At 47.7% G+C, this 69,062-nt stretch overlaps 3 protein-coding genes and 1 long non-coding RNA gene across 11 annotated transcripts; 3 read left to right on the forward strand and 1 right to left on the reverse strand.

Moving 5' to 3' along the window:
- Positions 1-233: 233 nt before the first annotated feature.
- ENTPD3 (ectonucleoside triphosphate diphosphohydrolase 3) lies at positions 234-24,819 on the forward strand. Of its 4 annotated transcripts, none has more exons than XM_087770323.1 (11): positions 234-352; positions 1,073-1,129; positions 4,249-4,369; positions 9,601-9,718; positions 13,329-13,479; positions 14,247-14,406; positions 16,512-16,742; positions 17,178-17,450; positions 17,548-17,658; positions 18,149-18,286; positions 21,349-24,819. In XM_087770323.1, the coding sequence occupies exons 3-11, from the start codon at positions 4,250-4,252 to the stop codon at positions 21,580-21,582; spliced, it is 1,536 nt and encodes a 511-aa protein (XP_087626449.1). In that variant the 5' UTR covers positions 234-352; positions 1,073-1,129; position 4,249; the 3' UTR covers positions 21,583-24,819. The 4 variants fall into 4 exon arrangements, with proteins under 4 accessions (XP_087626449.1, XP_087626439.1, XP_087626466.1 ...); XM_087770313.1 differs by having other exon boundaries at positions 277-561; XM_087770340.1 differs by having other exon boundaries at positions 277-561; positions 24,326-24,819.
- On the reverse strand, positions 17,584-25,759 carry LOC148057594 (uncharacterized). Of its 4 annotated transcripts, none has more exons than XR_015707537.1 (5): positions 25,519-25,759; positions 21,437-21,592; positions 20,198-20,246; positions 19,916-20,000; positions 17,584-17,703 (listed from the first exon to the last, which is right to left on the reverse strand). It is a non-coding gene; the product is annotated as an uncharacterized LOC148057594 (long non-coding RNA). The 4 variants fall into 4 exon arrangements; XR_015707538.1 differs by lacking the exon at positions 17,584-17,703 and adding an exon at positions 18,317-18,898 and having other exon boundaries at positions 19,928-20,000; XR_015707534.1 differs by lacking the exon at positions 17,584-17,703 and adding an exon at positions 18,317-18,785.
- A 59-nt stretch (positions 25,760-25,818) lies between these two features.
- On the forward strand, positions 25,819-29,230 carry RPL14 (ribosomal protein L14). The gene is made up of 6 exons (XM_087770368.1): positions 25,819-25,941; positions 26,403-26,504; positions 27,147-27,241; positions 27,963-28,062; positions 28,431-28,484; positions 29,058-29,230. The coding sequence occupies exons 1-6, from the start codon at positions 25,939-25,941 to the stop codon at positions 29,205-29,207; spliced, it is 504 nt and encodes a 167-aa protein (XP_087626494.1). The 5' UTR covers positions 25,819-25,938; the 3' UTR covers positions 29,208-29,230.
- A 13,095-nt stretch (positions 29,231-42,325) lies between these two features.
- Positions 42,326-61,011, forward strand: GASK1A (golgi associated kinase 1A). 2 transcript variants are annotated; one of them, XR_015699834.1, is made up of 6 exons: positions 42,326-42,653; positions 52,990-53,805; positions 57,387-57,509; positions 57,785-57,888; positions 58,485-60,207; positions 60,300-61,011. XR_015699834.1 is itself a non-coding variant. In XM_087736280.1 (5 exons), exons 1-5 carry the CDS (start codon positions 42,651-42,653, stop codon positions 58,693-58,695), a joined length of 1,257 nt encoding a protein of 418 aa, XP_087592406.1. In that variant the 5' UTR covers positions 42,326-42,650; the 3' UTR covers positions 58,696-61,011. The 2 variants fall into 2 exon arrangements, 1 of the variants encoding a protein (XP_087592406.1); XM_087736280.1 differs by having other exon boundaries at positions 58,485-61,011.
- Positions 61,012-69,062: the final 8,051 nt, after the last annotated feature.

A 69,062-nucleotide genomic window follows, 5' to 3' on the forward strand; every position in this document is an offset into this window, starting at 1 on the left:
GAGGCAGGGACAGCCAGCAGCACCGGCAGGCAAAGCCACATCTGCGCTTCCGGAAAGAGGGGAGCGGCTGGTGGCGGGGGAAAGGAGGGAGACGGGCCCAGGGGGCCCGGACTGCGGGACTTTCTGCGGGCGGGTCGTTCGTCCCAGCGCGACCGGCTCCCCCCCGCCGCTGGGGCCCGTCCAATGGCGGCAGCGCAGGAAGGGACTGCCCCCCGCGCCCCCCCCTTCCCGGGCCCGCCGCCGCCGCACCCCCGCCTCCCCTCCGCATCTCCGGCTGCGGCAACGCTTCAGATGCGTCGGCTCGCTGCAGGTCTTCCTCCGCTTGAATCAATTCATCCGGATTTTTTTACCGGCAAGTTGTGGGGTTTTTTTTGTTTGGTTGGTTTTTTTTTAATCTATTTGGAAATACGGGAGCAGAGGGCGAGCAACCACCGAGTGACTCTCGGCAAACCCCCTCCGGGGCGAGAGGCGCTCGCAGCCGCCACCTCCCCACTCCGAGGGTGCAGCCTCTCCCTCGTCTCCGCAGCCCGGGACGGGGCGGGGAAGCCGCGGCTTGCGGAGGTAGGTTGGGATGGGGCGCGGGGCTGCCGGGGTGCGGGGGAAAGGCTGGCGGAGGGCGGGGGGACCCCGGCACCGGCGAGAGCCGGGGCGGGAGCCGGGCTGAGGGGCGGTTTCCCGCCCAACGGCCGCCGCGCTGAGGCGGGGGGCGTCCCGCCGCGGCCCTTGGCGGGGCGGGCGTCGCTGTCTCTCCGCGTTTGTTTTTTTTTTGGGGGGGGGGGAAAACTTTGTGCTTTCTCGCAAATCACAGTCGCTGTGTGAAGCTTTCTCACCCGGGACGACGATGAGCTGAGGGCAAGCTCTGAGGTTCAGCCGCTAATTTTGGGTCCGTGTGCTTGTTTTTGCTTAATTTCTCCTTCGACGGAAGGCCTGTGAAACTTCCTCACAGGTTTTAAAATGCTGAGGGTGATGGGCTTTTGGTATTTGTTTTTTTTTTTTTTTTTTTCAACACTTGAAAAACATTCACCTGTACACCACTTCTAAAATAAACGCCAATGTTTTTGTATCTCTCCAGTTATAGTGCGAAGAAAGATATTTATGGTGCTTGCCCATCCACCCTGTGAACAAACAGGTTAGTACCTAAACTAAGTGGGTTTGATGTTTCAAGTAACTTGGGAGAAGGAATTTCAACATATAATCGTAGAGTCGTTTAGGTTGGAAAAGACCTTTTATGATCATCAGCCATTAAAGTGGGAGCAGCGGGGGGGGGGGTAGTTTAGTCCATTTTCCTTTGCAGACAGGTGTTCTTTGTGCCTGAAATAAGGTGTAGAAAATGATCCTTCCAGTATACTCCTGTGTGGCCCAGTGTACTTAATTGGGCGTTGAAAATATGTATTTATGCTGTTTCTTGCTTCAGGTTGATGTTGTTTTAATGATGGAATGCAACTGCTTTTAGATACTTCATGAAAATCTTCTTTTATTTGTTTTTTTGCCAACAAGTGCACAATGTTAGCTAGAGTTACTTACACTACAACTCTATTTAAACTGTGGAGTGAATGAACTCTTCTCTGGTATCTCTACAGATTTCAGTGAATGAGCAAGTATGACTCTATTGCCTAGTATGTGTGTGAGACTTAGATGAGTGTAGCTAAAAGTAAATACAGCCCTGTGCTTCTGATCCCGTTACGTGAAATCTTGCAGCGTCTTGCACAATTCAGATAGCGAAGACGTCAACCGTGAGATGACTTCAAGCAGGCATGGAGTGTAAGGTGTCCTTCTGACACAGAGGCTGCTGCTTAAATCAGGATTTACAGATTATTCTCTGATGAAATTTTCCTGATTGCCAATGGGACAAGATTGTATGAGGAATGTCTTAAGAAATGCTCTCTTACCTAATATGCTCCCTGTCAAAAAAGATTTGAAAAGAGAAATCATCCCCGATGAAGACAAATCCCAGTACCAGGAAAGCACATGTGAAATTCAACAAACCAAGATTTCAATTTCCCCTTTACAAACAGAAGCAGAAAATATTTCAGCAGTTATCATGGGTGTTCTTAAGTGTTAATATATATAGTGTATAATATACACTAAAACCCACTAGTATAATAGTGGTTATTGCTTTGCTCTTTAGTAATGCTTTAGTTTTTTGAAGAGTCATTTGCCCTGAGTGTTTTTTTCTTTGATAATGACTTATTTTTTCCAGCACTGAACATCAGTGCTTTGATCCAGGAATGACTGGTATATATTAGGTTGCAAGCAGATAGTTCTCTTTCAGTCACTCCGTAACACGGAGGTAACTCCGTGTACAGTTGAAAGCTAAAGAAAAAGACAAGTATTTTATCCAGAAGGTTATTCATAAATGTATAGTTAAAATCTGCTGTCTCTTTTAAAAAATGAATTGATCTGTATAAATGCTTCTAATTATTATGCCCTGACATCACCCACAGGTTACAGTAAGAATTCCTCTTAGGTGTTAACATATTTTCTAATAGTAAAAATAAGATTTCATTCTATCATTTATGCATTGTGTACATGAGATTTGAATGCCTCAGGATAGTAAAGCAATGGACAGCAGTGAAGAAATCATCAATGTGGCTGGTAATTTTCTCTTAAAACTGGCTGATGATTAAGATAATAAAGCTATTGCCAAGCTAAGAAAAGAAAGTATTGGAAGAGTACATTGGCAGTAAACAAGGAGCCCATATGGATTTAGAAAAGGGGGTTAATAAGTGTAAAAATGAAGTTCTGGAAGTGAGATGTGTCAGGCTGAAATGAAGAGTTTCCAAAAACCAATCTGAGTTAGATTTCACAACAGAAATCAGAAGACGAGGAAGGAGAGCAGCAGCAGTGGACAAAGCTCAGAGTGAAGCTAGGCCCAGAACAAAAGAAATAACTTGGTTCTCTTTTGAATGCCAGCATAGATGTTGGACCATGGGTACACAGGCTGAAGAACCCATGGGGTTTAGAATATGGAAGCTGTGTGAAGAAGCATTTGTTCTACCTTCTCCCTCAGCCCTCTGGCTCTGGTTGGAGCTAAGGAGAAGACCATGTGTTGCAGGTACATCAGGGCTGACCCAGTGTGCTGTGGCCGTGGACTGTAGACCACCTTTTAGCTCCTGTCCTCAGCACAGATTGTCATTGGCAATTGCTGAAACAGCGGGGCAGCCCTGCACAGCCACTGGTATACTCCGCCGTCAGTATGGAAGAATTAGGAGACAGGAGTCAGGATAGATCACACCAGGCTAACTTGATATTTCTATGCCAAAATAACGGGTTTCTGAAAATGAGAAAGGCAGGAAAGTTCTCCTTTTTGTGTTCCTCTGACACTTTCAAGCTTGCTGTCTCCCGCCAACCACCTCTTTCCTCCTCAACCCTTGTGGAGCATAAGTATTTTTGATGTGGGGATTGTCAGTACTCGGAGGTACTGAAAGGCCTTTTGGGGTGAAGAGCTGTCTGGCCAGGGACATCACAGGAAACCTAAAACACATTTGAATTCTGGAAAACCTTTCTAGAGGATATGAACATATAAACAGCCTTATCGTCAGTATGCATGTTTCATGTCACCTTCGGGTTTGTCTAATACAATTACATGTTAGATTTACTTGGATTAAGTAACTTTCCATCACAAGATCTGTGAGTTAAACTGTATGTTTTATGTGCAGTGCAGAGTGATAATAACAGGCTCCGCATTAATATGCACACACACATGCACACAAACATACTTTATGCACGTGTCAGCAGTTAGATACCTACTTTAATGTTCTTAAAACCTCCTTTGTTTCTTGCTGAAGCAGCCTGTATCTGTTACAGACACCGACCTTGCATCTCTGGCAGAAACATCCACCTGTACGCAGCAGCCGCCAGCATTCTGTCTACATGGCTGTGGTTGTGTCTACGTTGTAGGCGTACATGGGATCATTGAGTGCGCACTAGCCCCAGCCTGCCCAGTGCTCTCATTTCCTGAGGCAATGGGAGATGGTGAGCCTGCATCTACATGTAGGCACTGTGGGAAATGAGCAGACTGGCGCCTGAGGGTGAAATCTGGCATCATTAGCATGACAATAAAGAGACACCTCTTCTAGACAATAAAAAGTTAGTGGTAGCAAAACATCAGGCAGTTCTTGAGGAGAACACAGAATTTTCATGTAGCGTAATGTAGTTGACAAAATGAGATTTTATGAGGAGACTCAACGGATTGAGGGCTTCAGGTCTTTTCACATTCCTTAAGTATTTCCCTTTTTGTTGTTTCAGGATGCTCACCAGAACCCCAAGTGTTGTTGCCCAAGTGTTCCTTCTTCTAAGCATAGTTCTTGTGATTGCTATTGCAGTGTTTCAGATAAATCAGCAACAGATCCTCTCCCCAGGGCTTAAGGTAAGTCTTAGAATACCTAAGGAAGGAGAACAATGTTTTGAACTGATATTTAATAATGTTCCTTTCTAACCGAATTTTTATGGGGTGATTCAAATGAGTTTACAGCCATAAATTAATGTTTAATCACGTCTTCATCATGGGAAAACTGCAGCTGAGAGAAAAAGAGAATTGGTCAAGATCAGAGTGAGCAGCAAAGCAGGAAAAGCATTTCTTGATTCCTGTGATGCCTATCATACAGTGTCTTCTCCAAGACTGAAAGGCCAAACGAGGAGAATATGCCACTGCTTTCTTATTTTTGCCAGAGACTGGAAGTAATTTTAAAGTAATTTTGAAGTGGGAAATACCTGAAGTTTAAATTCTGCCCCCAAGCACAGCTAGGAAGTTTATGCTGAGATCTTTGCAAACTGCTCCTGTGTATCAAAAGCATTTGGGCTGTAAGCGTGCACTTTAGGGTTTACCACATGTTGGGACTTGCTCAATATTAACAGAAGCAAAGTAGCCTCATGAGGAGGGGCAGAGCAAACTGGAAAAGGCAAACTGAAATACTCTGGAATTCAGGCTTTGCCTTGTGCTGCTGGCGTACGTGTGCAGATTCTTCAATGAGAGATGTACACAACTGAGGACAAAGCTGTAGAAATTAGCCTTTTAGAGAAGCTGTGCAGTCTGGCATTTTGCGTTCTCTGTTTTTTCCCACGATAGCTACAAGCATATAAACCTTGTCAGATCCTTCTTTGAAGTCCTTTCTACTTTTCCCTCTGTGCATGTGTTTAACTGGATAGTTCACATACTGATAGTGATAGGCTAATGTCTCATTACACTTCATGGGATTATAAACACCCTTGGCTTTGTCTGAATCATGTGGTGATGTATGAGTCAGGCAATAGGATAAAACTGTATTCTTATACCAGTTTTGTGTGTCTGTGTGGTGTGGCGGGGTGTGTGTGCTGGGATCTTGCATGGGGACACAGTGCCTCGAGTTAACTCCCTGTTGTGCCCAAATCTCTGCTTGCAGTAGCCTTACATCCTGCCAGTTTTCATGCAGAGCAAGACTGGACTGACATGTAGGCTGAAGCCACCATCTAAAAGATAGCGTACACATCACTTGTATTTGTCATTAATTCAGTTTCACATTCAGAATGATAAAATTGTCTACCTTACTCTTTGAGTAAACATTGGACGCACCTTGACCATCTGGAGCTGGTTTAGGTGGGGAGGTCTGCTTCCTGAATCACAACAGCTTTGTGGCTGGTTCTGGAGACAGACTGGCGGTTCCTCTGCTATGAGCCTTGGCTTTGGATTTCTTTTTGGGCTGTTAGCCTGCCAACGCAGAAAACCCCAGTTGATATGGAGGACTCTATGTTTGATTCCTGAGATGCTGAGTAGTCCTCAGTGAATGACTAATACTCGCAAGAAGTAATTCTTCAGGAGCAGAGGGAGGACCTTGGTATGCCAGTGTGAATCCTTCCAGGACTTAGTTGATACAGTGGAGCCTGGAAATGGCAGTGTCCTGAAGTTCGCAGTTGATGAAAATTAAATATGGCAATAACATGATGAAAACAGACTTACTCTTTGTAAATGGCCGCCTTCTTCTTCTTCTGGCTCTTCTCCATGAAACCAAAACAGCTACTGAAGGATAACTAGAGTTTGTGTTATCTGTGGCATAACAGCTCTTTCCCAAGATGCATGTTTGAGAGTGTCCAGGCTCATTCTTTTGTGGCACAAGAGATAAACTATCTGCTACGCCATTGATGTTTTAAAGTGGTGTTGCAAAATTAAATATTCTGCTTCCTTGGTGGTTGGGTTATCTGAAGATTCAGCCAGTGATTTGTGAAGGAAGGACCTGCCCATGTGCATGAGGCTAAGGCACTGAAAGATCTCATGACTCATTGGTACACACCGTGAAGTGAGAAGACTGATGAAGAGAGCACAAACAACCGTATACAAACATAGTTTGTGAGGAAGTCCAGGATTATAAGTGATGCTAGCTCTGAATGTAATGAGCCTTTGTACCAGTTAAAAAAAACTTCTGTTTGTCTACTGATGTTTTGTGAGCCCTAAAGAGAAAAAACCCTCCCTTCATTATTACGTTTCTTTAATTTGCCTCTCGGGGTGCTACAGTTTTCTACACCTAAATTTTGTTCATCTCTTTTGGCTCTTAGGAAGTGTTTTGCATTGTTTGTGGATGTTATACTTGACTAAAAGTAGTTCAAACCTATGTAGCTGAAGTGTACTGCTAGCATGGATCCACTTTTGTGGCCTCCATCTTCCCCATAGCTGGTTTAGCTTGTTAGCTTCTTGTGGCAGTTTTCCAAAGTGATTGGAAGGCAGGTGGGCCATCATAACTGTGCCTGCTTTAAGGGCATGCACATCTGTACATCCTCCTATGGGAATGGTATTTGGGCTGAAAAGGTGAGTAATCCTGGGGCTTGTTCTTGCTTACTTGTTGGGAGTACTACTCTTCAGGATGTGCTTGCGAAGCCATTCATATGAATATCCCTTATCTGTTTGGGCCACAACCAGATTGGTTGAGTGAACAGCATGAAACTGCCTCTGAAACAGTATAGGTGGTTGTCAGTCACACAGGTAGCTGTGTGAGCAAGGGATCCTCTCTTGCAAGGGAAGGACAAGCAGTTGATAGGGGAGGGGGCAGTTGTCTCTTTAGTCAGCCCAGCCACAGGCAAAAAAAAAGATGTATGAGTGCACCTTTAGAGACACAAAGTGGTTTATCATTACCTTGCTTTTTATTTAGCTTCTGGTAAGTGTGTACAGTACGCATAGTATTCTACCAGACCCAAGAAGCAAAGTGGTACATTTACTTCATGCTGTAGGCAGCATGGTCACCTGTGTGTTGGAAGTACATTGGGTAACAGTAACCCCCCAAATCAGCATTTTCCTAGAAACCAGAACTCTGAAGCTTTTCTGGGTTAATGTGGTCTCCCTGTCTTGTCTAACTAATCTAGTCCACTGACTAGATGGTGCAGTTCTTGGGTATTAGGGAGTCACCAGACCTTTATCTCTCTCCACTGGTGTTTGAGTAGAGATGATGGAAATGCTCAGTGGGAAAGCTGAAGTAGAGGGGAAGAGAGGGAGAAAAAGTTGTTCTGTTCTTTAATAGCTGCTAGCGCAGGATAAGGGTTTGACTGTGCTCTCAGTCCCATGCAGTGCATTTCAAAGCAGGAAGGCGTTGCTTGTCCTTAAAGGGCAGCCAGAGGTGATCTGACTTGCAACTTGGGCGAAATGTGACGTCACCGGAGAATTTTAATTCAACCAGTTTGTCTTAGGCAGCAGGCTGAGACAAGGCATGTAGAATTCTCTCACCCTCTTAAAATGCCGCATCTGTCATTTCTGTTTTTTTAATTAAAGATTAACTTAGTCCTAACATCTGGCACACTTCTCACTGATAACCACTTCATGAGGCTGCATGGGCCAGTTCACACAGAGTGAACTCACACAAGTTCTGAGGAGCTTCAAGAGTCATCCTGAAATGAGCTCGAGAGTCCTTTTCAAAAACAAGCATCTCTTTTAAAGGAAACAAGAGGCTGTAGAGGGAAAATAGGAGGAGGAGGAGGAGGAAGAAAATAAAATTGTCAGTCACACATTGGTTCAGATAAGTGTACCGTGACTCTTTGGGATGGAAATGTGTTACTTTCAGGAAGGAGGCTGGGAAATGCAGGGGAGGATGGAAAGCCCCACAGTTAGCTGAGGTAAAAATACTTCTATTATCTTCCAGCTCTACTTGGGCATGATAGTTAGCTCTAAAAGTAGCTAAGTTAAAAGCTTATGGTTGGCACTTCAAGCTGACCAAGACTAGATTTAATTAATAGCCCTTGAGTAGATTGATGTTACTGTATTATGTATCTCCAGAGCGCTCATCTCTCTTTCAAGGAGCGCGAAGGATCTTTGCTAAAGTAGTTACTTGAACGGAACCTGATGGCGTAGCGGTTTGGTAGTGTCTGTGGAGCCTTTCACCTTTTAGTTGATCAGGGTAAATATTGTCTGGATAAATATAAATGAAATTGTCATTATCTAGCAGTCCTCTAGGAAACAGACTCGACTGCTATTGCTGGTAGTTCTTCGGGGGCCAGGAGTCTGTAGGATTACAGTGGAAGCTGGGAACTAATGAGGTGTGGAAGCCAAATGGTTTGCCACCTGAAGCAGTGATCTTTCTCTGTCAGACTTGAGGCTCCCCAGGGAGGCACTGGGATGAATTTTATCGGCCTGCTGCAGGAGTTCTTACTTCTTTGCAGCCAGATGGAGGCTCTCATTTTTCAGTATTGTCAAGCTCCTGGGCATCTGTCTTTTTTTAAAAGAAAAAAAGTTGACAGAGAAATGAACACTACACTGCGTGATTCCTATCAATTAGATGACTTTGGAAGGGGGGGCAGCTAAATGTACTTTCAGGGCTCATAAAGAGGATAAGCAAAATGGCAGTTTTCTTCCCTTCATGCAGTTTGCCTTCCCAGTTGCTACAGTTTTCTGCTGCCATAAGAGATGGGAAAGGGGTAAGACTGGTCCCGTGAGCAGTAGAATGGGATGTGCTTTAATCCCACAGAGAGTCCAAGTGCGCTGGGGCAAGTCACTTAAATATTTCTGATTGATTTCATAAATAAACATGGGGTAATATTGATTTTGTTGCCCTCTTTGTTGTCTCACACTGGCACAGCCTGTTTTCAGTGGCAAACTCTCAGGTGGACTGCCTAAACTACTCAAAGGGAGAGGTTTATGGAGCAATTAGAAAAGAACCAGACTTGTTACATCATTCTCACTGTGGACTATTATGTACTTTACCTCTTTGCTCACAGCTTTATGGATCCCTTGTGCATCCTTGAATCTAAAGCCTGTGCTTAGGTATCAAACCCTTTCAGTGTCCAGGGAGCGTAGCTGGGACAATGTAAAATGAACTTGCTGCAAAATCAGGTCCTAACACAGTATTATCTATGTGTTAGTGTGGATTTTGAACCTGATGCTGAAAGGAGATGAGCATTCTCCATCCCCACTGAATTCATTATTGAAGATACTTAGTATGTTCTTTGTTTTGCAGCCAGATTCATTCTGTGCTTGGCTGTTGGATTCATGCCTAAGCGCCTAACACTAGAATTAATCTCTTTTGTAAATACACTGTGCATACATTTTCTAAAGTGTTTGATGGTGCAAAGAAGTACAGCTGCATATGGGCCTTTAAGCTGTCACCGTTTGTTTCTTGATCTAATGTGTTATTTTTTTCTCCCCAGTATGGAATAGTCCTTGATGCTGGATCCTCTCGGACTACAGTCTATGTCTATGAATGGCCAGCAGAAAAAGAAAATGACACGGGAGTAGTAAGTCAGACCTTCAAGTGCGATGTGAAAGGTGAGCTCCAATGGAAGTTCCTTATTTCTTTCTAGCCTCCAAGAAGAGGTTATCTGGAAACTTACACTGTTTTTTTCCCGCTTTGTTCCCTTTTCAGTGCTGGGGAGCAAGAACTATGTTAAGACTATGTCTGTATCTGTCAGCATTAGTCCTTCTCCTACTGATACAGCAGGGTGCTTTGTCTGCAATGGAGAGAGGAAATTGTAGCTAAAATTGATTTAGCCCATTGCAGTGCGTGACTGGTGCAGACAGAATTTGATCTACAGAGAATCGGGCCCTATAAATATTTAGTCCTTGCACCCTGATATAATTTCTTTTAAAAGGAAAGTATAAAATATATTTTAAAATGAATTTTTGGAATAAAAAGTCTTTGAGAAGAATGAGGATATAGCCCTTGTTAGATGTTAGCCATTAATTTTGATGGGGGCAAAAATGGGTTTCAGCTATGCTATAGGAGTTTGACAAATAATTTTTTATTTTCTGCAAGTCTTAGTGGTGTTTAAAAGAAAATCTCTGCTGTTTGAGTCAGGTTTCCTAGAGAAACAAGGCTTATGCAGTTCATCTGGAATTGTTCTGTAATTACTTGGAAAGAGGCAACCAAGGGGAAATTACGAAAGGCCTGCAGAAGGTGAACAGGATGACCTGCTCCATACCACAGAACTAGGAAGCGTCTAATAAAATTATCAAGTAAAATAGATAAATTGCAGAACTGTTTCTGACAGGATGTCGTAGTTGTATCAAATATGCAGGTCTGGGCTTTGGCTCAGGAAGACCTGGAGTTGTGCACTGCTAGAAGATGTCCCACAACAAGTACCACTGGCTACCTGCCTTGTCTTTTGTCTGAGGTTTTGCATTGATTCCCCTCAGAGAGAGGATGCTAGACTAAACTGACTTTTGCTCGCGCTCCGGTATGGTTAGGTATATGTTCTAATAGCTTGTTGTGGATTCCTTCATAGCAGCTTTTGAATCTCTTAGTCAACTTCAGTGACATTTGATTAAGTTTTCAAAGATACCAAAATTCCACACATTTTATGAAGACGGGTGGCCCGGGAGGGGAGAGAAATCCACATTATTAAACAGTAGCTAGTCCATAGGGGATTTCTGCAGGAAGCCAAACTTTGTAAATTCTGCTACTCTGAGTTAAATGAGCTTTAGATTATCTTCGAAGATACTGACTTCAGTAGTACTGCTTTGTTTAGTGTACTGGTTTGGGTTTGCAAGTTAGGTAAGAGGAGAAGGTGGGGCAACTCAGGAAGTCTCAGTGCAGATTTTGTTGATCTCTGATAATAACTGTGGTGGTCAAAGAGAATTTTTCCCTTTCCTTCTCTCTCAGTCACGATCATGCAAAATCCTGCATCCCTCTTTGTGTCTGGAAATAGACGCCGGAGATGTAGCCATAGAGGTCCATGAGTAACTAGCAGATCAGTAGAAGGCAATGGTTTCCTAACAGCACTAACATTTCTGTCTTCAGTGTTAAATATATGTGTGGACATTCTTAGCAATTTTAGAACAAGGAAAGGAAAGCAAGCGTAACGTGCACGGAAGTAGTGCACTGTCATGTGCCTGATGGTGTGTCCTTACAGACTGCAGGAATGGCGGCCAGCCTGCCGAGGTGGGTGGTGCACTCTGCTCGCTCATGTCTTGACTCATTAGGAATGTTGCCTTTAGGAACACTGGTGTGAGAAAAATGCTCAGAAAAACTGTGTTATTCTTCTCGAAAAATGACAGAGGAGTACTTTGTGAATTTGTTTTAATTGGTTTATATTTTGTTTTACTTCCGAGGAACACAAAAAATTGCAAAACTGAGGAGTCCAAATTGCTGTGAACTGTTCAGGTCCAGAGGAGCCTTAACCATGGTCAACCAAAGTACTCCTCATACTCCAGTGTACAAAATCACCAGGGTTCACTGCTCCAGTCTCGGGGGGCTCTGCACTGGAGGAGACAGAGGGCTCATGGGAGAGGTCCCCAACTAAGCTGCGGGGGGCAGTGGTGAGCAATTCTGTCAGTGTTTCTTTAGTGACCCTCTAACCATAGCCTTAAGCACTTAAATTGGGGGATGGTTCCAGGCATGCTGAGAGACAGACTTTCACATACTTACTGAACTTAAAGTCAAATGATCAACTACTCTGTAAGTTCCATGGTGGTTTTATGATTTCATTTCTGCCTTTATTAGGTACCTGTGCCCATGTGTGTAGGAGCCAGCCCCAAATCAAGACCTTTTCTATATAGTGCAATTAATCTGTCCTGGTCAGGCTCTAAGCATCGGCAAAGCACGCAGTTGTCCAGAACAGAATGGTCACTGCCTTGTGACCTGCTCTGTCTGAACACTGGGAGATGGAGGTTGCTGCCACCAAGGGAGTGTGAGGCAACAGCACCTGCTGAGGATGTATAACAGCAGTTGCTGCTCTGTTTTCCTCTCGTAACAGCTTTCCTTCCAGCTTCAGGCCTGCCTGTGCTAGACTTAAGACTTTTAGAAAGTCTTATTCCAAACCAGGGCTGTGAACATCTAATGATGACGTGGTAATATTTACGTTTAAGTTCATACTGTGGAAAAGGGAGTCGTGGAGTGTGGAGTCTGTAAAGTCTTAGATATTTTTTTCTTCTGTTCTTATCAATGCAATGTGGCTGAACATAAATGGTTTCTCATTTTAACTCTGTAAGAGCTACCTTTTGCTTAGCTTGGGATCAGGTTATGAGAGAGATGGCTGTTATAGGAGAATGAGATGGAGTTCTGGCGGAGTTGTTCTCTGTGGGGCAGTGGCTTCATGGGAATGCCTGGATTTCTCCCTGTGCAACTTCCTCAGCTAGGGAGTTTTAGTAAGGAATGTTTTTATTCACACCCAAGTGGAGCCTGAACAAGTTGAGGTCCTGCTGGTCCTTGGAGTGTTGAGCAAGGGAGAAAAGACTTTGATGTCAGTTGTTCAAATAGTTACGCCTTATGCAGCATGGTGTAACTCTCATTCCTGTTATTTGAAGGCTTTGGAAATTTGGAAAGCTGTGAAATGCTTAGTACTTCATGCACCAGCCTAGACTTGGACCTCAAGAGCCATTTGTGCGCATCTTGAAATTTCACCAGCAATTCCTTGCAGAAGCTTCTTTGTTTTATTTTCAGTTGAGAGCAGTGAGCTGTAGAGGTGCCATGGTGTCCACGACAGTTGTGGCAAACCACAGGACGAAATCTTTGTCTTAGGTTATGGAAGGAGGGATTTTCTATGCTTTAGCAGATCAGAGAAATTTTACATCATTAGACATGCTATTTTCTACAGCACCTGCCATGAGTAAACCTATTTTCCTCATGAATATAGCACTGCTGTCATTGTGTTGTTACATGGTTATACTGTATATCTTACTCTAGGTATGGTACTATAGGTGTATATGTATACACACAGAAATACAGGCGAGCAGTTTGCAAGTATCATCTTCTCTGTCTCACGCAGCTGAGGCAGTCACTACATTGTTTATTCCTTAAGCACTAGTTTTCAACCATCCTATCCTTGTTTGCACTTACAGGAGGGAAGGGGAAATTTCTTTCTCTTAACACCTGTTTGCTAATTGGGCTAATTTGTAGTTGGCAAAGCAGAATGAAATCAATCTACTTGTTCTCTTTTAGGCCCTGGTATATCCAGCTATAAGAGTAACCCTGGAGCTCTTGCCAAACCCTTTGATGACTGTCTGAATAAAGTCAAGGAGAGAATACCAGTTCATCTGCATAAAAATACTTCTGTTTATCTGGGGGCTACAGCTGGCATGAGACTACTGAGGTATGGCAGAAACTTGAACTCCTCTGTATGCCTACTAGCATAGCAGTCTGTGAAAACAGAATGAAAAACGTATGGACGCATTTTTATCCATTGAAAACTGGCCATCTGAAAAGGAAATAGAGCCCAGCCAATTTAATTTAATCAACTTTTTTGATAGGGATAGCAGGGCTGTATAAAAATCCTGTTATGCCATATTGAAAAGAAATGGTTGCTTTATTCTGGAGAAGGCAAGAGTTTAATTTTTTTCTTCCATATCTGTCTTAAAATTCAGTGTTATGTAAATGGATCATGTTTGTGTGTATCCATGGGCAGCAAAGGCAGATTAAAGCTAGACACTGCAGAGTTTTCTGAGTGTGAATGCGGTGTAATGTGGCTTTTGGGGTTTGTCTGTGGCTTTAGCCCTGGCACAAACTGGCATTTTATGTTTGTTCTGTGGCTAAACAGAGTGGGAAGAAAGGCTCCAGGACTGTTTTAACCAGCAGCTCTATATAAACACTCAGTTTGCTAAAAAGAAAAGTATATTTAAGAAACAAAACACCCATGAACTTGTGTGATAACAAGTGACACTTGTACATAGTGGGGGAGTTGCTTGCTGAAACAATGCTGGATACTTGGCTGCTCCCTATCATAAGCTTCCCCTTTAGGGAAACAATGTCTATTTTTTATTAGGTGGTTGTAGGAGTTTTCTTGAATTGCTAGTCAGTGAACAATACACATGAAATTGCCTTTCCAGATGCTCAGTGTCTCGTGTTTTGTGAATTGCTTAGGTTGCAAAATGAAACGGCAGCCAATGAAGTCCTTGCAAGCATTCAAAACTACTTCAGAGCACAACCTTTTGAATTTAGGGGTGCGCAAATCATAACTGGGCCAGAGGAAGGGGTGTATGGATGGATAACAGCCAACTATTTAATGGGCAATTTCTTAGAGGTGTGTGGAAAAAACTGCATGCTTTTCTTTTCACTGTTTCTTTCTTATAAATGAGAAGTTTGAGAGGACATGCCTGTTAAAACAACATAGCTATAACTTCCATTTTGCACTGAAATATATAACAGGGTCTTTTTGTGGCAGTAACAGAACAAAGCAAACGTAAATCAAAGAATATGATGTTACAGGAATGTGATATGGCAGAGGTAAAATTGTTGGTCCATAAAACAGGGTTCTTCCCTAAAAGACATCGGATGCCTTACCTAGGAACAGAAGTTGCATTGCTCTTAAATGCATTGGATATGTTAAGTGTGACAGGTGTTGATTGTCTTGACAGCAGTGCCAACTAAAGATGTTTTCTTCTGCTTTTCTGTGACTTCCTCAGGTGGTTGCTGTCCCTGCAGCTCTGCTGGTGAAGGATCTGCACAGCTTAGGGGTCTCCAAATTGTTTGGCAGTGTTGGCTCACTTGTCCTAAGCAGACAAGACTGTTTGGAGCAGTGAAGGTGGTTAAGTTGACGTGGCCAAATATGCCTCAGCTGAGCCAGAAATCACTCATATACAGTTCATTCCAATACTGCTGAAAAGCTGCAGGCTATAAGCAGTGGGCTGTGATACCAACTGCCTTGTACAGACAAAGTGATACCAATATAAAGATACTTATGCTGTCCTTGAACTCAGAATAGGGTCAGGCAGGAGCCTCATAGCAGAGAGCGAGTCAAATGTGTTGAAAGATCCCTTTTTATATAGAGATGTTCAGTATAATTTCGTACCCAGTAAAAGCTGTACCAAGATGATCAGCAACTGCTCATCTGCATTCATGGCAGCAGTGTGCTGCCCTTAGCATTAACTGCGCTTCTCCCAGATAGTCTCGCTAGGTTGAAAGAGACTTCAGCCAAACCCCTGAGTATTGTTAGCTGTCCTGGTTGAATGGTTCCTCTTAGATCATGGCAATTAATAAGCAGGAATTAGTTATTGGTGACCTGAGTGATAGCTCACGGTGAATGTGTCGTTGATTCTTGCAAAGTTAAGAAAAATGGTATTGCAATCACACGTTCTGGAAGAGTTTTTCTCATTGTGTGCATTTCATGGAACAAAAATGACATCATGAACTTCAGGGTAGTGTTAGTCTTCTACCACATGAATGTTAATAATCTAAATATCAAATTCCATATGGCAGATACATAAGGACTACTGAAGGGACTGCAAGACGCTGTGAACCCAGTTTAGTATAGAGAGTTGTGTGAAGACCTACATGTGGAATATCACTAGCAGGAGAGAGAAATTTTCACCATTCTCGTGACAATGGGCTAAGAGTCAAATTCTGCTAGGGCTGTTAATGGGAATCTTTCACTGTAGAATTTTTTTGTGAGTATATTTGCTAGCCCATAAAGTTTCTTTCCCCTTCTTATGTATACATTCATATCATCATGCTCAGTAAATAATACTACAGTAAATAGTGAGATAGATTATATCAGATATATATCAGATCATACAAAAATCTATATTCTGCACTATGACTGTGTAGAATTTGGGGGATGTTTTGAGTGATAGGGAGAAGTGCCAGCTGAATGGATTGGATTTATTGCCACTGCAGTTTCAGTGAAGGAAATGTGCAGATTAGGGTTCCTGGTTCTTTTGACTTTGATGGAGCTTTGATTTGACTTTTCTGTGTTCTTCACTCTATTGTCACACTCTTTTTCTGTGTGATCTTTTAATATTCTATTCCTTTAATAATTCTTCTTGCCTTGAAACAAGCAAATCATCTAGATTTGTTCAACATCTCATGGGTATCTGGACTTCAATTCCCTGCATTCTAGTGCAGATATTGATCGGGCTAGTCCTGTGCTTTGATCGTTGTCCTGTCCTCTGAGTTGAAAGCTATGCCGCATTCCTTTTTCCATCTTTTGAGATCATTTCACGCTGTGAAAGTACATCCCTCTTCTGTAAAAAACATGTGCATGTTTTCCTCAGAACTAGGATTTTTTGGAAAGGATGCAGGACAAAGAGGGGGGGAAATCTCAGAAAGTTCTGTAAAGAGTAGGAAAGTTTGAAGGGAGAACAAGCAGATGATAGTTCTAATTAGTCTTGGTTTTATTTTTACATGTAGAGAAACCTCTGGAGGACATGGGTCCGTCCTTACAGAAAAGAGACTATGGGTGCACTGGATCTTGGAGGAGCTTCCACTCAAATTTCATTTATCCCAGAGGACTCTCAGGAGAACTTCAATAGCACCTTGCAAGTGAAGTTGTATGGTTACAACTACAATGTCTACACTCACAGCTTCCAGTGCTATGGGAGAGATGAAGCCGAGAAAAAGCTTTTAGCATTGCTGCTCCAGGTCTGTTTAAGACCCTTTGCTATGTTGTTCTTGCAGGTGTTCAGTAATTGTCTGAGCGGGTTCTTAGGCTTGGGTTTGCTTCTCTTTGGTGGAGTCTGGAGACCCCAAACAGAGCTCTGTTGTGCTTAGTTGCGGACAAACGCGCTTAGGTTTCACACAAAGATCTTCATATTTGTTAAAAATTGGTGAGTTTTGTACCGTTTGACAAAAGGGCCCAACTAGTCCTCTAAGTGTTTTGCTGATCTTGCCAATGATTTTTTGAGAAAGGAGTTTCTATGAATTACTGTGATCAGCATGTTGTACTGATCAGCTGTGACAGAGAAGAGAACAAAAAATACCTGCATACGTGGGTTAAAAAGATGCCCATAGTTAATGTCTTTCTTGCTTTTGAGTAGCCTTTATTGTTTGTTTTTTTTTTTTCTTTTTTCCTCCCAGAAATCAAACACCAGTTCCAATGTAGATAATCCATGTTACCCTCAGAATTATAACACTGCATTAACGATGAAGTACTTCTCTGACAGCCTTTGTACGCAGTCTCTGAGACCAGCAAATTACTACCCAAACCAGCTTGTGAACTTCCATGGAACAGGAGACCCAGGTCTGTGCCAGGAGATGGTGTCGTCGTTGTTTAACTTCACTGCTTGCAGAGACAGAGAAGACTGTCCATTTAATGGAATACATCAGCCAAAAGTTAAAGGGAATTTTGTGGTAGGTTTGCAAACACAGCATTTCTTTTTGAGCTTGCTTGCTTTTGATTTCTGTAGTTCTGAACGTAACAGGCTTGTCATCTACTCCTTTTCTATAGGCTTTCTCAGGATTCTACTATACAATTAATGCTTTGAATTTATCTGGGCACTTTTCCCTAGCTGACTTCAATTCAAGTATGTGGTTTTTCTGTTCACAGAGCTGGGCACAGGTAAGTGGGTTGTTTGGTCTTTTGAGTTTTTTTTTTCTTTTGTATCTGTAAAAGGAGATATAAAAAGAATATGAACTGGACAAGTACCCAGAACCTTTCGGAAGGTCTGTATCAACCTCAGCATTTGTTTTTCCACTGTGCTTCAAACCCTGTAGTATTTCTAGCATGTTTAAAACTTGGACTCGGTTTTGAAATTTCATTTCAGAATTTTAACCATGCTGTAAAGATGACACGGAAAATTTAGGAACCATAACATCTTCAATCTTTTATGTGCAGCTTTATGTTTATTTTCATTTTTTACCACATAAGCTATATCACTGTCAGGGTCTGTTTTTTTCTAAATTTCCATATCTTGTCCACAACTTTACTTGGTGTTTCTGAAAAATGCTAATAAATTCTAATTAGAATCCAAAGTATTCTCTAGTTATAAAAACCAAAAGCATTTGTTTTTTCATAATTTACATGTTTTTTAAAAACCTTTTGCTTTCAGCTCCAGTTTATGCTGCCTAAATTTGAAGAAATATATGCTCGATCCTACTGTTTTTCAGCCAATTTCATTTATTACTTGCTTGTGTATGGTTACAACTTTGATGCAGAAACTTGGCCACAGATACATTTTCAAAAGGAGGTGAGTAATAATCGTTTCCTCTTATTTTAATGCAAAGAAGTTTAGAAGGAGACACAAGATGCAGCAGCCTACAAAAATATAATGGTCATAAACAGCCTTTGTAAATGATTGTCAAATGTTTGGCATAAGACAAAGCCACTTTTCAAGCCTCAGTAGGAATTTCAGCCTGGTTCCAGGGGCTGCAGCGTTACTTGGAGATGCTGCCTAGATTCTTTTGAAGAGCTTTAAGAAAGGATCAAATAATTGTGTGTTAAACCTTGCCCCAATTTGTTGAAGTAGTGGCTTGCTCTAGGCAATGATCTGCCCGAAACACCTCACCAGTCAGGGGCGGTTTGAGCTAACCCTGCTGAGCTGGACGGGAGAACTCCTGCTTTTCTGTCTGCTGGCAGAGCCTTGGGGGAACCAGCAGGGCTGGCTTGTAGTCAGTGAGTGGTGATGAAGCAACTAGGGCAGTTTTCTTCCGCAGCTGGCACATCCATCTGTGCCGTAATCTGGTTCTCTGGAATAAGAATATATATTGATGGCGTACTGGCTTTCAGTTGGCAGAGGGAGAAGGCTTACAATGTTTGTGTAATAGCTGCATTTCTCTCTTCCTTGACCTCGGTTTTTCTCCTAAAAAACAGAGTACTTGGAACAAACTTGTATATATCCATTCTAAAGCTACTGCTAAGAAATCTTTGCTTCCAAATCAGAAGGCATGGCTACTATCTAAGCTTGGCTGTTATATCAAGAAATGTGGTCCCCACAGTGCTCTGTGACTCCATCCTTTCCTCTCTGCTGCTGTACAGAGCCTTATTCTAAAGCCTTGTCCCAGACTGTCTCTTAATCTCTGTACAGTTTGGAAAGACTTCAGCACTTGCATGCAAAACCAACAAAAGAATAGGTGGTAGATATTCATGGCGTGTTCTTAAATGCAGGGTATGCTGGCAAGCTGTGAATGAGAAATCGTAAGCCATGTTTTGTGAACAGTCATATCTATTACTGGTGCGCCATGGAATCAAGTAGGATTTTCTTGCCTTATTTTGTCCTCTGGTGGACAACCATTAGCAGCTCTGGAGGAGTGTCCAGAGTTTAGCCCTTCTACCAGAAAATCAGCATAGACTTGGGGATCTTAATCTGGACCTGGTGGGGGGTGGATTTGTCTCAATATTTAAATACATCTTGTGTTGTCCCCAGCAGATAGGAGCAGCCAAACACGGCAACGTCTTTCTGTATTTAGCCAAGACTATAAAAATATTGAGCAAAACAAAAACCCAAAAGGCTTATTTGAAATGAACACCTTTGTTACCTAGATTTTGCACTAGGGTAATCATGAAACTCCAAAAAGAAAAACTAAGTTCTCTTAATTAGATCTGCCCCTACTGAAATAATAAGATCTAATGTTAACCGAACAGCTAAGCTACCCCAGAGATGACAGCACAGTTTCTCCAAGAGTGGAGGATGAGGCTTTTTGCCTATGCTAGGAGCGTATTTCCTTTCAATTAGTGAACACAACCAGTGAGAAGAACGTTAACCCAATGCTAAGATCTGGTTGAGATCTAGAGCTAGATGATTTGCAAAAGTTCTAACCCTCATAATGAGAGTTTTCCCCCTCTCTCAGCAATGAAAAACCACGTTGATCCACCTTACCTCTTTGCTCACCTGTCGCATTCCAGTTCCTGTTGCTGTAGCTTTCTTCTTATCAGTTAAGCCAAGGGTATTAGGATATACACAACTACAAAAAGGACCAATATTACAGGCTCTTATGGTCTCCTACAACCAGTAGCTGACTGCTTAAAACTGTTCATTAAAGACATTAAATCATTTATTAAAGTTCATCCCTCAACTTCATCATGATGCTTTTTATACAAGAAGAACCAAAGAGGTTTGGCTTCCCAAATTTGCTGTCCCAAATTGAAGCAAACTACTTACGGGCAGCCATTCAGGCAAGCTCATCTCTGTAGTTGCAGAGTGGGATGACCTGTAATAAAGATGGAAAGCCAAATGAGTTTGGGACAGCTGGTTGGTTGTAGAAGAATGCAACTTCAGCTTTGTCTGTCCTGTAGTATACCCTAGAACTACCTGGAGTGATTCGAAGGGTGCAAGCCCTTTGAAAAAGAAAGCAACCCATGGTAGAGTGTAAACCAAATACGTATCTTGTAGCTGGCCCTCCAGGCTAGCCCTTGAAATGCATGCCCTCCCCCCCCCTTATTTTTTCATTCTGTTTAACAATAGATTTTTAAGTTGTGGTTTGATTTGTAGGAGGCAGTGATGTGTACTTACATGTTTTATATAAATAGGCAAACCATTATTGGAGCCTGGGCATGTGGGAAGAGGACAAGGGACACTCTATCTTCATCCTTTGATCCTGTGCCTATCAAGTGGCAGGATGATGATTTAATGAAAAAGAGTGGAAAATTGATAAACTCTGTTGCTCAAATTAGAAGTGGGGAAAGAGCAAAGCAGGAGGACTGTGGAGCAAATACAAATGTACCCCCTTTGCTTCTATTTCACCTGTTCCTAAGTAATTTTCCACTTATGTTTATTTTTTAAATGGAAGAGCTAGTGCTTGTTCATTTGCAGGCACAAAACCAACCATGGAACAAAAGATGATAAACAGAGGTCCTGCTTTGGGAGCTTTACCCTGGCCTCCTCTTTGTCCCTCCCTCCGTCTCGGTGGGACTCTTCGTGGAGTTTTTTGTTTGCTTGAACTAAATAACATCCTAGGATTTGGCTAAGATGAGGGGCTAATTCTAGAAAATAGCACAGTAGTGCTGATTTTTTCTTTTTTAAAGTGTGTTTCTTGCACAGAAAATCCCAGAACAGGCTGTCTGCATGTATACCACACATCCTTGTACCCATCCATCGCATACTTTAGCCCAGTGACCAAGTCTATTAGCATCCTCTGGAACTACAAAAAAAGGGTAATTTAAAATGGTTCTGTATCATCTTTGTTTACTCCACTGAAGTTTTCTCCTTGTTAACTTAAAGGGCAGTTGCCAGCATCAGCAGTTGAGCTTTTGGAACCTCTTTTCTTTGACTGAGAAGTTCATGGGAATAGGACTCTTGTGTCTTTATTTCAGGTTGGTAACAGCAGTATAGCATGGTCACTCGGTTACATGTTAAGCCTCACGAACATGATTCCAGCAGAAGGCAAGCTGATCCGGTTACCTCTGAAACCTTCTTTGTTTGCTGGGCTCCTCGTCTTCCTCACAGCTACGGCATTGTTGTGTCTTCTCTTCCTTGTTTACTTGTGTATCGTATCACATAATCGGAAGAACATCAGTCGTGTAGAACATGTATTTATTCCAGAATGAATGAACTTTACTGAAGACAAAACAAAAATTTTATAGGTCTATTAAGTTAAGCAGGACTTTATTTGTGAAAAACAGAGGGTGAAATAAAGACAGGCAAAAAGACTTGAGGACCAGAAGCATAAATAGAGAAGAGACACAAGGGAATCTGTGATATGGTGAATTGGAGTGCTTTTAAAATATTTTGGCAATTGTTTCTGTAAAACTAGTTTGTCCAGTGTGCAGCAGAGAAGACATGGGCAGATATGTCACTTTGCTTGATAAGGGATGAATAGCCTTTTCCGGCCAGGTACGTATTATTTTTTTCTCCATTAACTCTGCGCTAACTGGTAAATTCAAGTGGTGATGGACTTTGATCATGGTGGCAGTTGTTTAAAGATAAAATTAAACAAGTCGGTAGGAAATGTGGGAGGTGGGAACATGGTAGCTGTTCTTGTGTGCAGCACTGACACTAAAAGCCCCCAAATAATCTAATTTCTGAAACGGGAACAAGCACTGGGTAATGACAGGAGCTGAAAGGAACAGCTTGGATAGAACTGTTTTGATTGCTGTTCCAAATGGATCGATCCACACCACATAAAGGTGTAATAAACTGCCAACACCTCTCAGGACTTTCAAGCCTGTCTTAAAACTGAGCTGTATCTTTCGGTACCATGGAGATCTCAGAATGCCTCTGCTATGTTACATACGATTTGCGTTGAAGGCGGAACAAAATGCTTTCATGCTTTAGTAACTGAACCTAAATTTAAATGTCTCATAGTTACTTCCAGAAGCCACTAGAGTTTTCAGTGTCCTTCTCTCTTTCACAGAAATACTTTTTTGTAGGTTCTGACACTGAAACACTGACCTGTATTCCCCACATATTGTTAATCTCAGGCAGTCGCAGTCAGTACTGACTTGTCATGTACCTAGTATTTCAACTGTCTGGATAGAGTCTCAGACCTGGGACGTTCTGAAGCATTAACATGTTAAGCGTTTCATTCAAGGCCAGTCTGCAGGCCAGCAGAACACCCTGTCTGTAGCGGGTTCGGGAACGCATTGCTGGAGCTGCAGTCGTGGCTGTAGTGCCTTGATCAGCCTTTCCGCTCTCCTGGCCTCAGCGTTCCTTCAGCAGCACTGGGATCTACCTAGCCGGTGCTTCTGTCAAACGCACTAACTCCAGAGCTTTCCTGCAAGTGCTGCTGCCTTCATGCTCCAAAGAGCTGCCTTCCTTGACAGCCCGGGCATTCTTCACCAAACCTCTCATTCCCTTAAATCATAAGACTACAATTTTACCCACTGCTCGTTGAGTTCTTCATGGTCAGTGCCCCTTTTACCTGCCTGTCTTTTGTATAGCTTTGGTCGCCTTCAGCTGGCTTCTGAAATAACCCTTGAAAAAACCTCCTGCCACATCATTTGCCGTCTCTTCCCTTTGTACGCTGTTCCTCTTAATATTGCTGTAACATGACCTGCGAAGCTGCAAGGGGAATAGATCTGAAGGGCCTTAGAGTTAGCAGAAAGAAGGGATTGTTGTACTCTTCAGGTCCTGTAAGAGGAGAAAAGAGCGTCTCTGCTGCGCTTCCCTCCTCCCCTTCTACCATCTCCTTTCGCCCCATATGGGGCTCCATATTTCCCCCAAATGCCCTACAAACAGCGGCTGCCAATCACTTCAATACATTCCTCCCTCTCCATCTTCTCAGGATGGCTTCCTTCTGTCCGTAGTTTCCCTTGCTTGCACCTTTCCTCTCCGAAGGGATGGTTACTCATTTCATGCACTGAGCTTTTCAGCGTGAGAGAGTAAAAACTAAAAGGGTGATTACCATATTCACCGTCTATTGCTAACAAGCTAAATCCTGTGAGGGTGTGTGAGTAGCGCTTTCCGCACAGGCGTGTTGCGTGTAAGGGATCTACTTCTTGATGCATACACTCAAAAGTCAAGTTACCATTGGATTGTGAATCCCGATGGCACATAATGTGTTTTCTATCCCAACTTCATCTGTTCCCCATATTGATTAGGCAGGAGAACAGTGGCCAGTATTTTTACACATGAATAATATCTTCAATTTCTGTCTGTTTCTATATCACCTTCTTACTTTCAGGTTTGGTTGGGGGGTTGGGGTTTTGTTTTCTTTTGTTTTTCATGGGCTGATAGACAATTTGAAAGGAACTACACATCTTTTTAAATGGAAAAAAGAAAGAATCAAGAAAGAAAAAAAGTTAGTGATTTTTCATGAGGATCAGCAGTGAGGGCTTTGTCCCTTCTCCGTTGGTACACTACTACGTCCTGTCAGTCTTACCGGAGCAGCAGTACTTAAAATAAGGCAGAAGGTGTTACAAGATGATGAAGTGTTCTGTAGCACCGAAGTTACATCTGAGAAAACATAAAATTTACTTCAGAATGCAGGGACGTTACAGAGGATGGCATGAGATAAAAGCCTTACCTTATTTTGATCTGCAGTTAAGGGTAAAAAAAGACAGTTGGATGACACCATTAAAGTGCTTCGTCAGCTGGTAAATTTCTGCTGAAAATTGTATTCTGGGATAGTTACTACAAAACCTTTGCTTTGCTTTGTGAGTGGCAGGGCCATTCAGACGTGGTTTTACAGAAGTGGAACATGCTTGGAGGTTAGTCTCCTTAGAGTTGGCAGCTGAAGAACAAGTAAATATGTTCAAAAATCGTTTGGACTTGCAGATGTACTTGGATAGAGCCAGTATCTGACCAAAGAATGCCTCCCTCCATGGATCACCTTCTGTTTTCCTTTTTCAGTAGTTCCCTCTTCCCTCCATGTCTACAGTCTCCACCCTGTATCACCAGGATACCCCCCTCCTCAGTCGTATCTCTCCCGTCACTTTCAGCTGGGAAAGCTGGAGGGGTTGAACTTCCAGGCGGGCAGCTGCACCGCCATAGCTTACAGCTCCTTCCAGGCCAGCACCAGGGCTGCTCTTCAGTGTTACAGGAAAAACCACGGCTTGGACACGCAGCCAGCTTGGCAGCCCTTGGCTGCAGCGGGTGCTTCTGGCGGGGAGGGGAGGTGGCGGGGATGGTAATGGCTTCGGTAACCACAGCTAAATCCTCCCCCAAGCGCGAGTCAGAACCAGATCAACGCGTGCAACGTCGTCCTGTCCTCTGGAACTGAACAGGTCGCTGGGAGAGGCGGTGGCATTAACACCATTTGGGAATGTGTACAAACTGTAGGTTATTGGTCTTTTTATACTCTTTACTGCCTGCTTATGAAGATTAATAAAATTGTGAAAAGCTAAGCCAAGTATACTTCTTATTTTTTATTATTTTTTCGCAATACCAGTATTTTCATCCTAGTAGACTTTTTTATTATTATTACTAATATATATTTTATATATATATAGTTATTCTTATATAGTTATTCTTATCAGAGGGATAGGGAAATCTCTGAAATGCTTTCCTGGGGGATGGAAATTTGCAGGCTACAAAACTGATCCTGTGAGATTCTGGAGTGGATGGTGCTCATTATCTCCAGAATCCATATTCTCAGCAAGGAAACACTGGTGGTCAAAACCATACCATTCTTCTGATTTTTTTTTTTCTTAATATATACACAACACGCACAAACACATACAAACAACTTCTACTTTTAAGCACTGTTAGCATTTCACTCAGGGGACAGCGCCACTTTCTAGGGCTTCTTTCAGGTTCACCGCCATAACGTAGATCTGAAAGCTTACGTGCCAAAGAGAAGCAGCAATGCCCAGGTACCAGAGACAGTCAGCTCAAGATACAGATTGGTTAGAAAAAGAACCGCCGGGCATCGGGAGCAGGGACAGGAGTACGCAACGTGAAAAACCTCATCTATGGAGAAGCAGCAGGAAACGAATCCACCAGAAGAGATGAGAAATGAAACACATATGGGCGTTGTTGAAGGGGGGGGAGAAAATGACGAACTTCTGCCAACCCTCTCCTGCGCTCAAACGCAGCGAGCTCACCAGCTCTGCCACACCGCAGACGCGGCCTCTGGACCCGCTGTCCCCGCCGGCGGTCTTCTGCCACCGGGCCGGAACCCAAACCGCTCCCTCGCCCGCTCCGAGCACCGGGGCTGTCCTTACCCCCCGCCGAGATCGGGAGGAGCCGCAGCTCGCCGGTCCGGGAGAGCGGCACCGGCGGCGGGGACGGGCGGCGGGCAGCGCCGCCTCCCCCTCAGCCGCCCCGCCCCGCGCGCACACGAGCGCTCTCCTCGGGCGCGTGCGTACTGCACGCGGCCCCTCACGGGGGACAGGCGCCTCGCGCACGCGCACTCCGCCGGGCGCCACGCAGGCCCCGCCTCCGCGCATGCGCAGTGGCGGCGCGGGGGCGGTTTCCGGCCGCCGCCGGTCTCCCCCCTCCCTTTCTGCTCGCGGGCGGCCATCATGGTAGGTGCGGGCGGCCCGGGCCTCCGCGGCCCGGCGCCCCAGGGGTCCCCCGCCTCCCGCCTCCCGGCCTCTGCCGACCCCCCTGTCTCTCCCTGCGCCCGGCCCGGCGGCGGCGGGGGGGGAAAGAAGGCCCACGGCCGCCGCCGCCTCACCCGTGCTGGGCTGGGACCGGGCCCCGCGTGCGGCCGTTGGGCTCGGGCAGGGCCGTGTCGGGCGGACGGGGCCTGGCCCTGGCCCTTTGCGGCCCGCCGCGCTCGCTGCTTCTCCCCCGCGCCTCTTCCTGCAGCCTCCGCGCCGGGCCGGGGCCGGCAAAAAGCAGTTGAAGGCCTCACCGCGGGGCGAAGGCGTTTTGTGCCGTTGGAAAGCTTGGGAAGCCGTTTTAAAGTCTGTGAAAGCCTCGAGTCTAGCAATGGCCCCAGGTGTATTCTCGCCTAACTCCTGTCAATTCTTACTGCTCCCAGGTGTTCAAACGCTTCGTCGAGATCGGCAGAGTTGCCTTCATTTCCTTCGGGCCACATGCTGGCAAGCTGGTGGCCATTGTGGATGTTATTGACCAAAATAGGGTAAGCTGTGAGTGCTGTAGCTTTGTTTTCTCCTTCCTGCCTTAACAGAAGCTTGTACACCAAGATGGAGTGTATCGATTTTAAAGGAAATTTTCTGTGAATAGATTTTTTCGAAGAAATAAGTAATTGACAAAAAGATGGGATTTAACGGCTGCTGTTGTATTTGAAACTTTCAGTAGCAAGCTTCTTTCACTGGCAAGTGATATGTTCCCCTCTCTGCTGTGTTTCCTAGACATAGAAGTGGACAAGTGATGTCAGCTGGAGTCTAAAACTTATGAATGGAATGACATTAATGTATGTTGAAAGCAAATGTTTGGGCTAGGGGACTCTCTTCGCTTAATGTTCTTGAAAAAGCTGGGGAAAAAAACTATGAAGAATGTCATCTTAGTTCTGTGTGCTTTTTTTTAAAGTTCAGTTTGTTTTTTTCTCCCAAAGATAAAGATGGGCCTTTAAAATTCTTTCTGTAAAGCTTGAGTTGTAGATGCAAGACGTAACAATCTCGGTTTTTGTCTGCATGATGCTTATTTCAATTTTGGACCGTTGTTGTCAAGATGCTGTTCATACATTATTAGGAAGCTGCTGTCTAAATCAAGTATGATGGAAAACGGCTGCAAAACTCCCACGTCTGTTCTCCTTTTTCAGGCACTGGTTGATGGCCCCTGCAGTGGTGTCAGAAGGCAGGCCATGCCCTTCAAGTGCATGCAGCTGACTGATTTTGTCCTCAAGTTCCCACACAGGTGAGTTGTTGGCTTTTTTTTTGACCTGTGTAGAAAATGTGCTGTCGCTTGATGACTGAATTACGTGATCTGATGCTTGCTAGATCTGGAAAGTTCATACAACGTTGTCAATGGATTGACGTGTGCACAGTAAAAGTTTGGCAGACTGTTATCATAGTTGAATACATGTAAGTTTTCATTGCCGATATTGGCCGATAACCGCTGTTCAGGAGCAAAGGAAATAGCCCACTGGCCTAGGCAACTTGCAGATAGCTGTGGGGTGGATGGCGTGGAGGGGAGCAGTTGCAGTAAATGCTGTGCAGCTTTGCTTCTCCCACTGCTTAGGTCCTTTTCACACATTAAATATGTTCCCTGCCTACAGAATTACACTGGATTGCAGGAGGCTGAACTCACTCTGTTCTCTTTAGCTTAGTTACTATATGAGTTTCTGTAATTTAGAAACAAAAATTGCTGCCTTTCTGAGTCTGAAGCAGTGCTAGGAATAGTGTGTGAGTATGCCTCTCGGAGCCGCTCATCTGTCAGTCCTAGCAAAGGATTTACACAACAAAATGTTAATTAGGCCGCAGAGATGCATGTGGCATTGACTTAAAATAAGTGTCTGAAGTAATGTAGAAGGGTGATCTTCCCTTGTATGAAATTTGGTGGGCCAGCATCAGAGAGAACCTTTTTTTTTTTTTTTTATAAAGACTGTGAATATAATTTTGTGATCATTCTAATGCAGTGCTCGTCAGAAGTGTGTGCGACTTGCCTGGGAGAAGGAAAATATAAATGAAAAATGGGCAGCGACAAGATGGGCAAAGAAGATTGAAGCCCGAGAAAAGGTACAGTTTTTTGCATGTTGTACTGCTTCTGCTTATTAAAATTAGGTGCAATCTAATAAACCATGTGTTTTCAGTTGCGGGCTAAGATTAAAGATAGACAAGGCATAGATTTTTAGAAGTTGCTACCTGTCAGCTTCAACTTCTTGTGTTTTAACAGCAAATGTGGTTTTGTTCAGTCATTTCTATAACCACCATTTTTCCTGCACCATTGCTTCCCAGAAAAGGCCTTAATAGTGAACTAATTCCAGATATGCAGCTAAACCTAATTTGGAGGTGATCGGAGTTACTTGTGGAATGCTTTGAAACACTGAGTTTTGCTACTTGCATATGTATATATCAGAGCTTCACGACTGATTCTTTTCCAACAGAAAGCCAAAATGACTGACTTTGATCGCTACAAGGTTATGAAAGCAAAGAAGATGGTAAGTGTTTGAGTGTCGCTTCTTTATGGGGTCAGTGCTTGTACCTCTCACTTTAGAGTCACATCCAGGTGTTAGTAGCCTTACTTTTGTAGCCGGCTTGGGTTATGGAGTGACACAAAGTATGTGAATGCCTTGAATTTTTCATGCTTCTTTGGCCACCGCTTTCTCGTCAGTAGTTGATCAAACTCGAACCCACGCGATCTGTGTGTCAGTCCTCCAAGTTAGAGCTGAGGAAGGAATTGCCTGCTGAGGAAATCGGATATTCTTGATGGGTTGCTGTTAGTATTTCATTCTATAATGAAAGTCATCACACATGAAATATTGGGGTGCCCAAGTTACCAGCCAGAATGATGATGTTCACGTGGTAGATCAGAACAGTTTTAGGTGCAATTTGACGTTTTAAATGTAATACATGGTAAATCTTTTGACAATATAATATAAATATAATGGGTTAGCAAAGGATGATTATCAAAAAGGGCAGAATCGGAAAGCTTAGAATTGAAATTAAGGCATAATATTTGAGCTGTTGCTGTTTTCATTCTGATGAATAGTAAACGTTTTCCTTTTTTACAGAGAAACAGGATCATCAAGCATGAAATGAAGAAGCTCCAGAGGATGTCTTCTAAAAAAGGCAAGAAGCCAGAGAAGTCAGAGAAGCCAGAGAAGCCAGAAAAAGCGCCAAAGTCAGAGAAGGCGCAGAAGGCACAGAAGGCGCAGAAATAAAATGAACTTCTAGTTATGTACGACTTTGTGTCCCTGTTCCGATTCTTTAAAATTAACAAATGGTTAAACATCTGATTTAAATTGTAATCATAAGTTCACTTTTGCTTCTGACCAAGAATTGTTGTCTGTCTCATTTATTAGTGTCCAAGTGTTGGGTTCTGGTGTTTCCCTGGAACACACAGAAATGTTTTTGTCACCTGTGAAGCTGACCGTACGGGCTACGCTCAGTGCTCTGTACCCGATGCCAGTTGAAATATTTGCACACCTGCTCATTTGAAGTAGGTCAGATCCTGACATTTTAAAGCAGCCTGCTATTGAAATGGTTGGCAACGAACAAAATAACTTGTGAAAGATGAGAAATAATCAATTACACTAATTATTCTGTATAAATCAAGGCATAAACTGAAAGTACGTGTTCTGGTTAGAATGTAAGTACGTCGGTGTCTGAAGGACTGACAGATTGCTGTTCAAAATTACTCCATATTTTCTAAAAAACTTCCACTCTTCTTCAAGTAGTGACCCGGAATACTTCTGTACTTCCGATGCCTGACAGCACGGTTGTCCTGTAAGCGCAGTTGCAATAATGAGTGACGTATTAACAAGATGGAAATCGGTGACTTGGGTTTAAGCATGCTTGCTTTTCAGAATGTTTAAAGAGTTTATGTCAAGCCCTGAGCCTAATTACAGTTCCTTAAACTGTGCGGCATGTAATTTCCGCTTTTTAATCAAAACCATTAAGTAAAAGGGGACATGACCTAAAAAATTACTCTATCCACGTGAAACACTGGAGTGCTCGATTTAGTCTTTGCACTATAGAATAATGTTTACCTATCGCTGAATGTCAGCATCCATCTTTTCCTATGTTTTCTCCTGTGTAGTTTGTTGGCAGGGGATATATTCATATTGAATGAGGAAACTGTGGAAGTCAGATCTCTTGTAACTGAAAAGCGTATTATTTTTACAAACATGAAAGGGAGGAGGGAGAATATATATTTTAAAAAATGAAGGGTGTAAGACCTTTAAATATGTTGTCAAATATACTGATAAGCGTGTGCTTTTGCAAATGTGTGCTTTTAAGTAGTTACATGGCTAGTGGTGTTATTTTAGCCAGAATTAGGCATCTGCGTGCTCTAACACTTACTTGTCTTGAGCTATTTATATGCCTTTGGAAATTGAGTTCAAGCACGTGGTTGATATGAATGGATATAACAACTGAGGGGGAAAAAAATCAGAAATTATGCAAATTGAGACTAAAGCCCATGTTCAAGCATCTGGAGATTTTGGGTTTTAAATCGGGTTTTAAAGTGATTAAATCCACCTACTCTGCAACTCTTAAGTTGGAAGTAACATGGAAGGTATATCAACCTGGAGGTCCTTTAAGGTGAAGGAGTTGTTTTTTAGGGTTCTTTCGGGTTTTTTATGTACTGCTCTTAAGCTCAGTTATATAAGACTGGGGAAGGATTGGTAACAGTGCCCGTAGAGAGCATAGCTGTGCCTTCCACCATAACGAGCTCGTTTTTAAAGGTACTTGCTTCCAAGGAATAACTTTGGCTATGGCTGCAGCAACGCGTCCAGTGTTCTCATTCCCACCGTTACCGTTCGGCAGCTCCGGAGGTATCTGAAACGTCCCGATGTTACGAAGCGAAGCGTGCTGTAAGCTGCCCTGAAGAGGAACATCCTACCGTGCCCGGAGGGAGGGCTGCCTGCCTCTGGGCCTTGGCCCTGCGCCGTGGAAAGGGACGTGCCGGGGCAGAGAGCAGGGGAATTAAAAATGAAGGCGCTGTTCGCGTGAGACGGCGTTGCGTGCCCTAGGAGAAAAATTGATTTTGTGATACCATGTCTGCCGTCTACTGCTGCTGTGAAGGTACGGCTTTTTATACGGCGTTGAGGAAAGGGGAGAAGAGAAATAAGGGGATATACTGGGCTTTGGTGCCTGTGCTGCCTCTTTCTGGCAGCGTGTTCCGCGTGAGCAGCATCTGGTTGCTCCTTTTAGCGACTCTTGAAACCTCTCTGAAACCTTGTGCAGCTCTGTGTCGCGTCAGTAGCCCACCTTTCTTTCAAACCTTGAGTGTTGTGCCATCTGTGCCGGTTTGTCCTTTTTTTTTTTTTTAAAAAAAAAAAAAGCTACGGGGATACAGAAAACGCCAGCAGCACAGTTTTGTTTCTGAAGGTTACCACACGATGGCAACGTTAGCTCTTCGCAAGCTTGTTCCTAAGGTTTACCCAAACCTCTCTCTGCGAGGAGCAGTGCCGAGCAAAGCGGGTGGCACAAACCTTGGAGAACAACGGACGTGCTTTGCCAATTCCTTATTTTGCCTTTATGGTTGACTGAGATGTACTTTGCTGGACTAAGGATATACTTCTTTGATTCCCTTTGTGAAGCTGAGTGTGAAGAAATAGGATCTGCTGTTTAGGAACAGCTTAAAGCGAGGTCCCAGTGTTTATTTTCTCAGTTTATTTCGTGCAGAACATGTAGGGGGCTTGCTGGGGGCAGAGAGGGGGAGGCACCCTGCCCAGTTTACTCCTGAGATCAGCAGCTGTTGCCGTACTTCCTAAACTGATACCAACAGTAGGGAAACCCAGTACTAATCTCTGTGCTGCAAAGTCTGGGAGACATGAGCAATGCTAGGAGTAGGATTGGACCCCTTAGCATAATCTGTAGTGAAAAGGTGTGAAATCTGCTCTTGCTGTGAACCAGCTGCAGTTCTGGGCTGAGTGATATGCTGGTGATGCATATTTCTTTTTCTTCTTCAAAAAAGACTATGTTTAAGTGCTTTTTGTTCTTGTCTAAACATGTCTGTTGCTGTGTTTGGCACCTGAATGTGTTTCAATTTTTTTTTTTTTGAGATGTAAGAGACCTGAAAGAGGAATCTCTGGATTTACTGATCTTCCTGGTTTTCAAATATTAGTCTTCAGACTGTCCTTCAGTCAAGGTTTGCTTGGTGACCATGACATTTGCAAATCATCTGGTCTTGTAGTTGCCTATATGTTAATAGTAGATAATACTGTCTGCTCTGAACCGCTCCTGCGCCACGGATGCTGACCATGGGCTTGCGGCAAATCTGGTCCGGTTTACAGCTGGATTCCCTCTTATTTATTTTGTCTGAGCTCACTTGTAGCGCCCCTTAAATGTTTCCAGTCCTGTATGTTTCTCTCCTTTCCCCCTGCCCACGTTGATAAGGTGTCTCTGAAAACTCCACGCGCCTGCCTTTCATCAAGATGAAGAGGTGCTAATTTCTATTCACAGCGTTATTGGTATATGAGTAAGTGCAGCTTACAAGCAAGAAGTGGTAAGTGGAGCAAATTACGGGGATGGCTGTGTGGTTTGGGCTCTACTCATTTCAGATCTTCAGCTTTTGCTTCTTCCTTTGTATAATTTCGGTTGTGTTTTGTTTTTTTTTAAATATGGAAATAGGTTTTAATGTTTTGAGCTTGAAGTTGCATATACTGTTGTTGCACTCAGGTACTTTTGAGTTTATACTGGGATTTCTTTCTCTGAAGCAGAAAGATCTGCTTTTACCTGTTTAAGTACTGCATCCCTAGCTGTGCTGAAGTACTGCAGTCCTTGTCCCTGCCTTGACACAGGCAGTGGCCCTGTGGATACTGGTGATGAACCCACACCCCCTCTTTCTCCCTGAATTTGTAACAGGCTTCATTCTTGGATGCTGTGCAACCTCCGGTTCATAGTGTCCTTCAGTGGGCATTTGGCCCAACCTTCGCTTTGTGCAGCTGACCCCTGTGTCATATTCTTGTTTTAAATAAATGAAGAGTTGGTAATTTTTTCCTCACCTTGCTTTCAGCGATCATAAGCCAGTCTGAGCAATCTCCAGGTAAGGCTTTGTAGCAAACTCTCCCTCCTGCCCCAAAAGCTTTCAGGTCCCTATGTGCACCCGAATTAGAAGTCTTTCACCTGCAGTCAGCTATTTGTGCTGATCATCAGCCTAGAAATTATGCCATTGCCACCAGCACAGAGCCACCTCCTCCTTCATAAGATGCATTGACCTAGTTCTTATTACAGAGGAAGTACTTTTTAACATTTCCCCAGTGGTCTCCTGGTATGAGGGTATTTTTTCAGGACATTTTGTTCTGTAACTGTTTGGGAGCATCGCTCCTTGCATATTGTGAGGAGAGGCCCTGGCCTGCTCATCACGGCTCCCAGCAGAGCTGAGCTCTTCCCTTGCGTCCGCTTTGGGCTGCTTGCGGAGCGCGGGTAGTGTTTCGGGGCACTGCGCTGCTGATAAAGGTTTATATGGCAGGATCTCATCAGGCAGATCTGCTTTGATGAAAATGATAGATGCTTTGAAAAGGTAATAGTGTTCATATTTAAATAGCATTAAAGAATATTACCTTTGAGATCGGCTGGAGCTTTACCTAAGGACACCCAGTGGGAGGGCACAACATCTGAATATTTTTCACAATAATTCAACAGCCAAGACTTTTTAGAGCCACTGTTTGAACCTCATATTTACAAAAGCCATCAAACAGAAGAAGGGGCTGTTGCTAGCTGTGTTACTGCAGTCAGATGCTGTATAAAGGTGATCTAAAGAAAGTAGGGGAAATAGACTTGTGGGCTTTTTCCTTTCCTTCTTCCTTCTCTTACTCCCTGGAGCCCCTGAATAACTTTAAAGGGTTTGTGGTTTTTTTGGTTGTTTATCTTTTATTTCTACTGCTTGTCTCATTCGCATTGCACATGTGAGTCTTAGCTCATCCTGGAAGTCTCTGTGGATAACGGAAAAAAAATCAGAGAGTTTATGGCATAATGAAGTAAATCAAGTCTGACTAGCTGAAAGTGGCATCATTTTTGCTCTGGTTGCTTGAAGCATTTTTCGAGGTCCAGGGGGAGGCTGGCAAGCTGCTCCTGTTGGCGATGCATGCAGGTCCTCATCCCAGATGTGAGCAGGCTTCTGCGGCTCCCAGCCACGTGAGCGTGACCTTGGAAGGAAAGATGTTCACGCAGTGGGTATCCCTGGCTTCTGCTGGCAGTGCCACAGTTCTGCTTGAGTGGGAGGCGGCTGTCAGGGCACACGGGGTAGAAACCAGGAGATGTGGGGGTTGATGTGCTTCTCCAACCCAGAGCTTCACAAGAAGCAGGGCACAGCCCCTGTCATGGCACAGTGGTGTGGTCCTCTGGCTCTCTTCGCTCTCCCCCCGTCCCCCGTGCTCACCAGGCAGTTTTGGATTGCTCTTCGGAAGGCAAAGGCGTGCATAAATCAGTTGACAGGTAGGAATGACCACTTGCTTGTGGCTGCACTAGCCTTTCTCGTTGGCACTGAACTGTGCTAGGCTTTGCCGGCAGCCCCGTTGGGAGCATAAGCAGTGCTCTGCTGGGTCAGACCAGGGGTCCGTCTAACCCCACGCCGGGTCTCTGACCCTGCCGATGGGAGATGCTGGGACGTGAGTTTAGTCCCTCCCCTTGCAGTTCCCCAGCATCTCCAACAGCAGGATTAGGGGTGCTAGAGGACATACCCCTGCCCGCTCCCCTTAGTCTTTCTTTTAGACCTACCGCCTGTAAATTTGTTCAATCTTTTGCGTCAGCTCACATTACCTCCCTCCACAATCTTGTGGTAACATATTCCAGAAATTGACTGCCACTGTACAGAAAACTGCTATTTAGTGTTTTAAACCAGTCTCCTACTACGAGGACTACACCAGTATTTGAGACAGGAGCTACTAACCAGCCCCATCACGCCACGTGGCAGACATCCCTGCCAGCTGTAAGCTTGGAGATAATGGTGAGAAAATGTTACTTCACAGAGGAGTCCGTGGAAAGGAGGTGAGTTATGATGTGTCCTCATTCGGAGTGCCATGACTTGGTATTTGAAGGACCATCAGAGTCACCATTAGAGCTGCCAACATGGGCAATTGTTCATAGGACAATTATTCCAGTGGGAGACTTAAAGGCGTTCACACACTGCATGGTGCAAAACGCTTTCTAGCATCCCATAGCAAATTTGAGATTGCGGGCAGAAGAAAGTCCCAATGGCATGCCACAGGATGAGAGTGCCCAGGGTCACAGGCACTGCCAACAGCCCTGGGTCACTGCTCAGGCAGGTAATTTGGTGTCCTTATGGTCCTTGGAAAGGGACCTACAGCTTGGAGCAAGGTAGCCCCTGACAATCTGACCTTTCTTTCTGACCATCTGGGGCTTGTTTCTACTCGAAGCCTGCGAGGAGCTCAGCTTCAGGGCTATTGCTTTGTATCATTAGGAGATGACACAAAGCAATCCCTGGGGGTGTGGACAGGATGAGTGCTCCAAGCGTTCAAGATCCCCCATCTCTTCTCCTACACAGCTCTAGCGGGGTGTGACAGAGGTTCCCAGCCCACTCCCTCTCCTGTTTCCAGAATTAAGTTTCCAGAACTTAATTCCTCTGATTATTAGAAACTTTCTAATTGCCAACCTAAATTTATTCATGACCAATTTATAACCAGGAGGCTCCACTCCTTGCTTCTGTAACTGCAGGGCTGTCAGGAAAGATTCATAAGTCCATGTTGGTCAGGCCCTATTTTCAGCAGCCACAATTCAAAGCTTTCAGATTAAATACTGCCTGATTACTCCATGTGTTAATGCATACATTTTCTCCCGTCGTACTGTCATGGTGACAGAGGACTTTCCCTAATGCAAAGGTATATAAACAGCCAACACAGCATCTTTGTGGACCCAACTCAAGCATATGCCAATAACTCCTTCCAGGAAAGGAAACAGATTGCTTCTGTCTTGTTTTCTCTCTCTTTTTTCGGTGGAGGAATGTTCTGTACATCAGCTTGTGTTCATTTTTTCTTGTTTCTGTCCGATCCCGCAGGTTAGAGCTGGAGGTCTGCTGAGATGCTCTGAGGGAAATGAAATCGTGTTTTAGAATGATGCCCCCTGGGCTTGGGACACCGGCGCATCGGCAGTGAATCCAGGAGGGCAGGCTCTGCCCCCAGCATCTGGCCTGTTCACGTGCAGAGGTAGGAAGCGAGTTTTCTGTCTCTGGAAAGGTCTTGGAGAGAGCCACTGTCACGCTCTGCGGGGAGCCAGGGCACGCAGCACCCATGCAAACCGCACCAGTCCCGTGCTAACGTGAATTGCAGGCAGCGCCGCTCCGTGCTCCTGCCTGGCACCATCCGCGCTCCCTTTCGGGCTTCCTAAAAGTCATCCAACTGCAGTTTTAAGCTATGCATGGAGCTGTGGATGGTGCAGGAAAACCTGTGTTCACCCTGGCCCTGCCTGCGAGGTGCGAGAGCAGGCAGGGAGGAGCTGGGCTGTCCCCTGCAGAGCCCCACCACGGCTCCTCGCCTCTCCCAAAGCACCTCCTGAATAAGATGAGCTTGGACAACTCCGGCTCAAGAGGCCAAGGGAATGAGCCGAGTAGCTCTCTGAACCACCAAAGCTAGTTCTTAGCCCCTCTAAGCCCCCAAAATCTGAGCAGTAATTTTGCAACTGTTCAGGATTTTTTTCCTGTGCTGCTACGCACAGTTTCCAGTGGAGTTTTCCCAGGCTTGTCTGTGGCTTTTCCTAGCCACCTTCTCTGAATGTGGTAGCATGGGCAGATGGCTAAACAAAGTCTTCGTTGAGAAGGAGCAAAGAGTGTAACGATCGCCAGCTAACGTGGTTTCATGGTCAGACAAACTTGTTACCTTCCCGAGGAAGCCATGGCATCTGTGCTGGCAGGGCACATTTGGGTCTCTCCAAGGCAACGGGTGCAGCACCATATGCCATTTTGATTTTGCAAATGGTTTCATTTAGAGGGACTGCTTTGATGAGAAACTCTCAACAACAGATCTCTAAATGAGACATCAGTGCTAAAGCTTTTTTACGCTGTGGGATGGAATTGTTCTTCATCCAACATCCAGTATTTTTAAACAATGACCAAGTTAAGGGTACACAGACACACACGCACATTTATTTGCTAGTAAAGTTTGCAGATGGTGCAGGATTAGTGGGATAGTAAATAACAGAGATCTGAATCCCTTGATTTACATGATGACAGTCCAAGAAAATGGTATTTCTGATTCATCCGAGTGCTGGGGTTTGTATCTAGAAAGGAGAAAGAGAGAGGAAAAAAAAGATAAGGCTTGTATTGAGAGGGGGGGTGTCTCTGCCTCGGGAATGGCGGACTCTGAAGAGGACAGAAGTGACTAGGGTGAGATACAGGTAGAAGCTCAGTGTTGAAGTTCAGGCTGCTTTACCAGCTGCTGGGAGCGAGGGAACCCGGGGGGATGGGTGTCCTATGGGGCACCCGTGTCGTGCCGCCCTGGCAGCTTCGCCCTCTCCCATGGGCTCGGGTTGTCAGGACACGGGCAGACTCTCAGCGGCTGTCTGCTTTCACATGGGGCTGAAGTTCGGTCGTTTCCAAAACCTGGTGGAGGACGGAGGCCGACAGGCCCTCGGCGATGTAGAGTGATCACAAAAGCTGCCTTTTCTTGGGGAAGCAGGCTGGGAAATGGTTGCTTCTCTAATAACACAGTAAATGTCTTGGACATGGGTGGTAAGAACTATTTCTGGCTGAAGATGGGAGAGCTTTAAAAATAGCCCTGAGAAATTAAAAAATGAAAAGAAAACCCTAACTCATTTGAATCATCACAGTTCATGTCCTGCAAAAGCAATGCCGTGGTCTGACAAGCGATCCAGAGTTTCTGGCATTTATCTAAAATGTAAGCCAGAGGAATGAGTAATCACCTCTGAAGGACTTCATAACTCTTTGTCCCTTCCTCCATATACTTGCATTTGAGTCATGGTAGCAGGGAGGATACAATAGGTATTTGTGGGAGGCATAAAGCCTGTGCGCTCAGGGAACGTGTGGTTCCTCTGCAGATGTTACTGTTTTCTCTGGCATCTTAAACACTGCTTATAAAGGATTTCTCTCCCTTCAGGATGTGACCCTCTGCCTTTTGTCTTGAGTCAGACAAACGGTGACAAAAGCATCCTGGCAGCATTAATTTACTCTAATTATTGGATTGGGGGTGTGCAGCTTCTTCAGTGTATTTATGAAAATTCAGCGTGTTCCATAAGTGACCTGGGTGGGCTTATTTCCATGTGAACAATGAGGAAAACCTGAGACACGAGAGTCTGTTCCCACACACAACGCATCGAAAGAAATCACCCACGTCCAGCATTTTCTCTACATTAGGGACTCAGGGCTTGTCCCCTTTAGGGACAGTGGCTGGGGAAGTGGGGCACGGGTACGTGTCACGCTCCAAAACCAGATGCAAAACTCAATTTTGCAGCTCATCTGCTTCTCGGCATCTTCTGGGTCCCAGCGCCAGACTGGGACCCACAGCTCTGAGCAGGAGCCCAGCTCTCTCCCCAGTCTGCTCGATCCCTATAGCCTTAATTTCCCATCTTTTTCACAGCTGCTGCAAAGGAAGGCTGAAGTATCAAGGTCTCCTCTATAGCCTATTCCTTAGTAAAGTGTCAAGGCCCATTACCAACAGATTTAAGAAATAGCAGGGGGTGGGGGGGAGAGAAATTTGAAGGCTTTCTGAGCGGCTCAGTAATCAGTGGTTAATAGGCAGTGATTTATCTGGGTAGGGTCTGGGTCTCAGAAATCCATTCAAGCTTATAATTATCTTGGCATATGTGGAAAGTCATATTCATAGTCCCTCAAACCCATTAGAGCCTCACACTTTTGTAAAAGGGAGAAAAAAAACCCCTTCAACTTTACTTTCTTAGAGGCAGAACAGCTTTCTGTTCATTGTCAGCTCTTGAAATCTGTCCCCTCTCTGCTGCCTGTCTTTAGCTCCTAAGGGAGAAATGAATGCAGGTCCACTGGGACAGAAAGGGAAAGGAAAAAATATTTCTGGGAGAAAAAAATAGTCAATCAACCTATTTCCATCCTTCTGCAACAGGTATTTCTTTATGACGACAGGCAAGAGGAAAGGCAAGTCAGTCTATGAAATGGAGGCAGGGTTATACCAGAAGCTTTTGCTAATGTCTATAGTGGTGGCATTTTGGGGAGCACAGAGGTCCCTGTGCTGCTGTGGGTACGCCATCGCCCATGGCTGCCTTTGCTCTCCATCACTTTCCTTGGGCTCTGCCCCGCTACTGTTTTTCCCTCGGGGAAAGGTCTCAGCTCTCCTACTTCAAAGTACTGGCTCCTGGCTAAGCTGGATCTGCCCGGTGATACCAGCAAATTGAGAAACTATCTGTATGGTCTAGCGTGAGCCTCAGGGGAGCCCCCCTGGCTGCTGCCCCATGCCTTGCAACAGGGGCAAAACAGCTTTCCCTCTTGCCTAAGTGCAAGGTGAGAGGGAGCAGGCTCGGGAGATCTTTGATACTGGAAATCGTAGGTCATCTGTCTTGAGACCCTAGTATGAGATGTGACTGTTTTGGAGGCTTGTATTTTGCCTGTAAGCTGCATGCAGTCCCGCCTCCCTGCTCTCCTCTGTCTCCCTTTGCTTCCTACGCCACATGGGAGTTTCTTGGAGTGGGGACTGTCCCTTGTCCTGCAGAGGTGGCATCGGTCTGATCAAAGGACCAGCCTCAGCTAAAATTAGGGAAACCTCTGGGAAATCTGCATGTGAGTAAGCAAGCTAGCTCTCTTTCAAGGTGTAGGCACAGCTGTGAGAAGGTGAGCAGAGGTGGTCAGGGGACAGAAAAGAAAAAAGAGAGAGACGAAAAGCAGTTCCGACTATCCAGGCAATCACTGATTTTCCAGAATGAAGTAGTAGGGATGGTATCGATGAGGGCCAGGGCTGCGCTGATGGGCTCGGGACTACCCAGCTCAGGTACAACGTAGGCATAGCCCTGTGGATTTGGGGGGACCTCCTGGGCCTCCTCAGGAAACGGATTCATAACACACTTGGTTCTCGGGTCTTGCTGCCTTTTTAATCTGATTTTTGCCCTATGAACATCATTAAAAATCTTCTCCAGGGGAAGGAGGGGGGAAATAAAATTGAAATTTCAAAATGCCGAGATCGGAGCGTTTGTTTCAAGGCTCGGTGGATTTATCATACCAGTTTGGCCACTGATCCCTTACGGCTGCCTCTCACTGCAGCCATCCACACGTGTTTCTGATGGCAAATTCCTCAAATGTCAGGCGTGCATTTTAAAGGGTTATTTGTACGGAGAGGCAATCCAGAGAGACCAGCCGGAGCGCTTGGCCTGTCAGTCAAGGCTCGCAATGCCGCTGCACCGACAGGAATCATTTTGACAGAAGATTGCATATAAATTGAATCATTTCAAAATTAAGAAAGGGAGATGAAAGCAAATGCTTCCAAAATGAGGTGCCACCGACGAGTTGTGACGTGCAGGGATCAGCCTCAGGAGCCCCTGCAGGTCCCTCCTCTGGCTGCCGCCTGCCCAACAGCCACGGGCTCGGTCCCTGTCTGCACCGAGGCCAATACTAGCTGATTGCTAATTACCTCATTTTACTAATTACATTAGAAATACTAGGTTCTTAGCTGCCCTGGGAGACTGGCCTCAAGGAAAGTGTTTTAACATGTCCAACACTGCAGTGCCCAGGACAGCCGGGGGGTCAGTGAGCTCGGTGGCAGCAATGGGGGGATGCAGGGCTTGGTTTCCATACCCCTTCCTCATGCCCAAGCATGGCAAGGAGGGGGTGCGTGCTGAAGCCGAAATCAGACTCACTGCTTTTGTGTGTAACCTTCAATCCATTTCTTTTCTTAGCTATAGTTTTGAGTAGCAACGAAAGGTGTTGGGAGATGTACCATATTAAAAATAAAATGGGCTGGATGAACCAAGGGGGTGTGAAGGAACTGGGGTGCTGGAACTAGCAGAAGCCTGTGCTGGGCAGAGCATCGTGTTGCCGTCGTTGCTTACACCCAATGCTTTGCACGGCCCTATGAAATGTCACTGTGGGACTGTGCAGGGTAAATGAGCTAGAGCAGGGCTCGGGGATGCAGGAGCCGCCTCCCAGGCTCCGCCACTGCCCTCCCGTGCTACCTTGGTCAAGTCACTTGGCCAACTTTCCCTAAGCCTCATCCTCTTCTCTTTTTAGACCATCATGTCTTCAGTGTCCCTCACAATAGTTTGTACTGTGCCTTTGTTGGACTTTGAAAAATGTAAATATCAGTAAAGAATGATGCTGCTCAGCCCTGTTTGATTTACAGTTTCCTGGCTGAGGCAGTTGCACAGGTTGGAGAGCTGGAAACCCCCCACACCTGAGACGGAAGGTTTCCTCCTGTCCCCAAGCTGGGCTGGCAGGGCCTGGAGCCGGCACGGTGCTGGGGCAGGTGACAGCATTGCCTGCCATGGTGGGGTACTGATGGGTTTTGCTTGGCCATAGCCCAGGGCTGGAAGGGGAATGCTATATGAAGGAAAAAAAATGTTTTGCAGGCTGGCAGCTGCCTGTATGCCCTGCTTGGCTGTGGAGGGCTGGTGAAACACGTTGCTTTCCAAAGCGATGCCTCCAGCCCCTCTTCTCCCAGAGGTCTGAGGAAATGGAGTTTTGGATGCACCCTACACCCGGTGCTGGGGGGGAGCTGCATTGGCTGGGTGCTGCAGGGCTCACCGTGCTGCAGACCTGCTGTGCGGCACTGGTGGGTGTGAGGGTCTCCTTCCCTCGGCCCCCCAGGGTCACCCCTCTCCTGCCTGCCTGTGAGCACTGCCTGCCCCCGGGTGCCTCAGAAAAGCAGGCACCTGAGCACCCTAAAAATGGTTTTAGTGCATTAATGCCTTTTAAATGGATAAGAAATCTTCTCCCAGGGCTGCAGCCACTCCTGGTGCTGGTGTGGCACAGCTCTTTGCCGGGCTGTTAGTGAAAGGCAAAGCAATGTTAATGAAAACCTGCAAAGGGCATTTTCTCGGGCACCTATGAGCAGACCTGTGGTTCACTTTCCCAGCTCTGGGGCCGATGTGGTCCCTGGGGCTCTGCCTGTCCCTCTGCTTGTCTGGCATTGGGGTCACCAGGAGCAAGATGGGCTTGGGAGGAGCACGTGTGTCTTCAGCCTCCTTTACCTGTGCCTCCTGGCTCAAATCGGCCCTTGGTATTAAAAAAAAAGAAAAAAAGCAGCAAGAAGGGCTTTTATTGTGAAAAAGAGACTCTTCAAATGCCTGTTCCCCGCTTCCCAGCCTCTCCGCTCCCCTCCCCACAGGGAGGTGGGTCTGGGATGAGGCAGAGTTTGAAAACTCGCAGCTGAAGTTTGAAGGGTGTCCTCCCACCCGGGGGGAACCGGAGGCGCCCGCCGGCGTGTCGTGGCAGGGACCCGGCAGCCCCCCGCAACGCGGAGTCGGGCAGCAGGGATTGCGGAGAGCCTGGAGGGGCACCCCTGGGTGATAGCCCCCGGCCATGGTTAATGGCTCGGGGAGAGGAGGCGGGCTGATTGGTTGCTGATTATTTTTATTATTGCTATTTTTTAAATTTTTGTATTTTGTGTGGGTTCCTGGTGTTGTATGGAAGTGCTGCAGGCGGCTGGCACCCGTCTCAGGAGGTGACCGTGTGCCGTGTCAGCCGCGGGCGGTGAAGCACATGAGGAGGAGCGCGTTGGCCGGTGCTGCGAGACATGGTAGGATTTAAGGGTTTCCTTGCCAAGCTGCTGGTGGGAAGCAACACTGGGTCTGCTCAGGGACACCAGCCCCATGGGATGAGATGCGAGGCCGCGTCCCAGCTGTCTCCATTGTGGAGGCAAGTTGAGCTGGACCCCTCGGAGGGTCGGGGCATTGCAAGGCAAGCAAGGCACAGACCCGCTCCAGCACATGTCTGTCCTTAGGAGCACTAGGGGTGGGCAAAGCAGGTTGTAAGGATGCCTGTAAAGGCAGTGCCTGGGGCTGCTGTGGCTCAAGGCACTGCTGTTGGCCAGGGAGGTGATTACGCTTCCTCAGCCAAAACCCACTTTTTTTAAGAGCCCAGGTGGCATCGCTTCAGGCAGGCAAAGAGTGTGGGGTGAAGGCAGCAAAGTGCAGATAAACTTGGAGAGCATTAAAAGCCCCTCTGTGCTTTCCGTTTGGTCCCCCCAAAGCACAGTGCTTTCATCAAAGTCACAGAAATGGCCAGTTTGGGAAAGGAAATCTTCCTCCCCCCCGAGAAATGTCATGTTTCCCTGGCATTAGCAGATTTCCCTGCGTCCACAGCACATTCCAAACCTTAGGGTGGTTTTTCATGTCGTCTCGTTTTAGCACTCAAGTTTGGGATGTCCCTTGGCAACTGGTTTCCAGACCCATCTGGCATGAGCCAGCTGAGCTGGGATGGGGCCCCCACCACTCGCCGTTACCACCGTCCCACCGGGGGACAGCCGGGGCACCATGCTGGGGGGTGCGCACCGGGGTGGGGGGCTCCGTCTCTGCTCTGCCACCTCAGCCCCTGCAAAGCTCGTGTCGGGCAGGGATTGCAAACGTGTGTGATGGATGAGCCGAGGAGGCACCTGGTGCTGCTGCCAGAAATTGGTGCTTTGGTGTCACTTGTGTTGCTGAAATGTTTTTATGGCCTCGAGAGCGTGGTGATGACTCAGAGCATCTCTGGGAGCAGTGGGGCCGTGCCAGCCTTCACCAGAGTGTGTGAGTGTGTGTGTGTGTACGGGGGACACCGATGTTGTGCTTTATACTGTCCATCCTACAGTTTGCATAGGCTGTTTTGAGTTTCTTAGTTAATGAACCTCAGCAGCAGAAAAAATAGACAAGACTGGGGCTCGTGTCACCCATTTCAGGGCTCCTCCCTGTCAAAGAAAAAAGGAAGGCAGCTCTCCCCACACCAGCCTTTCGTCTGCAGTAACGCTTTCCTATACGAGCCTTCACTATGAAGCCTTTCAAAGAGTATATAGCCTGTGCCAGGTACCCGGTGTGGTCCCCCCTGTGAAAGCGGGGTCTTCAGTTTTTGTCAGGATTTCCATGTTGCCTTGGCAAGGGAAGGTCTGCTTCTGCAGTCCTTTCCTCTTTGTGAGCTCCTGTACTGATTGTTTTGATTTCACCCATAATCTGGGTTTGCTCTGGGCACCTGCAGGCAGGGCAGTGATGGTCATGCTTTATTTGCAACAAAACCCTAAGCCAAATACTCAAGATGATTTTTGGCTTCTTTCAAGATCACCAGGACGGTGACCACTTGCGGAAAGCCAGAGAGATCCTGGCTGCGAGCTTTGCTGTTAGTACGGAGCGCGTGCTTGCAGCCGGCTGCTTGTTGGATCCGGCTGCTGTATGTGCCCGACCTGCTGGAGCAGTGAGTGCTGGCGGATGACTGCATTACAGAAACATCTTCTTTCTTCTGGTTTCAAAATCTGCCAGCGAGTAACTTCCAACTGCTCTGTCATCTGCCTAGTATGTGGCAGTCTAAATAAGAAGGACTGATTGCACTTTATTAATCCTCTGGCATAGACGCCAAATGCCTTAATCACCCCTTGTGTTTCAAACACTCAATAACTCCAGTCTGCCTGCAAGCTTTTTGCCTTGCCCCGAAGGAAAAGCCCCTTTTTTGGGAGGCAGGCCACACAGGTGCTTGTACCGTGTTTGCTCTGCTCGCTTGCCCCGTGGGGTTCGCTGGGAGAAGGAGAAGCGGGCCGGAGGGCGGCTGCCGGCAGGCTTTGCCCAGGACGGGGTCTGCAGGACACAGGCGGCACTCAGAGCCAAGTGGCGAGCAGCCACTTTCCCCTTTTTTTCTCTTTAAGAAGTAATGGCTAAAATGGAGGAAAACAGGGTTACCTTTCTGCAACAGAGGCCAGGGCTTGTATGAACAATTCTGGTTTGAAGAAAGCCCACAGGGCTGAAAGGCCCCACTGTCCTCCTCATCCCTCCCCTTTGGAATCCCACGAATGCGCTTTCCTGCTCTCCAGGAAGGGAAAAAACCTGACAGCCAGTTCGGGGAAACCCAACCGGCTGACTTGGGCAACCTCCACCGAAATGCTGACAAGGCAATCCCATGCTGCCCCTTGCCAGCACCCCGAAGAGGGTTTTGTGAGCCCCCGCCGGGCACCAAGCAAGCACTCCTGTTCCCTGGTGCTGGTCCACTGGTTAGAAACGAAAACTGAAAATAAGTGGATCAAAATCCCTCCGTCCCCAAAATATAGAAAAAACGTGACCCCCCAGTAAAATAAATAAAATGGGACTGAGTGCCAAAATGTGTAAGAGAGTTTTAGCAGCTTTTCAGGCACTCATCTGCAAGATTGGTAAACTCATCAAAAGCAAGAAGGAAATAAAATTTGATTTGATTTTAATGTGTTCCTCCCCATATTAAATGGAGCCCAGAACAAAAAAGATGTGGCTTTCTAACACTTCTGCCCTTCGCTGCTGCTATGCGTAGAGGAGCCGAAGCAGCGCAACCCTGCCGGGGATGCCAAGTCAAAGCTGGTGAGCGGCCCGGAGGTACAACGAGAGAAGCTGTTTGGGGTGACGGAGGTTGTGAGGAAGAGGATCAGTGGTGGCTCCCAGGTTCCTGCCCTTACTTCCCCGGGTTTGGGAATCCCACAGGAATCATTAGCGTGAGCCATTTGCTGCAGCTGGAACCGAAGTGCTGAGGAGCAGGACTGTCGATTCCCGAATGCTGCAGGGAACAAAGCGTATTGTTTTTCACCAGAAGAGACCGAGGCATTTCAAGGCAGTTTGTGTGTGGGACTCAAAGGGAAGGAGTCCAGCCCATGGGCCGCAGGCTGCTGCCCTCCTCCAAAGGATCCCCTGCACAAGCCCTCACGAACAAAGGCAAGACTGTTCAAAATGAATGGGGGTATGAGGCACAGATGTTGCACAAAGGCAAGTCACATCTGTTTCGCCGGGGAAGGGGCCCCCTTCTTGCTGTTTCAGCAGGCAGATGGGAGAGCTGCTGTGAAAACCTCTGGAGCTGAGTGCAACAGGCTGGCCGGGAAACTGGGATGAGGGGAGGGGGAAAAGGGAAACCTGGTGGGTTCCTGCACAGCAGTGGGGAGGGAGAGCGAGGGAGCAAAGGCCGCCCAGAACTGCTGCTCTCCCTCTTTGACATCCCTGCCAGGATTTCTAGGTTGTGCTGCTCTCACGTAGGTGGGAGGGTTAGAGGAATGAGCAGACAGAGAGGAGGGAAGATGAGGAGGACCTCCCTTGTCCCGTGATGCCAGCAGGACAGTCATGCATTCAGGGCTGCTCAGATCCTCGTTGTGCCCTGTGAACATGAGGTGCTGTTTCGGGTCCACAGTGACCCGGATGGTTTGGGTGCAGGTTGATATCGCTTAATATAAGACTTTTAATGGTGAAAAGTAATGGAGATGTTTGCACATGTAAATGGCAGCAGACCCGTGCGTCTCGGTGACATGTCCTGAAAGACAACCAGCAATCTCTTAGGAGATGTGTCTCCAAGAAGCAGAAGACCCAGCTAAGTGCAAGAGTCTGCAATAAAAGCCCTCACTCTGAACTTAAGTAGAAGAAGGATGAGGCATCTGAAAGCTTTTAGTTTGCTTACGTTAAGCAAAAGAAGTATGGCATCCCAGAGACTGTTTATTTTTGTGGTGCTTTGTGTTGCCTTCTGGGATTAAACCAGAAGGGGTCCTGAGCTGCACTGTACATAGCGTTGGGATGGAAAGCGCTCTGTCCATCCCTCACAGAGCTGAATATTAACTTCCTGCAAGCCAAAAGATTTACACAGTGGGAGTGAGGAGAATTATGAATCTTTGCTTTTCCTCAGTGAAAATCACACAAGTTAGTGGTAAGGACAGTGTCGTCACAGGAAGAGCAAGTCCCCGCTGGTACCCAGCAGGGCGTTAGTCTGTCCCATGTGTGGGACGCGGCGTGTGTCTTCTCCAGGTCCCCCCGAGTGGCAGCCCTGCCCTTGACTGCATCAGCTGCACCCTGTAGTGTGGTGTCCTCCACCCAGGTGATGGCCATCTATCTCCTCCATGGTGTCCTCCATCCCCTGCCCCAGGGCCTCCGTAAAGATGCTGAACAGGACGTTTGGGATGCTGGGAGCCTTGCAGGCTGCTCCTGGGGGTTTTACGAGCCCGTGTTTCGGCTGTACTTGTTTGGTCTGGAACTCAATTGCGACCAGCCAGTACAATGGGAATGACACTATTACATACAAGTGCTGGGATTTTCTTGTTACACAGAGCAGTTTCCAGCACTGACTGACGATTTTGTTCAAAACGGTCTTTTGGATGATAGGGTATGTGAGAAGAGCCAGGGCAGAGAAGCACCTCCAGCATGAGAGGCCTCCCAAAAACAGAAATAGTGGGTCGGGGTGGGGGGGGTCAAGCAAGAAACGGGATGTCTCATTCCTGAGAAGCAAAAAGCTCAAGGGGTTCCAGCAGGGTCTGGAGTCAAAGGCACGCCAGGTTATTACTAGAGAGAGGCTGTGGAGCTCGAGGATTTCAAGGTTTTTATAGTTTGCTGCCCCAAGGCTGTAGCAATAACTGGGGAGAAACGTGAAGGCAACATTATTTTGGAAGTTAAAGTGCTCATCCCTTTGTGCTGCTGCTGGAGTGTTGTCCTAGGCTAGCGCAAAGCACGCTTGTCTTGCAATTAGACTATAAATTATCCCCTTGAGGCAGAAGCTCTGCAGACTGTCCAAAATTTAGCGAAGTACAGCATGTTTTAAAGTCTCATCCTGGGCAATTTAACTTGGTAATTTTCTGGTTTGGTTTTGGACATGCTGGTGGGAAGGCTTGTGTGCCAGCTACGAGGACTTTGCTGACTCTGCAGAGAAGGACCCAGCATCATGTGGCAATATATCAGGTTTCCCTCTCCGGGGTTTCATCCGACCCAGCATTTGCTGTGACACCCTTGCATACGGTTTGTGGGAGCACAGTCCCCTTTCCCAGCTCCGCAGTGCCTGGCTTGAGCTTCCCAAGCCACTCATGAGGAGCAACATATGGAAGCAGGTCTGCAGGGGCACCTTGAGCAGGCAGGCAATGCCTGCCTGCCGCATCCCTGCCCTGGTACTGAGCAGGGTGGCTTTCAGGGTGTCGAAATGCAGTGGGGTCATGGTCACCCCCGCTTGAAGGGCATTTTGGAGGAAAAAAACCCGGCGGAAACAACCCCAGACACACAGCTGATGCAGGTCTGCTAGGAATTACGGCCACTTTGATGGATCATGAGGCTGTGTGAAGGGACATCCTTCCTTTGTGCCCTGCGGCGGTGCAGGTGCGGGCGGGTGGCGGTGGGACCCATGTGTGAGGGGAACACAGTGGTCCCCCCAGAACCGACTGTGCGGGGTGAGCCCAGCCCCCTGCTCTGAGCCAGAGCTATGTTCAAGGCTGACGGTCATAATTTAATAGCTGTCTTTAGTAAATTCCTGCTCTGCAAGCCATCTGTCTTCCCCAAGCAGGATGATATAGGAAGGCACTTAAGCACCTGAATGATGGGTGACGGATGCTGCCAAGGATTTCTTTCTGCTCAGGCTTGCCCAGAGTCACTCTCGGGGTGGAGGGGTTTTGTCTCCTTCCACGTCATCAGCATGGTTATGGGTACCCAGCACTGAGCTTAGCCCATGTGCCACCCCCTTCCAAGAAAAAAAACTGGTCAAAACCAAAAGGAAAAGACTGTTCCCTTCCTGGATCTGGTTGACATACCCTCTCTCAGCCTCCCTCCCCAACACGCCGGGAGCTGCCGCGAACACCATGTGTTGGGCACAAGGCTCTGGAGATGTTCCCAGAGGCAGTGGGCAGCCAGTGGAGGTTTCCCAGTTGCTTTTCAAGCAGTCTTTGTTAAAATTGGTCACGGTGAGCTGCATCTCCTGCTGCCCACGTGGTTTTGCGGTTCATTGGGCGGGCAGCGAGCACAGTGCTGGGAGGGTAAGTACAACTCTGTGCGTTGCACTATCCCTGCAAAAAATAGCCTGCACAGTGTGCATCCAGATAAATGCACGTATCTGCTTTTAACCTGCTCACTGGTGGCCTGTGGCAAAATCCTCTGAGCTCAGGAGCCTAGGGCAGGGAGGCAGCTGAGAGGGACATGGCCATGGCCAAGCCGTCCTGGCTCCCTCAGGCATCTCTTTGGGATGGGATGATGGGATTTGCTGCTGGAGGGGTCTGGCGATGCCAGTACAGGGGCAGGAGCACTGTTTTGGATGCCAGAGGAAAGCAGGAATCAATCCCACTCTTAAAGGCCACGTATTTCCATGGCATCTTCCTAGGTTTAGGGCTGTATCTTGCATTCTTGGATAATGAAGTTTGGGGTTTGTTTTTCTTTTCTTTCAAGCTCAACAAAGCCAATTTGATGCACTTTGAAAAGAAATTGAAAACAGACTTCTCTTCTTCAAATTCTGCCAAGGTTCAAGCGCCCTGGGAATACAATGTCAGGGATAAAACTCTCCCAAACACACTTGGAAAGTTTTATCCCTGAGTGGCCAGGCTGCACAGGCTCTCCGCCGTGCCATCGGGAACCCGGGCTGTGCTGTATGTTCCCCTGATGATCGAGGCTATATATTATTTACTTATTGGCATCCTGGAACAAGCAGTACCTCTCTTAATCCTTTTTATGGGTTTTGCCTGTAGCTTGTCCGCTGGGAAATGGACCTAATTTCTAGTGAAGGCATGCTGTACTGTCAGTAGGTCAGGCTGGCAAAGCAGAGCTGTACGTATGGTTTGCATTTCAGGTTGAATCGAAGCCATAGCTTAAACTGCAGCATTTTTTTTACAGCACATGCTCAGATAAAGTCTCTTTGGAAAAGTATTCGCCTTGAGTTTGCAAGCACAGTATTATTTCTGCAATGTTCATTCATCTAGATTCTTATTAAATTTGCAATGTTGACTGCCAGAAATAACACAGAGACTGTACTTGCACTTTTTTTTTTTTTTTAAATTGTTGATGTGGCAGGAAAACCCTGAACGGGAATGGGGAAGGGAGCCTGTGGTGACCCTCACCCAGCTTCACAGCACAGGATTTCAGGCTTGGGGTGGGAAAGAAATGAAGCTCTAACTTGCGGTGTGCAAACACGAGCTCGCTGACAGAGAAAACGAAGCGGGCTTGGACAGTAATGATGCTTTAACCACTTGGACTGTAAACTGACTTGACACTAAAAACCCGGCAATCGTTGCCATCCATTTGGCATCCACTGCTCTCCAGCTGTGGATTAAAAAGGATTTTTCCTGCAGTATTTCCAAGGTTCTCCAAATAGCTCCTGCATGCACCGTCCCCAGGATGCTTGGATTTTTGGCAGCCAGGCTCTTTGCACACCCAGGGATGGTGTAAATGTCCAAAGAGTTATTATCGGGGGGATAACAAAAATGATCACCGTGCAAAGCCTCTGTGCAGAAGAAGAGGCTTACGGGGAGTTTTGGTGAGGGCAGGGTTGGGCCGTGCCTCTCCAGAGGGGCGGGACTGGGGAAACGCTGGGACAAGTGCCTGGGGAAGCACGGACTGGGGAGGGATCTCAGCTGGATGCAGATGGGAGTACTGAGATTTGGAGTTAATTCTCTCCACCAGAATTAACTCCATAGATGTTGTTGCAGTTAATTCAGCATACTTTGAGGTTGGAGAGTCAGATCGTGAAGCACTTATGGTGATGACTTGGATGGAATAAGGATATCAGGATATCAGGATCTGGCCTTTATAACCTACAGCCTTATTTTACTATGGTTAAACAGTGATTTAGACATTGCGCCTCCCCTGAACTCTTGCTCAGGATGCTAGACCTGAGTTGCGGGTGCTTGGGAACAAGCATGCATTTGCACTCTGCAGGACTTGCTTGAAATTCAGGGCATGAAGGTTTTGGGTAGCTGAGCTCGGGTGCCACCTGTGTTAGCTGGCATCGGCTATGGGCCTGCAGCAAAGCATTATCCCATCCAAGCGGGATGGAGCTGGGGAGGCATCGTAACCAGTCCTGTTGCCCCTTGGGGCTGCTTGGGGGTATTCGTGCTCATCTCCTGCCCAGAAAGGGGCCTAAGGCAATAGTTTAGCCGTGTAGTATGGTGTCTGGAACAGTTAATACCAAGCCTTGAATAACCCTGCCCATGATCTAGGACAGGACATCACTCTGAACAGTCTCATCCTGGAATAGCTCCTTTTTCACTCTGGGGCTTTAAGGGAGAGTTAAATGGGGAGTCCCCCAGCAGGTCCCAAAGCCCCACACCAGACAGCTCCATCTCCCAGCAGAGGCCAGTGTAAGCTGTGTGTGAATAAAGAATTTGGCTCAGCAGATATATTTTGCAGCACTACATTGTATTTCTAGGAGAGAAACAATTAAACAAGAGCTATAAAGCTGAATCACTCCAAGTGCATCGTTGCTACCTCTTATAAGCTGCATTAAATCTGCTCAGTCTTGAGAGGGAGACCTCGAAGGAAAACCCCCGTGGCTGCTGCCAGTGAGTTGGTGGCTTTGCAGCTCCTCTCATCCACCTTGACTGATGTAGTATCCTTGGGAGAGTTGTGGCTTCTCACCATGGGGCTGTCTGAAGCAGCCTCCCCGCAGCAAGGGCACAAAGCCTGATGGATTTTAGGATAGTGCTGGATCAGCTTATGAAGGGGCTCACGCGCTGGGGTCGCCTGGGGCAGCTCCTCTCAGGGCTGGAGTCGTGCTGGTGGTGGGTCCCTGGAGCCGGCGGGAGCCTGCGGTCCTAAAAGCCCCGTGGCTGGAAATGTTTCTGCTCGCCCAGCTGCTTTCTGGAAGTCATTCTGGCTGCTGGCTCTCACCTCCCCCCAGCTTTTTAGCTCTTTTTTTTTCCAAGCTTTTCCTCTTATAAACAATCTCTTATCCCTTCCTTGGCAATATATTGTCCCTCTGTGTCTGCCATGGATATACTTGTGCTTCCAAAATAAATAATTGCAAAAAAATGTATCCACTTGAACGTTGCCTTGACTTCCAACGTGGGTTTGAGCCACTTGGTAATGCCTGTTGTAAAGCAGAGAAGTGGCACCAAGGTGCCTTTTGCTGCTCCGGCCCCTTGAAACGTGTTAGACTTCCCGAGCCCGGGTGAACATGGCACGGGTGCAGTGTGGCCCGGGGATGGGGTGGGCTGAGAGGATCTTCCAGCGCTGCCCCTCGCTTCCCTCCACCTCACCCTGAACGGGAAGGTGCTGTGCTCAGGGCAGCCCCGGTGCTGTACATGTGGGATTGCTTTAGGCCAAAGCAGAGATCTGTTGGCTTAGGAATGCAGGGAGATTTGCACAGTATTTACTCGTAACTGCCTTTCCAGCCTATATAATTTTTATAAGCCCCTTCAGAGTAGAAAGTATGATGAAAAGTGGGAGGAAGAAAAAACTATATGTATAAAGATATATACACCAAAACTTGGTAGTACCCATCTAAAAGCAGTTCCTTCGTGCTAGGAATCAGAATATTTTATGTTTCAGATACAGCAGCTTGCACCCTTTTTAAACATAGGCTGCCACAGCCCCTGACTGGCACTTGGAGCTCCCTTGCTTTTGCTGGACGCAGCGATGGGCAGAGCTCCAGAGGCCGTGTCTCAGCACGTGTTGAGATGTCCTCCCAACAAGGGCGCGGGGATCCGGGTTATGGGCTGGGTGCGCAACCTGGGTAGGAGCCACTGAGGGTGTCCGGAGTAAGGTCTGAAGATAAAAACCTCTTAGGAATGGGGAAGCATTCCCATCCAGCCAGGAATTTGCTCTGGTTTTGTCTATTTTTTTTTTCTTTTTCATTTCTTGAGTCTTTAAAGCAAAATATTTGAGCATGAAGAATTCATTGCCCATAAGGTTATCCTGTACATCAATGCTGCAGACATGGCAACATCTGACCAGCTTCTGGAGGGACTGCAGCTAATTTCTGGCACAAATCATGCCACCAGCTGTACCTCTCCTGCTACAGTGCCACGGAGGCAGTGAGCGCTTGGGGAACACCTTTCCCAGGCAGCACACAAGCACAGGGGCTGCTCCTCCGAAGCAAACCCATTTAAGCTTATTGAAAGCTCTGCCTGGGGCGGGGGGCACACAGGTCTGGGGGATCCCCGGGCCATAGCACGCCGTGGGGACCCCTGGTAATGCTCTCCCTTTCTCTCCCCACAGGCCCAGCGACCGTGGAGAAGGACGGGACTGAAGCCCCCCGCCTCGGCAGCCCTCGGGGTGCTGCTGGCCCTGGCCCTGCTGGCCCTTGCCCGCCTGCCCCCATCGCCAGACCACTCCGCCCACCTTCTGCCAGCATCGTCCCCCCCAAACCCCCGGTGGGAGGTGGCCGTCCCCCTACCCAGGGGACGAGCCCACAACAAAAGGTCCCCCGAGCCCCCTGCTCGCCTATGGCAGGACCGGCCCCCCAGCCGGGGCAGAAGGCAACGGTGGGGGCTGACGGGGGATGCTCCCCTGTGGCTCTCCGATGATGACCTCCAGAAGATGCAGCTGCTGGCCAACGGGCAGGTGGTCTCCAAAACCCGCATCCCGGCCCATGGGCAAGTCCTGCGAGTGGGGCTGCGGGCTGTGGGGGACGCTGAGGGGGACACCTCACCAGCCAGCCTGGAGGGGGACTGCCAGGACAGGCACTGTGGGCTCATCAAGCGCCCTGGGGACCTCTACGAGGTGCTGGCTTTCCACCTGGACAGGGTGCTGGGACTGAACCGCAGCCTGCCTGCCGTGGCCCGGCGCTTCACCAGCCACCTCCTGCCCTACAGCTACACTGACGGCTCCCCACGGCCCATCATCTGGTGGGTGCCCGACCTCCAGCACCTGAAGGATGCCAACAATGACCAGAACTCCTGTGCCCTGGGGTGGCTGCAGTACCAGGAGATGCTGCAGCCCTGCAGACTGACGCTGGTGGCCGGGGACGGTCCCTGCTCCAGCATCCCGTGCGGCGAGTGGAGCCGCTTGGCCCTCTTCGACTTTCTCCTGCAGGTAGGGCTGGGGTGATGGAGACTGCCCGGGTCCCCCTGTGCCTGCCTTGTCTGACTGTGGTCTCCTTCTCCTCTGCGGGGTTGCATAGGCTGTGGTTTCTTGGGATGTATTTTTATGCAGAAGCGGTTTGGCCCGAGCACAGTCCGTGCTTGGGACTTGCAGGGAAACGCAGGCAGGTTTTGGACACGATGAGCCCGCTCTCACGTGGCCAAGCCTTCCCCCCGTGCGGCTCCATTGGCTCCGCTTTGCGCGGATGCCAGTAGCGGCCGGGGACGAGGCAGCCCTAGGGAGAAGCAGCGTGTTCTGCATCAGCCCCAGGGGGGCTGACACACTTAATTCGGGGATGCACTGCTGGCGCTGGAAATCAAGTGCCCTGCCTGCTTCGTGTGGCACTGCTTTCCTCCTCCTCCTCCTCCTTGGGATTAATAGCACTTAATCTTCTGTCTGGAAAATCATACCCTGCTGCTACGAGGGATTACGACAGCATCCCAGAGAGTTATCATTTCTTAGAGGGTGGCTGTGAGGAGGCAGAAGTGGTTTCTATGGAAAAAACCTGTTTAGGCACCTCGGGACTGGAGCTTTGATTATCAGACAATGGGAAACTGCCTGAAAGGGCAAGTTTTAAATAAAAAAAAAGAAAGAAAGGAAAAAAGGAAAAAAAAGACTATTAAAATATGTGTTCTCATTACTCTTTCTTTTTTTTTGTTTTTGGCAAAGCCTGACCATTAATCTTTATAACCTCAGACTACGGCTGGCAGAGGTGGAGCAGTCCTGGCTGGACTGGAAATATTTTAGCTGAAACAGCCAGAGAAATGAGAAGATTAACCAAGCCCTTCCCTTCCCCAGGCAAAAATACCATTGAGTGCAATGGAAAGGCTGAGCCTCCAGGACAAAGTATCTAGTTTTAAGGAGACTTTCCCTCAGAGGGCCAAAGCAGCGCAATGATAAATCCAAGGGCAATCCACAGGTTTTCCTCAATGACTCCAATGGGATCTTCCCATGCGGAAAAGCCATGTAGAGGCAAAGAGGCATGAGGTCAGCAGGATGTTACAGAAGTGAAATAGCATCCTTCAGAAATGGCTTTAGCCTCTCACAGCCCTTGCTGGGGAAGGAGAAGCTGCGAGCTTTGAGCCCTGCTGTACATTGGCATTGAAATCTTGGTGGTTTTCTTCAATAAGCCTTAAAATTGGGCTGCTTCTATATTGATTTCTCTTGGTGATTGCCATAGGGGAGCAAAGCAAAGCTTTAGTGGGGGCAAAATGCTGAGCCTGGCAGAAAGGGAGCACCTGGTGATGGCTTTGTCCTATGCTTTAAAAAGGACCAAAAAATACATCGACTCTGAAGCCCTGCCCTGCGGGCCCCCCATCCCAGCCAGGGGGGAGAGCAAGGCAGTTTTCCTTGGGGGAAGCTGTCGCAAGCTGAGCCATGGCTGGAAAGTCCTGTCAGACCCAAGGAGATGCTCTGGGGCAGCTGAGCTTCATGTGGGACCAAAAAGAGGCTGAAGGGGAGCTTGTCACGGGTTTTGAGCTTGAATGGAAGAAGGTGTGGCTCGCATATTTGTGTTCCAGCAGTAAGACCTGGTGTCTTGTTCATTAGAGCCATTTAGGCTCTGGTGAGGAGAAATTAATATAAATGACTGTGGGAGGACCAGGGGGAGGGAGCATTCGTCAACATGTCAGCAGTGCTCTTAGCATCTCCACAGCTGGCTGGTCCATCTTACGTGGCTCCACCTGGACACCAGGTCCAGCCTCCACCCCACACCTCCGTGGGTCCAGCACGGATCCACCTTGGTTTCACAGGTGCTCGCAGGTGGGTGAATGGAGGCCTGAGTGCATTTAATGTCTCTGTAAGTCATCTCAGGTTGTCTTCACCTTCTGTGCAGCCTGGAAAACAACGTAGCAGGTGAGAGAAACCGGTGTGCTGAGCTTTCCAGTAGGCAGGCCAAGGAGATGCGTGGAGGAAATGTGGTTTTCTTTCTTTTCAATGTGTTTTGTGTCAAAAGATGCTCTAGCACTTTTAACTGGTGGGTCTCCCGATGGAGAAATTCTGACCCAAGTGTTTCATTAAACCTCAGAGGGATTTGTTAAGGGGCTCCGATGTGGGACTAATCTTGCTTCTCAAAGGGTTATGAATATAATGGCGACGGAAATCAAACTTTGTGTTTCCTGCAGCATCTTCTCTGGTGCTTGATTAGTGTTTGGGTTCAAACTGAACTCTCTCTTGAAGCACAGTCTGTAATTGATAAGTTTTGCTAATTATCAGAGTGAGGGGAATAGGCAGCTACTGTGGGTCACTTGGCTTCCATCTAGTCATCACCTGTAGATCGCCCCAGGCTTACCTGAGACCTGCTCCAGCCCTCCCAGCAGCTCCAGGAGCCTCTCTGCACCCCGAGCCCTGGCGCCCAGGTTGGCACCAGCAACCCCGAGCAAGCAAGCAAGCAAGCAAGTCGGACGCCTTTGTGCTCCAACTGAAAAATATATTTCTTTTATACATATTTTTATATATTTATATATATTTAAAGGAGATTTTTTTTATAGATATATGTAGGGGGGGGGGTTTGTTGTAAAGTTGCAAACAGGCTTGCAGAGCTGGAGGTGGTGAAGCAACCCCTCCTGCATGGCCGTGGCAGCACACAGCCATGGTCAGAGCTGTCGACAGCCTGTGAGGTCCCGTCTGCCCCACAGGCCACTGCAGAGGATGCGCTGGCTTCTTCTGACATAACTGAGGAAGCTTTGTGAATACCAAGGCAGGGTTACTGAAGCTGGGTCTGACAGAGATTTATTTCTTTTAAAACTCCCTCATATCTCTGAGGGTGCGGGTGAAACACTGGAAGCTTCCAAGCAGCACCGGGGTTTCTGCAGGGATTTGGTGTAGGAAGGGAAGGGCTTGACAGACTCAACTACACGGAGCCTTAGCAGTGCTTCCAAATAATTAAACACAAATGTAGTTAAAACAAGTCACCATGGCCTAACTTAAATGTCAGACATGCTCTGTATAATGCACAGATTGCTTTTTCCCTTGCTGATGCTTTTCCATTCATCTTTCCATTGAGAGCTGCTTAGGTTGCCTGTAGGGATGGATGAAAGCGTGTATATGAGCCAGGAGCCAGATGAAACCATCGTCCAGTGCACCAAGACAGTCCAAGAAAATAAAAAAAAAATCTCTTTTTGAGGTTTCAAAACCTAGGTTTCTTTGGGTGCTTTAGGGTTTATTTGCGTTCATCGCTGTGTACATCTTCCCTTGGTTTCAGCTGGAAGCACAACCCGTTTGCTGTGTGTAAATATGGCATATAGAGGTACTAGGCACAGAAGATGCCTGAACTCCAGCAGGAAAGCCTGTCACCATCACCTTTGTTGGTCTCTCTCTTCTCCAAGCCAAGGGGGTTTTGCAAGTCAGTTCAGCTTCTGAATGCTTCCCTGCCTCTCTCTCTCACACTCACTGGGGTACACAGTTTTTCCATTTCCTGTGGATCCTGAGGATCCTTAGAAAATTTTTATTTTCCTCTGAGCAAGCAAAATTTACAGCTGGACCTCCCCCTCCGGGCGCCTGTCCCCGCTAAGGTCCCCAAATGTCTCCCGCAGGTTCACGACCGCCTGGACCGCTACTGCTGTGGGTTTCAGCCCGATCCCTCCGAGCCCTGCGTGGAGGAGAGACTTCACGAGAAGTGCCGAAACCCAGCGGAGCTGGTCCTGGTCCACATCCTGGTATGTTCCCCTGCCCCCGAGGGGCTGCTCCAGGGCTAAGACGAAGGTGCCTGGGAGGCACTTGCAGGGCAGATGCTGCAGCAAGGGTGATGTAGGTCTCATGGTGATGCGGTGTCTGTGGTGGGAGGTGTGCCTTGGCACGGGGGGACCTGGGCTTTGGCAGCTGGCAGCCCCCAGATGCTCTCAGGATTATTCAATGCATTAAAAAAAACAACCTAAACACCTAAACTGGTGACTCCCCACAGTAAGTGAACTTCTCCCCATCCTGCTGGCAGGTCCGGAAGAGTGCGCCGTCCCGCCTGGTGTTCATTGACAATGCAGGCAGGCCACAGCACCCTGAAGAGAAGCTCAACTTCAGGCTTCTGCAAGGCATAGACAGGTAGGAAGGGTGATGCACACCCTCCCAGGGGCACATCCCGGCAAGGGCTGAGGAGCTTGCTCATGCGGGATGGACACCAGCCTTACGTGCACACCTTTGTGCCTTCCCTGGCTTCCCCGGTTGGGCACCCCTGTGAAGTGGGGCCACCTCCCACCCAGGATGGGGCAGGTGGGTGGGCTCACAAACCCATCATACATGCCTCTGCACTGAAACTGGCTCTTTGTCCTGCTCTGGGTGACTGATTGCAGTCTCCAAAGCCTATTTTCCCCTCTCTAATTGGCAGCTGCACAAAAATAATGAATAATCAGGTATTTCAGCATTTCTTGCGTTGCTGCCCATCAGGCATTTGGCATGCTGTTGACCCCTTGACTTGGATCTTGTTTGGATCCGTTCCTGATGGAGCTGTCCTGCACGCTTGCCATGGGCAGAGTTTTAAACAGGAGGCTCCTCATCCTGTGTTCATCTGGGTGGACATGCATTTCTTCTGGAAGCACCTGGGTGGCCTTTGCTCAGGTGTCCTGCTGCTGCCCTCCTCCCTGCTCGGCCTTCCCTGGGTAACCCCTTCCATCCCTCTGTCTTCTGCTCCTCTGCTGCAGCTTCCCGGCGGCGGCGGTGGCCACGCTGCGGTCGGGCAGGTTGCAGAGCCTGCTGCTGGAGTCGCTGCGTGTGGACCGGGAACTCTGGGAGAGCCAGGGCGGCGCCGAAGGCCTGAGACCCCTACTTCGGACCATCGACCGGCGGGCACGCATCCTGCTGCGATACATCCAGGAGCACAACCTGACAGTGTTCGGGGACTCACCCCGCTGAAGCGGCCTCTGGCCAGCACGGCGCGCCTGCCTTGCAAATCCCAGCGGCAACGGATGTACCTCACACGCTTGGTGTGGGTGACGGGAGACTGCGTCCGGGTGCTTACCTCTCCAAAAGGTACCCCCCACACACACCTTGTAGGATGCCCTGGAAAAGGAGACAGGATCACAGGGAGTAGGAAAGAGGAGGAGATATCTCCTGAAACAACCCACAACTGCTTGAGAAAGTCATTAAGCGACGTTTAACAAGCAACGGTCTCAGCATGGATTTTCAAAAGGGACACATCCATGAGAATTTTTGGGTGCCTTCACTCTCCACGCCCCCCAGCAACCTTGAAAACTGGAGGCTTGGACTAATGAACAGCCTGTGGGGATCCTGGGAAGGGTTAAAGATGCAGTGAGAAGCACTGCTCAAGGCTGGGGGAAGTCACTGGCAGCCTTTTCATGGCTTGGACTGGGCTTTTTGATGATGCCTTCACTGTTTCCAAAACATTACAGGCAGAGAGGCTGGAGCAGCTTGGGGGAAGGCAGAGGGGAGTTTTCTAAGTGGATTAAGCAGGGACAAGTCACCTGAGCCGAGCTCTGTCTTACCCCTGTGGAGGAGGTGATGTGTGCCTGGGAGCGGGTGTAAATCACTGCCCGAAGCCAGGGCCAGGCAGGACCCCGGACCGCAGGCAGCGCCTGGCAGCAGCTGCCGTTACGGAGCCTGCGGTGCCGTCCCCGTGTGCTGTGCACTGTGCCCTGGCACGGCTGGGCTGCTGCCAAGGTGCGTTTTTGAATGTGGGATTTGAAGGTTTCAATCTCTTGCTCGCTCTTTCCCTTCGCTGTCAGGGGATTAAAAGGCAAACCTACAGCAAGCTCTGCTGCTTGTGAAAAACACTCCTGCCTGCTCTCTTAGGCACGGCTGCACAAAACTCTTTCCAAGGCTTGCAGAAAAATCTTTTAACAAAAATGCCAGGCTATTTCAGCAGAAGGCAATCGAGTGCAAAATGCTTTTTGAGCATGCTGGCACCTCCGGCAGAGCCCATCCCACTCCCGTCACCTCCTTAGGCTCTTGCACAGCAGCACACTGTGATGGGGGACAGCAACATCCCAGACAGGCAAGTCCTCAAGTATCAGAGTTGAGAGAAAATTCAAAAGCAAAATGAACAGGAGGAAAAAAGATATAGGGACAGGCTCTGCCAGAGCGCCTCTCATTCTCTGCAGCGTGTTTCCCAGCTGAGGCATGCACTCAGTGCTTGCTTGCCAGGAGCAGCCGGCTCCTAGCCTGAAGGCTGATAATTTGCCACCAGAAGGCTTTTTAAAGGAGTCTCAGGGAGCATCCTTCCCTTTCTCCAGCATTACAGGTGGAGCCACTCATGCCTTTGGAAAGTCTTGGTGAGACTGGCATGGGCACCCATGCTGTGCTGCTGTCCCATTGCCCTAGCTTTGGAGAACACAGCCACCTATGCAGTGGGAGAGGCACAAAAGGTGGGCATTCATGCTTTCCCTGCTCCAGCCATCTCAGCACCACGTGAGTTACAGAGCCTGCAAGGGGATACTTTAACATCCATGCTGATAAGCACAAGCAATTACCTTTTTTTTTCCTTTTTCTTCTTGCTTAAGAGAAGATGAAGTGAGGTGCGGGTGACATGAATCGACAAGCTCGAGTGCTCTCAGAAAGTGTCAGCGCTCAGCATCAGGGGCACATCAGCATCCAGAGCACCAGTAGCATCTTCCTCGAGTCCTGCCCTCCAGTCAGCCAGGGAAAGCCTTTCCCCCATCACCCTCGCCACCCCATGAGTTATCACCCAGTTTGCCACCCCGTGGGATGGATGACTGTCAGGGAAGCCCTGCTAAAGCCCACATCGTGGGGATTCATTATCGGGAGGTGAGCTTAGCCTGTAAGCATGGAGGAGAATAAAATAACTCATCCTAGGTCCTGTGAAAAGCCATGCCCAAGCAGAGCTTTATAAAGGAGACTAAATGTAACGTAATTAAATCCAGGAAATGTGCTGTGAAAAGCGATGTGGTAACAAGAGCATTAGTTAGGATGTGTGGCATCAGTCATAGCCTTGTTTTTCTCATTAAAAGCAGAAGTTTCATTAAAAGAGAGGTTTTCATCCCACGTAAGCCAAGTTCTCAGCAAGAAGCGAGAGGAAGGTGGGGCGCTGCATGGTGGCCAAAGCTGTTGACTTGGCTGTGCTGGAACAGCAGCTTTTGCCTTGCCTCTGGTTGCATCTCTTGCCTCCGGTTGCATCTGCTTGACCTTAACACTGCACAAGGTAGTGGGAGTTTTTTTAGGGTTTTTTGCATTTCCTTAGTTGTAAGATGTGAGTTTGCTGGCTAAACACACGTGGGAACATCTGTAAACACTTATGCATGTGAATAAAAAAATCACTCTTGAATTAACAAGGAGCCTTGTATGGATAAATGAGAGAAGAAGCAAAAGCCATGATCTTGCTGAGACTGATCATTAGTCTCCTCTAATTAGTCATTTTTTCCATGGGCTTGTCTATCTAGCCAGCAAAGCGCACAGGCTCTGAACCGTCACAGCCATTTGGAGAAATCCCATGGACTGCTCTGGCTGTATCAGCCTTTGCCACGTAGTGTCAGGTTCGGTTTGCTCCAGCTATGAATGTGTCATAGTTCCCATGATAAACTTTTTTTTATGGGTTTATAACGTAGTTATAAAAATTCGCTCGGGGCCATGCTTGACAAACAAGATCTCATCTCAGGAGTGATCCTGTTTTAACCAAATTTCTCCAGGCATCATCACAGATCCTGTTGGGGTGGAGTAACAAAAAAAAAGACACGGTACAAGCTGGCTGTGGAGCTGGGGCAGGACTGCTTTGGCTTTCAGAAGGCGGCAGCAGCTAAGCAAGGGAAAAACCCGTGGAGAAACAAGTTAAGGCACCTTCCCTGGCCTTGCAAGAGCTGAAGTGCAGGTGGCTCCCAGTGAGGGCAATTAAACGCAGCCCCCATTCTACCAAGGATGCTCTTGCTGGCGTCTCTGGTGACAGGAGGGAGGAGAGCAGCAGCAAGGAGCCAAGACCTTGGAAAGTGAAGCCGTCTGTGTGTGAGTGCCCCCGGGGGCCCAGCAGCATGGGCACGAGGCGCTGCTTGCTCCACACATCACCCAAAAAGACGCAGGGCAAAAGCCCGATGCAGCCGTCCTCTGCCTTTTTCTTCACTTTGTCACTTCAAGAGCTGCTGGAAAAGCCCGTAAGCTTTTCCCTGAGGCGCCAGGGGCTTCTTGCAGGAGGGCATCCCTGTGGCACCCTCATGCCCAGCCTTGGCACTGTGGGAATGTGCTGCTTGCTGCCAGCACCTGGGGAATAGGTTGAGAGCATGGGCACGCACCCTCAGGAGGAGGAAACTGTTTCTTTCCACAGTGACCGAAGTGGCATGATCTGCGTTTAACAGACCTGTGGCTGCATACTGCCCTTCAGCTGGAAGAAAACAGGGCTGGGGGAAGGAAGGCAGGGGCCATATCAGCTCCAACCAACTAAACATATGCACGCATGTGCATGCATGAAAAACACATGCATGCTACCCCACCCACGTGCATGCATGCACCCATGCTTGCACCCACCCACCCCTGTGCATGCATGTACCCGCACATGCACACAGACATGCACACACACGTGCATCCCCCCATGCACGTGTGCACACACATCCACCATGCACTCATGCACAGAGACACCCAGCCAGACCCCCCCCCAGCCACGCTATTCCTGTTCAGCCTGTTCGTGACCCCCTCAAAGCTGGTGACCCCCAAATGCCCCCCCGAGCAGCCTGCTCCAGTGCTGCTGGCCGCACCCTCCATAAATTAAATGCCTTTTTGCTGCCTTTAAGGGCTACTTCTTGAGCTGCCTGTTGCAGCCACAAGACACTAAATAGCCTTTGCAGCAGCCCTGTATAGACCTTGCATTGCAGCCTGAGCACCCACTGAAGCCACCCACTGTCCGGGGACGACACCAGTGGGGTGGCACTCAGGGGTGGCACTCGGAGACCCCAGAAGACGCTTGGCAAAAACTGCCCAAGCGGCTCCATGCCCACGCAGGTGAAGCATGGGCCGGCTGCTGCCTGAAAGGCAAGAGCTAGCAAGTAAATCCAAATTTATTGTTAAATCGCTGGATATAAAAATAATCTGGCTTTTAGAAAGCAATTTATTTATGCTTTCAGTACTTGCTTAAATATTTATGTGGAAAAAGAAAAAAAAATCCACTCTGACACAGGACTATCATTGTAGCAATGGCCTTTAAGATTAATGGAAGCAAATTAGCCTGACGTTTTATTTACATCCAGCAAAGCAATAGATAAACTCTCTTCATGATGGATTTTCTTCATTAGTTGGGCGAACGCCTAAGGTACAGCTTTTGACATTGTTTCTTCCAAGTGGCTAGACAAACAGTTTATCAAAAGAGTATAAAATTGTCAGGAAACGAAGCAGATTAATGACCAGTAAAGGGAAGATCATTGAATTTATGATATAAGTAGCAGTATCACTGGAGCCTGAGGAATGGCTTATCAGATAACCGACATGTACACGCATGCAGGAGCACTGAGCCCCCCTGGAGACACAGCCCCGGCAGCAGCTGCTCCCCAAATCATCCCTTCATGGGGATCTCTGCATTGAGGCTTCACCTCCCTCCTCCTTCCCTCCCCTTAGATCTGGGCTTATTCTGTAACTTTCTCATTAGAGCTTGTAAACATATTATTTCTTCCCAATTAAAAACCTCTTAGACTGGAACGGCTTCAGGAACGATAACCTTGTCTTCGTGTCTGTGCAGCAACAACGGTTTCCACAACTGAATTTGGCAATTTTGGTTGCTATTACAGCAGTGATAATCATACTAACAACAACAACAATAATATATAGGACTTCTCCAGCCTTTTGATTCTTTGGAAAAAATCCCCCAGCATCAGCAGTTTATGGATCCCATATGGCTCCTCCAGCAATTACCTGTGGAATGATAATTAGCTGTCAGATAAAGCAAATGAGGGAAAGGAGACTGGGACCCTAGGGGAAAAGAAACATTTCTTGTGATGGCAGAGGGGCTGCGCCTGCAGGTGTCCGAGGTCTGTGCCCCCCCAGGCATCGGCTCACGTTTTCAAGAAGGATTTTGGGTCCAAGGACGACTAAGCAACACCGATTTAACCGGTGCCATGAATCTTGGTCTCCGAGTGCTGTCTCCAGCAGGTGGCATTGGCTCGACAGGCTGTCTTTTCCCCGCGCTTGCCAAGAGCATCTTAAAAGTTTCCTCTCTGCATCGGCAAATTTCAAGCTGCTAGAGCATCATTAATTCCCTAATTCCCTTGCAGCCTAATCCGCCCAGCTGCCCTTTATATCCCACCACCACCACCACCTTTTTCCCTTTGTTACCGTCTTTTTCCAATTAAAATCCAGATTTGCAGGAGTCGCAGCAGCGCGTTGCTCCAGGCCGGGAGTGTCGGGAAGCAGGACAGGGCAGGACCGCCGCTTGGAGGATGACACGTTGCAGCAGCCGGGGCTCTGCCCTCCCAGGCGTGGACCCAGGTGCTCAGCAGCCACAGGAGAAAGCAACCCTTCCTCCCTGCACAGTGTTTAAAATGCATCGCACCAGCTGTGCTGAGGTGCAGGAATGGCTCTTATTATTTAAAAACCCATCCCAGGGACAACTGCAGTTTAGGAGTTCTCAGAAGTGCTGATGATCCTGCCAGAATAGCAGGCCTCCAAATGCATCCAAATACTACCCAAAATAGCTCTGGAGGACGAGATCTCTTAAACTTGACCTTCCCATCATGCCTACTTATACATGCTGTGCCTCCTCTTCCTGCAGCACAGAGCCCCACGGGCATGAGGGTTTAGCCCCTCCAAACTGGCAGGGGCAACTCTCTGCGATAAAAGTTTAAATCAAACATTTGCTGTGGTCTATCCTCACCCACAAAACATTTTAAAGTAAAACCAAAGAAGAAGTGGAGCTATGTGTTTTCATTTCTCTTCCCCACGCTGACGGTATTAGGGAGGAAATGCCAGTGGGATTTTTCAAGACCGTTGAGAGATGAGTAGCGCTTGTGCAGCCACACCGAGTCCTGGTGGGTACAAATGAGAATTAGCGGTGTTTTATCAAATCAAGGAGGTGACTGCAAGTGTCCCTGTTCCTGCTCCCAGGAGCCAGATCATCTCTCCACTTCCACCACCCACTTTGCAAATGAGGTGTAAGGACGAGCCCCCAAACCAGGCACCATTAATGAAATGATGGAGGTAAAACTCTTGCTGTGAGACCTTGTCAAGGTGGACTGCATCTGGATGTGGTCAAGCCTTTCTCTCCAGGGTGACCCAGGCATTTGTTTTTCTCTGACTGATCAGCCATTGCGGGGTCATGCTGGCCCATGTCTCAGCTCTCTGCAAGAGGCATCTTCATGGCTCTTTCTGGATTGAAGACCTTGAATGGTGTGATGGTCAAGTTTCTGAGAACTTGTCCCCTAGAGCTATTTTGGATACCTGCTGTTTTGGTAGGATTAACTCTGTTCCCAAGAACTCCTAAACTTCAGGACTTTTTGAACAGACCCAGCGGTTGTCCCCGGGATGGATTTTAAAATGATACAGCTCTTAGAGCTGTGTGCTGCCAACCAGCAGATAAAGCAATGCCGTGCTTTGGGGCTTTGAAATCCACTGGTTTGTAAACAAGGCAAGCCAAAGACGTGAGCATCCTTTCCCAAACAGGAAGAGTTTTTCCTCCCCCATCTGCCTCCATGTGGTCCTTATGAATTGCCTTGTCTTTTTGTTTCACTCACGACTGCAGGATCTGCCTCACTTGTTCTCTTCTAAGCTGAACCAAATTTTATTCCCCTGGGCCATACCCAGCATCACAAATCCAAGAGGTGATGCGGGTGGATAGAGGTTTCTTGCATCTAGCATGCTGGGGACCCGCTGCCAGCCAGCGGGCAGGGTGCTGCTCCTGCCCCCATGCATGGAGCGGCCAGGCAGTGCGTGTCCTTCCAGCTTCTGTCTGCTGCTTGGGTTTGGATGCCATGTGAGGTTTTTCCCCTCCCCAGTCCCTGGCAAAGTTCCCATTTAGGCAATCAGACTCACCTTTTCACCATCTTTTGAGACGGGAGGCTGTAATTTGTGACACCTGTGCGTGGCCAGGCAGAAGAGGGGCTCGTGGCATCCCTGGTGTCCCTGCCACGAGCACGCAGCAGGAGAGGCGAGGAGGAGGAAGGGCAGAGACGTCAGGTCTTTTCTTTAAATCCTTGAGTTTTCTCTACCGATACCAGAAACTAATATTTCAGTCTGGAGGGGTGTTAACTCAGCAGATGGGCTGCCTGACCTTTCCCTGGCTGTCTGGAGGTGACGATGCCTTCAGAAAGCACCCAAAGGCAGTGAAGATTTTTCCCACTAGGTACTCAGCCCCGGGACAGTGGAGAGAAACTCTCCAGGGATGGTTCAGTCCCATCCCCCCGTCCAGCCAGATGAATACAGGTGGTTTTGAACCAGGTTATAGGGAAGAGCCCAAGGAGAACGCGAGTCCCAGTTCTGCATGGAAACGGGACGGGACGTGTCAGGGTGCTGCTGGCTGAGCTCTCCGCTCGAGCAGGCATGATACCATCTATTCCAGTCCTGCTTTTTGGGTGAGTTTTGCTCCACTGGATTTTTTTTTTGGCCACATCCGAGCAGGAATGGAGTTTTTATTCCAGGATGAGGCTAGTGGGTACGGTGGCACAGGCTTCACTGCAAGCGTTGCCATATTTTTGCTGGTGTTTGATTTTAATTGCTGGTTCTGGCTGCATCAGAAAAGGCTCGGAGTAAGAAAAGCGTGTTACGTCCTAGGGCTGTTTATGTACATAAACAATCTGGGATTTACTGTGTTGACCTTTCCTGAAACAAGTTCTTGGCTCCCCTGAGTTAAATCTAAAAAAAAGGGGGATCTATAAGGCTGAGCAGCATATTTAGGCTTCTAAGCAGCGCATCTAGGTGCCAACAGGATACCAGGAGGCTGAGATCTGCCACGGTTGGAACAAATCTTCTTTAATGTTTTTTGTTTGGTTCACCGGGGTCTGCCAGTTCTGCTCCTTGCCCACAGTAAAGAGTCTGGGAACAGGGAAGCAGAGATTGTATTCAATTTAAGGTGATTCAGCCCAGTTTTCCTTGATTTGAGGTGAGGGAGAAGAGGTGGTGCAAAACGTATGCACAGAATGGACAGGTTAGGTCAGATACTTTTTGCTTTATCTTTTGAGTGTGAAATCTGCGATCACGTACAAAGACGCCAGGGGTTAAAACGCCATAGCTTGCATTGCTTCTTTGTCACCTCAGATAAGGCATGAAGGTCTCCAGGAAAGTCAGAACCTTCAGCAACCCTAGCTGGTCTCAAAACAGTTAAGCATGTAGACATATGCCTGTAGCATATGGGGAGAGGCGCCGCAGAAGCCTGCTCTCCTCTATGGGCAAAGCCACCCATGCTGGCACAGGTGAGCTGTTCACTGCCACGGACACCTGGGAGGCTTTGCAAGGTGCTGCAGCTCATTGCCAAGTGCAAACAGCCCTCTCCTTCTCCAGCCCACCGCAGAAGCCTGAGAAAAGACCATCCCTGCAGACATAAGTTTGCAAATTCATTTTCCCCCCCTACATGGATGAACTATATGGAGGGTCACCCCATGCCAGGGACTCCTGGTGTGCCTTTGGCCCCTCCTAGCTAGCCCCAGCACTAAGAAAAGCAGTTTCTGTGGTGGGGTTGAGCAAAGGCACACCCACCAAATGAAATCCAGCTAGTTCTTTATTTGCCGTGCAAACAGCAGAAGAGAAGCCAGCGCTTGCTGTCCCCATCCAGCTGCTGGGCATTGCAAGCCCTGGGCTGGAGAGCATTCAGGACTGATTTCAGTGCCAGCCTCCTGCCTGCACTTCCCACTGAACAGCTGGTTTCAGAGCAGAGCTGGTGGCTGAGGTGAGAATGAAGTGGAAGGGCTGATGCCGGTCAACCAGGGAGGCTTTGCCTATGCAAAAGTGCTGGCAAGTGGTCTCAGTGCTCCTGCCTCTGGGATGAGGCTGGGGGAGCCAGCCAGGCATAGGCATCTCGCCTCTCCCATGCCAGAAACAGCCAGAAAACCATTGCTCGTACAGCACAACCGAGTTCCAGTGCTGAGCTGAGAGGGGACTTGGGGTGGGATGCCTTGGTGGCACAACACCAGCTTACCTGCCCAGCTGCTTTGCTGCAGTCTTGAGGCTTAGGAGGCGGCTTTAGGGAACCCTTTGGCTGCCATTCCACAGCTCTGTTGTTATCCATGGCCAAATTGAATTAAAGACAGATGTTCCTGGGCAGAGTTTTAGACTTCAGAAGCTCAGGCTCAGGGCAGCTGAGAGAGACTACTGGTGGAGAAATGCAGCCTCCCTCGTCAGCCTCGACTCAGCCAGAACTTTAGGCTGAGGCAGGCAATGACTGTAGAGGGGTCAAATTGGTCGGCACGGTCTTGCCTGGGGTTTTACAGGGAGAGGAGGCAACTCATGGGGGAGATGAGGGCGACCCTGCCTGCTGAGCTACCCCCCCAGCTGATGCTGGGTCCAGCCATGTTTCACAAGGGCGGTTTGGGGTGCACGGTGCCACCAGCCTCCCTGTCACCAAAGTCCCCCGTAAGCTCCATGGAGAAGCCAGAACCACCTGGGAGCCGTGTACTTTGACTGCGCTCAAATAAGCCTTTTGATAGCAGTGACGATGCAATATTTGTCCTGCTTTCTGCCTCCACAAAGGTAGGGTTAGGACATCAGAAAGTCCTGCTGCTTAATCTTCCTTTGAAGGGACTTGGAGAAAGAAAGGAAAGAAAGAAAGGGGAAGAACAGAGTGCTGAAAGCGGGCAGCCTGTGTGAGCAGCTGTGTAAGAAGGAAGTATTAGGGTAACATGTCTGAGCTTATCATTTGTGATCTTGAGGTGTCCTCAGAGACTCAACCTCCCTGGCGAAAACTTCTGTTTTTAGCACAAGTCGAGAAACCTGAGTCGAAGGCCTCCACTGTGGTCCCTGCAGCAATGAGACCCCCGCCTCCATCGCCAGGCAAACCCCAGGCTCCCACCCTGTTCCTGTGCGAGGCCTCTTTTTTTACTCCCCACTGCTGTAGCATGCAGCAAGTGAGTGTTTTGCATGTGCCGGGGAGGTTTGGAGGCAGCTGGGAAGAACTGATATTTGGGGAGCGCTGTGCCAGTGGAAGAGACGAGCACTCGGTGTCCATGCAGGGGCACCATATTCACTGCAGTCTCTTCCATGCCTTTATTTCCCCCTCCTCTTCTAGAAATGGGAAACAAGCAATATGTGTGGGAGCTGTCTCTGCTTTGGCTTGGCAGGGACTTTTCAAGACTGATCACAGTTCAAGAGGTGCAAGAAAATGTGCAAAGCCCCCAAAAAGCGCTTCTGTG

Source organism: Nipponia nippon, unplaced genomic scaffold (assembly GCF_047370975.1).
Source record: "Nipponia nippon isolate SJK-2023a ecotype South Korea unplaced genomic scaffold, ASM4737097v1 scaffold_1, whole genome shotgun sequence".
In the NCBI taxonomy this organism is placed as follows: Eukaryota; Metazoa; Chordata; class Aves; order Pelecaniformes; family Threskiornithidae; genus Nipponia; species Nipponia nippon.

Bases quoted from the DNA above. Each gene is read 5' to 3' on its own strand.
- ENTPD3 (XM_087770323.1), top strand. From the start codon at position 4,250: ATGCTCACCAGAACCCCAAGTGTTGTTGCCCAAGTGTTCCTTCTTCTA. The intron at 14,407-16,511 runs GTGTGTGGAAAA...TTTTACATGTAG, and splicing joins TAATGGGCAATTTCTTAGAG to AGAAACCTCTGGAGGACATG. The intron at 16,743-17,177 runs GTCTGTTTAAGA...TTTTCCTCCCAG, and splicing joins TTTTAGCATTGCTGCTCCAG to AAATCAAACACCAGTTCCAA.
- RPL14 (XM_087770368.1), top strand. The intron at 28,063-28,430 runs GTACAGTTTTTT...CTTTTCCAACAG, and splicing joins AGATTGAAGCCCGAGAAAAG to AAAGCCAAAATGACTGACTT. The intron at 28,485-29,057 runs GTAAGTGTTTGA...CCTTTTTTACAG, and splicing joins TTATGAAAGCAAAGAAGATG to AGAAACAGGATCATCAAGCA.
- GASK1A (XM_087736280.1), top strand. The intron at 57,510-57,784 runs GTATGTTCCCCT...TCCTGCTGGCAG, and splicing joins TGGTCCTGGTCCACATCCTG to GTCCGGAAGAGTGCGCCGTC. The intron at 57,889-58,484 runs GTAGGAAGGGTG...CCTCTGCTGCAG, and splicing joins CTTCTGCAAGGCATAGACAG to CTTCCCGGCGGCGGCGGTGG.